We start from the raw sequence: 72,089 nt of genomic DNA on the forward strand, positions 1-72,089 counted from the left end.
ATCGATCACGCAGATTAGGTGCCCTTTTGTAGGAAATAAGTGGTGGATTTTTAAAGTGTGATATGTCTGGGAAGCTATCAGCGAGCAGATACCAATCCTTTTAAATAACTTATGATATATGATTATTGAACAGGTTCCACCTCTTAGGAGAGGGGGTGATAGAGTTAAACGATTACTGTATAGAGAGGCATTTTGGATTAAGAGGCTGGACACAATGGAACCACGGGGGTTAAATAGAGAATTTGATTTATTACCATTTATTTGATTAGTTGGTGGCCCCTTGTCCCATTGTGCCCAGCCTCCAATATCCAGCATGCCATTGGATAGCATTCATGCTATTTTTCACTTATATGTCACATATGTGATTAAGATCAAAATATGTACCGTAGTTTGTATATTTGTGTGTCTTTTCACCCCTCTCCCTGCCATCGGACTATATATAGATACATGTCAGTTATGGGACATGTGATTGTTTCCCTTCTAACTGTTCACTTGCCGCCGAGATTCCCCTTCTGCGCTTTATTGTGAATTGTACAGTTTAATAATAAGTACTGTGGATGGGCGTTATACCAGTTAGCCAGTATATTGTATATGCAGAGGTCTCTTGCCATTGGCTACCGTCACGGCCGCTCCCTCTGTTTACATCTGACAGCGCAGAGCGGCTGAGGCTACGCCACTGGCGTCTGTCGTTGCTGGGCAACGTGAGGGGCGGGGACTTTGTTCCCCGCTCTGCGCGTCATGCAGGCCAGTTCCCCATCAGGTCTGCCGGAGCGGATGCCTGATGGGAGGGGCCGCAACGGAGACCTAGCGCAGAGCGGGCGGCTGGCGGGAGGACATCCATTGGTAAGGTAGGAGATGGTGGGAGCGTCTATTTTTGAATCCTCCAATAGCCTGTGAATAGACTAGTTCCCCATCAGGTCCGCATGTAGAAGGGCAATGGTGATTGGTGGAAAATGGTTAATGCAATATTATTGGCTAGTCTGGGCTAGCACTGGGGTATTTAAAGTTATGGTTTTCTGTGTATGTTGTCATTCCTACAGCATAGCTTGATAAAGGGGCGGCTGCCCTGAAACGTCACATTATTGCTGTAATGCTGCTTTATTAGCAAATAAAAGAGCTTTATCATATCTGGATGGTGCCGGTCTTCTTGGATTCTGCATGTGATTCATTAGGCTCATAAATATTAACAAAAGTATATACTTGACCCATTAATTGTCCCTTCAAAAAAATAAATCTATCCAACTCATCACTCTTTTTATCTAAAAAGACAAACGGACACGTCTTACTCACCGCTATTGCAACTCCTTTAGCCGTTTATAATCGGATAATTAGAAAACAAAAACACCTATCAAATATGGACAAGAGCATACCAGGCATTTTATCTCCACAAAAAGGAGTTTCCTGAAAAAAAAAGAATTTGAGGTTTAAGTTTGCGCAATTCCATCTATAATTTTCCTCTTTTAACTGGAGAACCAAGACCCTTAACATTATAGGAGAGAATTCTTAAATTATAACCCTCCTGAGTCATCAAACATAAACTCCATTAATTTCCTAGAGGAGACTAGAAGGTGAAAAAAAAAATCAGAAACAAAAACAAAATAGTACATTAAAAAAACACACAAAAAAACAAACAAAAGAAAACCCAATTGTCCTCTCAAGACACCCCCACCAGAGAATCCCATTCTCTTTATCTCCAACCCCATAGAGACCCCTCTAGGAGATTTGAAAAGGCTCAGTGACTCCCACCCTCCACCCCCACCAGGAAAACTCCTTTCCAACGTAACCATATTATTACTTAAACGACCTTTATAAATCTATTACATTACTAATCATTCCTTATTTCTTCTGTCATCTATCCTGCTGAGAAAAGGTTACATTAAAGTTAGGACTTCTCCAATCCTCAAAGTCAACTGATGATATCCCCAGAGTCTCACAAAACTTTTTTACATAATCTTTGGATTTCAAAATTGCAGATTTCCCATTCAGGGTAGCACTGAGATTAAAATGAATTGAATGAAAAATATTTTGCTCCTGCTTTCCTTAATTTCTCCAATAAAGGTTTCACTGTCCTTCTGATTGATAAAGTCCTCCAAGATAAATCCGGATATAGATCAATTAAGCTTCCATCCAGCTCAACCAGGGGAGCCTCTAGGCATAGGCAGTACAGGCCATTGCCTGGAGTGCCATTGGTCCTGGGGGCGCCATGTTGCTGGATTAAGCCCTGCCCCAAAATTAAGCCCCACCCCCGTGGTTATTCTATTTGCTTCTGCTACATCTACTTAGCGTAAATTGCAGGCAGCTGCCACCTCTGTGCCTTGTGCATCCTTCTTCCCCCCCTTTGTGCCTCCGTCTGTCCCTTTTGTGCCTCCTTCAGTCCCTTGTGCCATGTCTGATCCCGTTTGTCCTTCTGTCTCACTTTGTGCCTCCTTCTGTGCCCCTTTGTGCCGCCTTCTGTGCCCCTTTGTGCCGCCTTCTGTCCCCCTGTGCCTCATGTCCCTTTGCCTTTATTTGTCCCCTTGTGCTACCTTTCCTTATGTCCCTTTGCCTTTATTTGTCCCCTTGTGCTACCTCTGAAACGCCCCCCCCCCCCCCCGTTCCTTCTTCATTCTCACTCTGCCTCCGTCTGTCTCCATGTGCCTCTTCAGTTCCTATGTGCCACCTCTGTCCCCTGCGCCTTTCTCTGTCCCCCGTGCCTCCTTCTGTGCCTGTTTGTGCCTTCTTCTGTCTCCCTGTGACTCTTTCTGTCCCCCTCTGCCTCCTTCTGTTTCCCTGTGCCTCCTTACATCCACCTCTGCTGTCTTCTGTCCCCCTTTTGTGCATACTTCTGTCCCACTTTGTGCCTCCTACTGTCTCCCAGTGCTTCCTTCTGTACCCTGTGTGCCTCCTTCAGCCCCCCTGTGCCTCCTTCAGCCCCCCTGTGCCTCCTTTTGTCCCCCTTTGAGCCTCAATCTGTCCCCATTGTGCTGCCTCCTGCCCCACTTTGTGCCTCCTTCTGCCCCCCTGTCCCTCCTTCTGTCCTCTGTTCTGCCTCCTTCTGGCCCTCATGCCTTCTTCTGTACCTCCCGCTGCCCCTAAGTGTACCTCCTTTTGTCCTCCTTTGTGTCTCATTCTGCACCCCATTGTGCTTCCTTTTGTCCCCCATTGTACCTCATTCTGTCCCCGTGTGCCTCTTTCTGTCCCCTTGTGCCTCCTTCTGTCCTCCTTTGACTTCGTTCAACCCTCGTGCCTCCTTTCTTTCCCCCTGTGCCTCCTCTTGTCCCCCTGTGTGCCTTCTTCCTTACATGTATTTTCTTTCTTACATGTATTTTTGGGTGAAACACTGCCACAATAAGTGTAAGTTCTGGTGCAACGCTGCCACATTACAATTATTTTCTGTTGAAATCTTGCCGCATTATGGTTATTTCATGGGGGAGTCAGTGCCATGGCGGTAGGGGGGGGGGGGGGGGGCTTCACAGGTTTTCTCGCCTGGAGTGACAAAATGGCTAGAGGCACCCCTGAGCTCAACTGAACCCTTTACTCTGGCTTTAAACATGATTTCTTCCTTATCCGCATAACGCAAATCACATCTCTTGGTTTCTTAGGATCAGTCTTTTTAGGACTCAGTGACCTATGCTCTCTTTAAATTTCAATAATTTTGTCATTATTCAAAAGAATATGGAAAATCGTCAGAATTGCTTCTTTCAAATCATCAGCATTAACACTCTCAGAGAGCCCTTTTATTCTTATATTTTGCCTGCGATTCTGATTCTCAAAGTTGTCCAATTTGGACAACATCTCATCAAACTGTTTATTATGCAAATTAATCTGGGAGGCAATTTCAGACACCGTTTGTTCCACTTTTTCTGCTCTACTCTCCACAGCTGCTACTCTCTGACCTATATTCATCATCTCATTTTTAATCTCCACCATTTCCACATGGAACGATTTTCCCAAACGTTCAATCAAACCTTCCACTTCCATATCAGATAAAGTTGGCAAAGACCTCACCCGCTCCCTCCAACTTTCCCTTCTCCTCCTCAGCGCCAGATAAAGTTCTCCTTTTTCTTGCAGGGCTTTTACCAGCTCCACCATCTCCCCCAGGGGATTCCTTAGAAGTAGTGTTGGGCGAACATCTAGATGTTCGGGTTCGGGCCGAACAGGCCGAACATGGCCGCGATGTTCGGGTGTTCGACCCGAACTCCGAACATAATGGAAGTCAATGGGGACCCGAACTTTTGTGCTTTGTAAAGCCTCCTTACATGCTACATACCCCAAATTTACAGGGTATGTGCACCTTGGGAGTGGGTACAAGAGGAAAAAAAAATTAGCAAAAAGAGCTTACAGTTTTTGAGAAAATCGATTTTAAAGTTTCAAAGGGAAAACTGTCTTTTAAATGCGGGAAATGTCTGTTTTCTTTGCACAGGTAACATGCTTTTTGTCGGCATGCAGTCATAAATGTAATACATATAAGAGGTTCCAGGAAAAGGGACCGGTAACGCTAACCCAGCAGCAGCACACGTGATGGAACAGGAGGAGGGTGGCGCAGGAGGAGAAGGCCACGCCAGGCCTTGCATGAGGACAAGAAGCATGCGGATAGCATGCTTTGTACCGCCATGCAGTCATAAATGTAATAAAGATAAGTAGTTCAATAAACAGGGACCACGCGGCAACGCTAACCCAGCAGCAGCACACGTGATGGAACAGGAGGAGGCGCAGGAGGAGAAGGCCACGCTTTGTGAGACACAACAACCCAGGCCTTGCATGAGGACAAGAAGCGTGCGGATAGCATGCTTTGTACCGCCATGCAGTCATAAATGTAATAAAGATAAGTGGTTCAATAAATAGGGACCACGCGGCAACGCTAACCCAGCAGCAGCAGACGTGATGGAACAGGAGGAGGCGCAGGAGGAGAAGGCCACGCTTTGTGAGACACAACAACCCAGGCCTTGCATGAGGACAAGAAGCGTGCGGATAGCATGCTTTGTACCGCCATGCAGTCATAAATGTAATAAAGATAAGAGGTTCCATAAACAGGGACCGGCAACGCTAACCCAGCAGCAGCAGCAGCAGCACACGTGATGGAACAGGAGGAGGCGCAGGAGGAGAAGGCCACGCTTTGTGAGACACAACAACCCAGGCCTTGCATGAGGACAAGAAGCGTGCGGATAGCATGCTTTGTACCGCAATGCAGTCATAAATGTAATAAAGATAAGTGGTTCAATAAACAGGGACCACGCGGCAACGCTAACCCAGCAGCAGCAGACGTGATGGAACAGGAGGAGGCGCAGGAGGAGAAGGCCACGCTTTGTGAGACACAACAACCCAGGCCTTGCATGAGGACAAGAAGCGTGCGGATAGCATGCTTTGTACCGCCATGCAGTCATAAATGTAATAAAGATAAGAGGTTCCATAAACAGGGACCGGCAACGCTAACCCAGCAGCAGCAGCAGCAGCACACGTGATGGAACAGGAGGAGGCGCAGGAGGAGAAGGCCACGCTTTGTGAGACACAACAACCCAGGCCTTGCATGAGGACAAAAAGCGTGCGGATAGCATGCTTTGTACCGCCATGCAGTCATAAATGTAATAAAGATAAGAGGTTCCATAAACAGGGACCGGCAACGCTAACCCAGCAGCAGCAGCAGCAGCACACGTGATGGAACAGGAGGAGGCGCAGGAGGAGAAGGCCACGCTTTGTGAGACACAACAACCCAGGCCTTGCATGAGGACAAAAAGCGTGCGGATAGCATGCTTTTTACCGCCATGCATGTAGTCATAAATGTAATAAAGATAAGAGGTTCAATAAACAGGGACCGGGCGGCAACGCTAACCCAGCAGCAGCAGCACACGTGATGGAACAGGAGCAGGCGCAGGAGGAGAAGAAGGCCATGCTTTTTGAGACACAACAACCCAGGCCTTGCATGAGGACAAAAAGCGTGCGGATATAGCAGCAATGCTTTTTGCCGCCATGCAGTCATAAATGTAATACAGATGAGAGGTTCAATAAACAGGGACCGGAAACGCTAAACCATCCCAGATGTTCATTGGTCATGTTACTTGGTTGGGGTCCTGGAGTGTTGCGTAGTCGTTTCCAATCCAGGATTGATTCATTTTAATTTGAGTCAGACGGTCTGCATTTTCTGTGGAGAGGCGGATACGCCGATCTGTGACGATGCCTCCGGCAGCACTGAAACAGCGTTCCGACATAACGCTGGCTGCCGGGCAAGCCAGCACCTCTATTGCGTACATTGCCAATTCGTGCCAGGTGTCTAGCTTCATGCCCGGTTTCAGGTCCAGCGGTGCCAGCCACAAATCCGTCTGTTCCTTTATTCCCCTCCAAATTTCCTCCCCTGTGTGCTGCTTATCCCCAAGGCAGATCAGCTTCAGCAACGCTTGCTGACGCATGCCAACAGCTGTGCTGCACTGCTTCCACGATCCTACTGCTGCTGGTGCTGGGTTAGCGTTTCCGGATGAGGTACAGCTTTGAGATGCATTGGAGGAGAAGGAGTCAGAGAGGTAGGTGCTGCTGTTGTTATCCAGTGGGAGGGACGGTGGTGCAGCTGTTTGCGGCGTGGGCAACACCCGCGCCGTAGCAGGTGAGGAATCGCTGCCAGGCTCCACAAGGTTCACCCAGTGCGCGGTAAGGGAGATGTATCGACCCTGGCCGAACGCACTCGTCCAGGTGTCAGTGGTGAGGTGAACCTTGCAGGCAACGGCATTCTTCAAGCTTCGGGTTATTTAGCTGACCACGTGCTCATGCAACTCAGGCACTGCAGAGCGCGCAAAGTGGTAGCGGCTGGGAACCACGTAACGTGGGATGGCCACTGACATCATGCCCTTGAAGCTGTTTGTCTCCACCACTCGATATGGCAGCATTTCGCAGGCCAGAAGCTTGGCTATGCTGGCTGTTACTGCCACGGCCCGGGGGTCATTTGCTGGCAATTTCCTCTTGCGCTCAAACATCTCCGACACAGACAACTGAACCGTAGCGCTGCACACGGAAGGGCTGTTGGTTGTTGTGTTTGATGAACACTGGGAGACCTCAAGAGCACTACTCCGGAAAGTGACAGTGTCAGCGTCGTCTGATGTTTGTGAATGTTGTGAACCACGCAATGGCTGGGCTACTGCTGCTGCTGAGGCGGGTCTGGTGGTGAGTCTGGTGAACCCAAGGCAGTGGGTTCTTCAACAGACTCATCTGTGCTGCTGCTACTTATCCTTACAGTACACGCTGACTGGCAGCAGTACAGTGGCAGTACAGAAATGCTATACAGTACCACTATTCCCAGCAGCGACACAGAGCACAATGCTATACAGTGGCGGGTGAGCGGTGTACTACTGTTCCCAGGCCCAGCAGACACAGAGTGGAAGTAAACACAATGCTATATAGTCTGGCTGAGCGGTGTACACAGAGTGGCAGTACACACAATGCTATATAGTCTGGCTAAGCCGTGTACACAGAGTGTCAGAAAACACAATGCTATATATAGCGTGGCTGAGCGAGGTGCACAGTGGCAGTACACACAATGCTATATTAGTCAGGCTAAGCCGTGTACACAGAGTGTCAGAAAACACAATGCTATATATAGCGTGGCTGAGCGAGGTGCACAGTGGCAGTACACACAATGCTTTATAGTCAGGCTGAGCCGTGTACACAGAGTGTCAGTAAACAATGGTATATAGTCTGGCTGAGCGGTGTACACAGAGTGTCAGTAAACAACGGTATATAGTCTGGCTGAGCGGTGTACACAGAGTGGCAGTAAACACAATGCTATATATAGCGTGGCTGAGCGAGGTGCACAGTGGCAGTACACACAATGCTATATAGCCAGGCTAAGCCGTGTACACAGAGTGTCAGAAAACACAATGCTATATATATCGTGGCTGAGCGAGGTGCACAGTGGCAGTACACACAATGCTTTATAGTCAGGCTGAGCCGTGTACACAGAGTGTCAGTAAACAATGGTATATAGTCTGGCTGAGCGGTGTACACAGAGTGTCAGTAAACAACGGTATATAGTCTGGCTGAGCGGTGTACACAGAGTGGCAGTAAACACAATGCTATATATAGCGTGGCTGAGCGAGGTGCACAGTGGCAGTACACACAATGCTATAGAGCCAGGCTAAGCCGTGTACACAGAGTGTCAGAAAACACAATGCTATATATAGCGTGGCTGAGCGAGGTGCACAGTGGCAGTACACACAATGCTATATTAGTCAGGCTAAGCCGTGTACACAGAGTGTCAGAAAACACAATGCTATATATAGCGTGGCTGAGCGAGGTGCACAGTGGCAGTACACACAATGCTATATATAGCGTGGCTGAGCGAGGTGCACAGTGGCAGTACACACAATGCTATATATAGCGTGGCTGAGCGAGGTGCACAGTGGCAGTACACACAATGCTATATTAGTCAGGCTAAGCCGTGTACACAGAGTGTCAGAAAACACAATGCTATATATATAGCGTGGCTGAGCGAGGTGCACAGTGGCAGTACACACAATGCTATATATAGCGTGGCTGAGCGAGGTGCACAGTGGCAGTACACACAATGCTATATATAGCGTGGCTGAGCGAGGTGCACAGTGGCAGTACACACAATGCTATATTAGTCAGGCTAAGCCGTGTACACAGAGTGTCAGAAAACACAATGCTATATATATAGCGTGGCTGAGCGAGGTACACAGTGGCAGTAAACAATGCTATATATAGTGTGGCTGAGCGAGCGGTGTACTACTGTTCCCAGCAGCGACACACAATGACTGGGGGGGACCCTGGCTAGCGTGGCTGGAGAGCGAACTACCCTGCCTGCCTACCCAAAGCTAAACCCACAGACAAATGGCGGAGATATGACGTGGTTCGGGTATTTATTTACCCGAACCACGTGACCGTTCGGCCAATCAGAGCGCGTTCGGGCCCGAACCACGTGACCCGTTCGGCCAATCACAGCGCTAGCCGAACGTTCGGGGAACGTTCGGCCATGCGCTCTTAGTTCGGCCATGTGGCCGAACGGTTTGGCCGAGCACCGTCAGGTGTTCGGCCGAACTCGAACATCACCCGAACAGGGTGATGTTCTGCAGAACCCGAACAGTGGCGAACACTGTTCGCCCAACACTACTTAGAAGTCTACTTCATTCTTTCTCCACTTCCATCAGACTTTGCAGATTTTACCTCCATAAAGCTCCTAATATCTCCTGTTTGTGAGCAGCTGTCAGTTTTCCCTCTCTGTCTTCCACGTGTCATAATAATGAGAACTTCTGGCAAATCGCACCAGACTCCACTCACAAACTGTCGGTCTCGCTTTCTTGCGTTACACCAGTATACAACTATTTACAGCACTTATCAATTCTTCTGACCAATCGCACCAAAATACATACAGAGTTTGCTGCTATTAATTTCTTGTGGCCACCAATATATAACGACTTATGATAAGAAAAACTTCTGGCCAATCGCACCAGGATACATACACAGTGTGCTGTTATCAATTCCTTGTGACCATCAATAAATATCGACTTACAACACTTGTCAATCATATAGATCAAATTTTCTGGCCAATCACACCAGGATACATACACAGTCTGCTGTTATCAATTCCTTGTGACCAACATATATATATCGACTTGCAATATAGATCAAATCTTCTAGCCAATCACACCAGGATACATACACAGTCTGCTGTTATCAATACTTTGTGACTACCAATATGTTGCGACTTGCAGCACTTGTTAAAATAGTAGCAACATTTCTGGCCAATCGCACCAGGATACACACACAATTTGCTGCTTCCAATTTCTGACGATCATCAGCATTCAAATAATTGCAGGCTCACCGCCTCTTTGTAGCTTTTTGTATCCAGCGCAAGTTTGTCTTCCACTTTCCTGTCCTCTTTATCCCACAGGGTCTCTCTCTTCGTCCCTGCAGCACATCCAAGCCTCCCAGCAAGATGTTGGGCCGGACTCCGGTCAAAGACGCCGCAGCACACGTGGCGCCTTGCACATTACTTCCTGGTGAGGGAGCGGGTCAGGTCGCGCCTCTCACCGCATCAGTATGCCACCTCCACCTCGCTCATCACTCCCTCTGACCTGTGCAATGAATTATACCCTTACTGGCCAGTATAGTTCTCTTATAGGATACTTGCATCTACCAAAGATGGTGATCAGAATCCATATTTCTTCCCACATAGGTTTGCCTGATCTTCCTTCGTGCTGCCTACTGGTTGCTTGCTGAGGACCCAGCCAGAACATTGTTGGTTTTGCTCAATGGATTTAGCACCCCAAACATCACAGATTTTTGGCTATGGATCAACAAATTCAACCTTAGGATGTTTAAAAATAACATGAGGTAAATCTGATATATGTGTATGACTCCTGGCTTGCTGACTTTGAAATTTACTCCAATAGTTACTGACCATTATCTGATATCTGTGTATGACTCAGAACTTGGTATCTACACTAGTAGCCTGAATCATTTTTTGTGGGATCTGGTAGTACCAATGTCTTATGGCCCTCAGTTCCTGTGCATTAAGACCTGGGTGGAACCATGGTTGGGCAGACCGTACTTGTCTCCCATTCAAGTGGGGATGTGCTACACAAGGTGAAGATTGCACAGGTAGATTGGGACAAAGGGACTGATATAAGGTGGTGGAGCTACTGGTCCTAGTTACATAAACTGCATTATTAATAAATGACCTAAAATAATGTGAATGCAGGACTATGGTTTCACAAACACCTTATATAAGGATAAAGACATTTAAACTGAACCGACATAAAAGCACTGATAACTAGCTGGTGCAGTGGATGTCTAAAACAAATAATTTCCCTTTACTTAATAAGGAAATGTGCTCCTTGTAGGGATCTAAAAAGGCTGACCAGATGACCTGAATTAGGCCTTTGAATAACCCTTAAAAGTATTCCATAAATGTACAAACATTGTGAAATGTGTTTCAAAAATATGCATCAAAAACTGCCCTATAACGTGAAAAAAACTGTATAAGTGTAATATGTTTTAAACAGGTTAACAATGGTAAAATCACTTATATTGAATCCTACCAGTCAAACTAAAAGAGAAGTAAAAGACACTAAAGAGATCTAATATCATGCACCCAGCCTAAGCTGTTAGTTTTGTGCGTCCAAAAGAAATAATGAGCATTGAGCAATAATAGCAATGGAAACATCATGCTTTGCAAGAGAGTGGAAACATTTCTGCTCCTCTCTTGCAAAATCCTTCTTGTCTTGGACCATGTGAGCTGATGTTGTTAGGGTAGCAGGTAGCAGACCCTCAGGCTAGGTTCACAATAGTCAACATAATGCAGGTGTTATAATGAGTGTGAGCTGCAATGCAGACTGGACATAGGCCTTGATTCATCATTGTCTTTGCAATAACTTTTTCCAGTTTGTTAAATTACCGAATTTGAAGTTTATCGATTTCTAGTTGTATTCATCAAGGTTTTCCGAATTCAGTGTGTCTTTCGATAAAATATCAATAACAATGCGGTAACCATTGGTAACTTGTCGATATTTCCATTTTACAGCAGTAATTTAACCACCTGAGCGGTCTGGACGAGCTGAGCTCGTCCAACACCGCCGGAGGTCGCCGCTCAGGCCCTGCTGGGCCGATTTTAATCAAATAAAAAGCAGCACACGCAGCCGGCACTTTGCCAGCCGCGTGTGCTGCCTGATCGCCGCCGCTCTGCGGCGATTCGCCGCGAGCAGCGGCGAAAGAGGGCCCCCCTAGCCGCCTGAGCCCTGCGCAGCCGGAACAAAAAGTTCCGGCCAGCGCTAAGGGCTGGATCGGAGGCGGCTGACGTCAGGACGTCGGCTGACGTCGATGACGTCACTCCGCTCGTCGCTATGGCGACGATATAAGCAAAACAAGGAAGGCCGCTCATTGCGGCCTTCCTTGTTTATTCTGGGCGCCGGAGGCGATCGGAAGATCGCCTCCGGAGCGCCCTCTAGTGGGCTTTCATGCAGCCAACTTTCAGTTGGCTGCATGAAATAGTTTTTTTTTATTTGAAAAAAACCCTCCCGCAGCCACCCTGGCGATTTAATCAGAACGCCAGGGTGGTTAAAGGGGCATTATGGTAAAAAATTGTAAAATTTAAAATATGTGCAAACATATACAAATACGATGTATGTTTTTTCCAGAGTAAAATGAGCCATAAATTACTTTTCTCCTATGTTGCTGTTACTTACAGCAGGTGGTAGAAATCTGACAGAAGCAACAGATTTTGGACTAGTCCATCTCTTCATAGGGGATTCTCAGGGATTTATTTATTTTCAAAAGTACTTAGTGAATGGCAGTTGCTCTGTCCAACTGCCAAAAAACTATGTTGCGAGCTGGGAAGCTGGCCAGCATCATTGTTTAAATCATTTTTAGGGAATATCTTTATAAAGATTAAAAGCCTTGCTGAGAATCCCCTATGAAGAGATGGACTAGTCCAAAACCTGTTATTTCTGTCAGATTTCTACTACTTACTCTAAGTGACCGCAACATAGGAGAAGTAATTTATGGCTTATTTTACGCTGGAAAAAATGTACTTCTTATTTGTCTATGTTTACACATATTTAAAATGTTTACATTTTTCACCATAGTGCCCCTTTAACACAAGGCCATAAGATTCCCATGGAATTGTGAATAAAAAGGCAGTCCTTTGCACACTATGTTGATAGGAGCATTTTCTGAATAAAAGTAGTGCAGCTTGCAATTTAGTTAACCCTGGCACTGCCTGAGTTCTCTTACAAGATGATTCAAGAGAAATGCTGATGTCCTGGTATAGCAAATAAATCCATTCTCTTGCAAATTGATATGGTTCTAGACCTTATTCTTGCCCTTCTGCATCTTTGAATCACTCTCAGCTGATACATAACAACTTCAAATGGCTCCATCTTCTCTGTCAGCAATGATCTGACAGGAATAACGACAGAGCAGTGAAGGAGATAACTAATTCTACATTTAACGCTAAACCACGCCCACTTTCATTTTCATGAATTGCACTTTCTTTCGTTTTATCGCATCATTACCGAATGATTACCGAATGTTCGCTAACAGCTGTAGATAACTTTGATGAATCCTGAAATCAACTTATCGAGTTCGGTATTTTACCAAGCTGTCGGTAATTGATTTAATAAGTCTTGATGAATCGAGGCCATCGACTTTATACAAAGCCTCCATGCAGCAAGTTAGGATAACGCAATCAGTTACTGTGAACAGCCCTATAGAATTGTATGGGCAGTGAGTTGACATGCAGAATTATTCTGCAATGCAGCTGAACACTGTGAATAGGGCCTCACACTTTATGTCACAGCTATTTTGGCAATACCAGCTTGCATGGAGAAGAAGAGGTCAAACAGACTTGAATGGGGGGATCTATGTCATTTTCTAAAAATGTTAGGTAAAAAATATTAACAGTAAAACTTGAGGTGAAAAGGGTTTTGTGATGCTGAAGATAACTCTAAAAAGCAATAGAAATCCCCCAGCACCACCTCTAAAAGGCTCCCTTTTTACACTCAAGTCAGTTTAACCTCCCTGGCGGTTTGTTAAAATCCGCCAGGGGGCAGCAAATACCTTTTTTTCAAATTTTTTTTTTCATGTAGCGAGACAATGTCTCGCTACATGATAGCCGCTGCTGAGCGGCATCCCCCCAGCCCCTCCGATCGCCTCCGGCGAACGGAGATCAAGAGATCCCGTTCAAAGAACGGGATCTCTTGGAGGGCTTCCCCCGTCGCCATGGCGATGGGGCGGGATGATGTCACCGACGTCATCGACGTGGTGACGTCAAAGGGGAATCCGATCCACCCCACAGCGCTGCCTGGCACTGATTGGCCAGGCAGCGCACAGGGTCTGGGGGGGCGGGCGGCTGCGGCGACAGGTATAGCGGTGGATCGGCGGGTAGCGGCGGCGATCGGAGGTTACACGCAGCTAGCAAAGTGCTAGCTGCGTGTTACAAAAAAAAATGTATGCAAATCGGCCCAGCGGGGCCTGAGCGGTGCCTCCCGGCGGCATAGCCCGAGCTCAGCTCGCGCTTACCGCCAGGGAGGTTAATGTGCCAGATGAGTTTGAATTCACACACTCATTTTGGAGAGTTAAATTAGCAATTGAATCAGCCATTAATTTGTGTGATGCAGGGGGATTCTTTTATCTCCTGGAATCGAGTGTTAAGACAGTAATTCCCAGAAAGACCTCCTAGAAAGTTGGCTATCATGTAGATATTTTGGCTTTAATAGTTTCAGAGTCACACATCTGTAGAAATCAGTGAAATCAGCAATCGCAAAAGCTAACCAGCATGCTTGGTCTTGGCTAAATCAGGTGTTTATTGTAACGATTGTGGGATATCTCTGTGTTCAGCGCACAAGATGCGCGCTGACACTGCGGAGGTCCTCCACAAGCGTGTCAAAATACTAGAACCCAGCTTTTGGTGCAAGCACCAGTAGAGAGGAATTCCCACCGGCAGATGGAGCTGTGGAGTGCAGAGGAATAAACCCTCTGCGCTGCCACAAATGCCAGATGGAAATTGTACGAAAAGAGCAACACAAGGCAAGATAACCCCCTAAAGTGAAAGAGCATAGAGACAGAATCAATGTGTGTCCACCAAACTAGTCGCCACCCAGCGACAGTGAACACACAACGGCGGAAACAAAGTGGGAACGCAATCGCAAGAATGGCGATTGCCAAATAGTGACACCAGACTGAGCAGGACAGAGCACGAGAGTAGCAAAGGCACAGCAAACAACAATCAGAGGATAAAAAAACAAACAAACGCTAGCTAAACAGCGCGGTCTCCGCACGAAAAGTGCAACAGAGACAAGCACGCCACCCTAACTAGCCACAAGTGACACAAATGAGCACAAGCAGACAAGACAGACAAATGAGGTAGCCAGTAGCAACCGCTGCTCCAGCTTACACTCCTGGAACTCAAATCAGAAGGTTCCACAGCCGCTACCGCTAGAGGCTAGTGCGATCCAAACAAGACAGAGCGACTCGCTATCAACCGCCGCTGGTGACAGCACAATCGCGACAGACAAGACAGGACAGAATAGGCAGTACAAATTATACACAAACTGACTGCACTAACTAGGAATGCAAGGAGCACTCCCCAAGAATTAACTATATTAAGATAGCAGTGGCTGACACTCCAGGTGAGTCCAGCAGGAACAAACCTCTATGAACAGCAAAGGACTCTGGGATCACATGGTATTTATACTGCAAGCCTTCAAGGGAGGCAGCTAGGCTGTTTGCATGACAAGTGTATGCAAATTGCTGAGCAGCAGAACAGGTCTGATACTTGCAAAGCACAGGCAAGGCAAGTCTCTGTTCCAGAGACCTGCAGCCCTCAGACTTAAGGAATGGACAAACAGCTGTCTGCCCGTGCAGACCGCTGAGCAGATCATTACATTTATTTGGAAAAAAGGTTTTGTGTCTATCCCTGCCACTCACAAAGTGTCTCCTTTAAATGTTCAGTGCAGAAGAATGAATGACTCGAATGGTATACCGCTGGTAGTGTTGAGCTGCTTGGCATCCCCAGATTTGTTCAAATATCTCACGTCATATTTGCATAACAACTGCAATATGGATGCTGTTCATTTCCAGGGTATGCCCCTCCCACTGGCCCCTCCTCATATAGGAAGTGCTGTAACCACCAGGGGAGTGCTATGGGCAGTGGATGAACTGCATGCATCATCTTTTGTTAAATGTCTCTTGATGAAATAAGATCATCAACCTAGCATCCAAAAAAGTAGCAGAAAAAGGGATTCAGTAGTGGCTTCCTCCACATTCCTCCTCACCAGCCCTGGCACATGTTTGCCATTTTCTTTTAACTCCTTAAAGGATCACTATCGCGGAATTTCTAAAAAATAAAACGAAGAAAAGATTTATACTGGAAAGCATGCTAGTAGAAAGGATAGTGAAGGGGTAAAAATTAGTCAAAAAATAAATCACACTGCTGTTTACACATTCACAACAGCGTGAATGTAACAGCTCTTTACCGATGGAGGAGGACAGTTTGTATCTGCCTGGGTAAAATCAGGGGGAGTCAGGTTTACTGCTAGCTGAAATGCCGTTAGCAACCCGCAGTACAGTCTAATAATCTTAGCCAGGCAGATACGAGCTGTCTTACGTTGGTAAAAAGCTGTCACATTCATGCTGTCGTGAATGTGTTAACAGCAGTGTGATTTATTTTTTAACTAATTCTTAATCCTTTACTATCCCTTCTACTAGCATTATTTACAGTATACAGCTTTTTTAGTTTTCTTGTTTAGAAATTTCACAATAGTGGTCCTTTAAATGTTTAGGCCAATGATTTGGCCCTATTAAAATATTAAAAACGTACAGATTGAATCTCATGGATATTGTGTTGCATCAATTAGATATAAGGCAGCAAGTGTCCATGTTTTATCATTTAGTATTTATATGGCACCAGCATCTTCAACAGCACTGTACAGAGTATATTGTCTTGTCACTTAACTGTCCCTCAGAGGTGCTCACGATCGAATCCCTACCATAGTCATATAAGTATGTATTGTGTAGTGTATGTTTGTAGTCTAGGGCCAATTTAGAGGGAAGCCAACTAGGTGAGAGTGCTAACCACTATGACACCATGCTGCCCATACAATTAACATTTTCATTACACAGTTATGCTATTATGTCAACTCCAGATTCCACAAACAGCATGTCTATACAAGAGTACCTTTTCAGTAAGATCAGATCAAGGTTAATATGGTAACATAATCATATTCTCTTTAGTGAAATGAGCCTTTGCCTTTAGTTCACTTTCTGTTTGACATCTTCTCCCCAGTTATACTACCAACTTGTAGATTATATGAGGTCATCATGAGCTTGACTTGAAGACAAACTAATCAACTGACATTGAACAGCATCTGGCTTGCAGTTGAATTTCAGGCTAACCATTGTTTATATAATTTTGTACTGAAGTCAAAGGTCCATACACTGTAACCCTAAGGGCCCGTTTCCACTAGCCGCCGCATGCGGCTGCAAGCCGCGCTACAGCACTTCCTGGTCTGCAGGTACGCAGATGAATCCAAGAAGCCGTGCCATGCATGGCTATGGGATTCGCTGCTGCCCGCATGGAAAAAATGCTGCATTGTCGGCCGATTCACTTAGGCAAGTGATTCGGAAGGAGGTACCATTATTCCCTACGGCAGAGTTTCCCTGCGCCGGCGGGGCCAGGAGGATCCGAGCGAGACTGCGTGGGCACCAGACAGCTGCAGGGGGCTGGTGGAAGCCCCAGGTGAGTAAAACTCATTTTTCTTGTAGCCTTAAGTGACTCTTTAATAATCCATTCCTTTTTAAATATAGTCTATGCCTTATTATATCAGAATCTGTAGTGCCAAACTGCTCAGTTTCAGGGTTCTCTTGAATCAAATTATATAAAAACAAAGCTGGATACTCAGGGGTAAAATCAATAAATACATTTCTCTGCAGGCAGAGCTTGAATTACTGATTTGACTTCTGTGTCAAGCATGAAAAATAGCTCAAACGCTTCTCAAAATCCACTGACAGAATGTTTGTGGTGGGTTGTTGCGCTTATCACCAAGCAGACAGAATGAAAGAGATCACACCAGTGTGGGTAGGTTGATTAGCTTAGATCATGTGTGTCTTTCTAATGTCAATAAAATATGTTGCTTCTATCAGCAGGAACATGTTCGGCTCATTATGGTAATCACAGATTTATGAAAGACGTATATTGGACTCGCAGGTTTGCTACAAAGTTACATAAAAACACACAACACCTTTGCAGGGGGAAGCAGACTGCTGCTTTCCTATTGTGAGGCTCACTTACAGGAGAGTTCTAAGAAGAACTCAGCAGTCAGTAATAAATATATGTAATTAAAATGTATTACCTTCATCTGTTTTTTCTACTTTGGTGGGGGTATGGGAGAGAACAGTGGGGGATAGGGGTTAGGAAAAAATACTGGATTATGAAAAAATATTGTAATCGGAGTCTGTACTTTTGTCACCTATATCACCTATTTTTCTTTTAATTGTTGATGAAATAGTCATGGCTGTATTTATTTAACCACTTGAGGACCTAGGGCTTTCTACCCCTTAAGGACCGGCCACTTTTTTTCCATTCAGACCACTGCAGCTTTCATGGTTTATTGCTCGCTCATACAACCTACCACGTAAATGAATTTTGGCTCCTTTTCTTGTCACTAATAAAGCTTTCTTTTGGTGCTATTTGATTGCTCCTGCGATTTTTACTTTTTATTATATTCATCAAAAAAGACATGAATTTTGGCAAAAAAATGATTTTTTTTAACTTTCTGTGCTGACATTTTTCAAATAAAGTAAAATTTCTGTATACATGCAGCGCGAAAAATGTGGACAAACATGTTTTTGATAAAAAAAAACCCATTCAGTGTATATTTATTGGTTTGGGTAAAAGTTATAGCGTTTACAAACTATGGTGCAAAAAGTGAATTTTCCCATTTTCAAGCATCTCTGACTTTTCTGACCCCCTGTCATGTTTCATGAGGGGCTAGAATTCCAGGATAGTATAAATACCCCCCAAATGACCCCATTTTGGAAAGAAGACATCCCAAAGTATTCACTGAGAGGCATAGTGAGTTCATAGAAGATATTATTTTTTGTCACAAGTAAGCGGAAAATGACACTTTGTGAGAAAAAAAAAAAAAAAAAAAAAGTTTCCATTTCTTCTAACTTGCGACATAAAAAAATGAAATCTGCCACGGACTCACCATGCCCCTCTCTGAATACCTTGAAGGGTCTACTTTCCAAAATGGGGTCATTTGTGGGGTGTGTTTACTGTCCTGACATTTTGGGGGGGTGCTAAATTGTAAGCACCCCTGTAAAGCCTAAAGGTGCTCATTGGACTTTGGACCCCTTAGCGCAGTTAGGCTGCAAAAAAGTGCCACACATGTGGTATTGCCGTACTCAGGAGAAGTAGTATAATGTGTTTTGGGGTGTATTTTTACACATACTCATGCTGGGTGGGAGAAATATCTCTGTAAATGACAATTTGTTAATTTTTTTTACACACAATTGTCCATTTACAGAGATCTTTCTCCCACTCAGCATGGGTATGTGTAAAAATACACCACAAAACACATTATACTACTTCTCCTGAGTACGGCGATACCACATGTGTGGCACTTTTTTGCACCCTAACTGCGCTAAAGGGTCCAAAGTCCAATGAGTACCTTTAGGATTTCACAGGTCATTTTGAGAAATTTCGTTTCAAGACTACTCCTCACGGTTTAGGGCCCCTAAAATGCCAGGGCAGTATAGGAACCCCACAAATGACCCCATTTTAGAAAGAAGACACCCCAAGGTATTCCGTTAGGCGTATGGTGAGTTCATAGAAGATTTTATTTTTTGTCAAAAGTTAGCGGAAAATGACACTTTGTGAAAAAACACAATTAAAATCAATTTCCGCTAACTTGTGACAAAAAATAAATTCTATGAACTCGCCATACTACTAACAGAATACCTTGGGGTGTCTTCTTTCTAAAATGGGGTCATTTGTGGGGTTCCTATACTGCCCTGGCATTTTAGGGGCCCTAAACCGTGAGGAGTAGTCTTGAAACGAAATTTCTCAAAAATGACCTGTGAAATCCTAAAGGTACTCATTGGACTTTGGGCCCTTTAGCGCAGTTAGGGTGCAAAAAAGTGCCACACATGTGGTATCGCCATACTCGGGAGAAGTAGTACAATGTGTTTTGGGGTGTATTTTTACACATACCCATGCTGGGTGGGAGAAATACCTCTGTAAATGGACAATTGTGTGTAAAAAAAATCAAAAGATTGTCATTTACAGAGGTATTTCTCCCACCCAGCATGGGTATGTGTAAAAATACACCCCAAAACACATTATACTACTTCTCCCGAGTACGGCGATACCACATGTGTGGCACTTTTTTGCACCCTAACTGCACTAAGGGGCCTAAAGTCCAATGAGTACCTTTAGGATTTCACAGGTCATTTTTGTTTCAAGACTACTCCTCGCGGTTTAGGGCCCCTAAAATGCCAGGGCAGTATAGGAACCCCACTAATGACCCCATTTTAGAAGGAAGACACCCCAAGGTATTCCGTTAGGAGTATGGTGAGTTCATAGAAGTTTTTATTTTTTTGTCACAAGTTAGCGGAAATTGATTTTAATAGTTTTTTTTCACAAAGTGTCATTTTCCGCTAACTTGTGACAAAAAATAAAATCTTCTATGAACTCACCATACTCCGTACGCAATACCTTTGGGTGTCTTCTTTCTAGAATGGGGTCATTTGTGGGGTTCCTATACTGCCCTGGCATTTTAGGGGCCCTAAACCGTGAGGAGTAGTCTTGAAACCAAATGTCGCAAAATGACCTGTGAAATCCTAAAGGTACTCATTGGACTTTGGGCCCCTTAGCGTACTTAGGGTGTAAAAAAGTGCCACACATGTGGTACCGCCGTACTCAGGAGAAGTAGTATAATGCGTTTTGGGGTGTATTTTTACACATACCCATGATAAGTGGGAGAAATATCTCTGTAAATGACAATTGTTTGATTTTTTTTACACACAATTGTCCATTTACATAGAAATTTCTCCCACCCAGCATGGGTATGTGTAAAAATACACCCCAAAACACATTATACTACTTTTCCTGAGTACGGCGGTACCACATGTGTGACACTTTTTTGCAGCCTAGGTGCGCTAAGGGGCCCAACGTCCTATTCACAGGTCATTTTGAGGCATTTGTTTTCTAGACTACTCCTCGCGGTTTAGGGCCCCTAAAATGCCAGGGCAGTATAGGAACCCCACAAGTGACCCCATTTTAGAAAGAAGACACCCCAAGGTATTCTGTTAGGTGTATGACGAGTTCATAGAAGATTTTATTTTTTTGTCAAAAGTTAGCGGAAATTGATTTTAATAGTTTTTTTTCACAAAGTGTCATTTTCCGCTAACTTGTGACAAAAAATAAAATCTTCTATGAACTCACCATACTCCGTACGCAATACCTTTGGGTGTCTTCTTTCTAGAATGGGGTCATTTGTGGGGTTCCTATACTGCCCTGGCATTTTAGGGGCCCTAAACCGTGAGGAGTAGTCTTGAAACCAAATGTCGCAAAATGACCTGTGAAATCCTAAAGGTACTCATTGGACTTTGGGCCCCTTAGCGTACTTAGGGTGTAAAAAAGTGCCACACATGTGGTACCGCCGTACTCAGGAGAAGTAGTATAATGCGTTTTGGGGTGTATTTTTACACATACCCATGCTAAGTGGGAGAAATATCTCTGTAAATGACAATTGTTTGATTTTTTTTACACACAATTGTCCATTTACATAGAAATTTCTCCCACCCAGCATGGGTATGTGTAAAAATACGCCCCAAAACACATTATACTACTTTTCCTGAGTACGGCGGTACCACATGTGTGACACTTTTTTGCAGCCTAGGTGCGCTAAGGGGCCCAACGTCCTATTCACAGGTCATTTTGAGGCATTTGTTTTCTAGACTACTCCTCGCGGTTTAGGGCCCCTAAAATGCCAGGGCAGTATAGGAACCCCACAAGTGACCCCATTTTAGAAAGAAGACACCCCAAGGTATTCTGTTAGGTGTATGACGAGTTCATAGAAGATTTTATTTTTTTGTCAAAAGTTAGCGGAAAGTGACACTTTGTGGAAAAAAACCAATAAAAATCAATTTCCGCTAACTTTTGACAAAAAATAAAATCTTCTATGAACTCGTCATACACCTAACAGAATACCTTGGGGTGTCTTTTTTTCTAAAATGGGGACACTTGTGGGGTTCCTATACCGCCCTGGCATTTTACGGGCCCAAAACCGTGAGTAGTCTGGAAACCAAATGTCTCAAAATGACTGTTCAGGGGTATAAGCATCTACAAATTTTGATGACAGGTGGTCTATGAGGGGGCGAATTTTGTGGAACCGGTCATAAGCAGGGTGGCCTTTTAGATGACAGGTTGTATTGGGCCTGATCTGATGGATAGGAGTGCTAGGGGGGTGACAGGAGGTGATTGATGGGTGTCTCAGGGGGTGGTTAGAGGGGAAAATAGATGCAATCAATGCACTGGGGAGGTGATCGGAAGGGGGTCTGAGGGGGATCTGAGGGTTTGGCCGAGTGATCAGGAGCCCACACGGGGCAAATTAGGGCCTGATCTGATGGGTAGGTGTGCTAGGGGGTGACAGGAGGTGATTGATGGGTGTCTCAAGGTGTGATTAGAGGGGGGAATAGATGCAAGCAATGCACTGGCGAGGTGATCAGGGCTGGGGTCTGAGGGCATTCTGAGGGTGTGGGCGGGTGATTGAGTGCCCTAGGGGCAGATAGGGGTCTAATCTGATAGGTAGCAGTGACAGGGGGTGATTGATGGGTAATTAGTGGGTGTTTAGGGTAGAGAACAGATGTAAACACTGCACTTGGGAGGTGATCGGACGTCGGATCTGCGAGCGATCTATTGGTGTGGGTGGGTGATCAGATTGCCCGCAAGGGGCAGGTTAGGGGCTGATTGATGGGTGGCAGTGACAGCGGGTGATTGATGGGTGGCAGTGACAGGGGGTGATTGATGGGTGGCAGTGACAGGGGGTGATTGATGGGTGATTGATAGGTGATTGACAGGTGATTGACAGGTAATCAGTGGGTTATTACAGGGGAGAACAGATGTAAATATTGCACTGGCGAATTGATAAGGGGGGGTCTGAGGGTAATCTGAGCGTGTAGGCGGGTGATTGGGTGCCCGCAAGGGGCAGATTAGGGTCTGATCTGATGGGTAACAGTGACAGGTGGTGATAGGGGGTGATTGATGGGTGATTGATGGGTAATTAGTGGGTGTTTAGAGGAGAGTAAACGCTGCGCTTGGGTGGTGATCTGATGTCGGATCTGCGGGCGATCTATTGGTGTGGGTGGGTAATCAGATTGCCCGCAAGGGGCAGGTTAGGGGCTGATTGTTGGGTGGCAGTGACAGGGGGTGACAGGGGGTGATTGATGGGTGATAGGTGATTGGCAGGTGATTGACAGGTGATCAGTGGGTTATTACAGGGAAGGATAGATGTAAATAATGCCCTGGCGAATTGATAAGGGGGGGGGTCTGAGGGTAATCTGAGCGTGTAGGCGGGTGATTGGGTGCCCGCAAGGGGCAGATTAGGGTCTGATCTGATAGGTAACAGTGATAGGGGGTGATTGATGGGTGATTGATGGGTAATTAGTGGGTGTTTAGAGGAGAGTAAACGCTGCGCTTGGGTGGTGATCTGATGTCGGATCTGCGGGCGATCTATTGGTGTGGGTGGGTAATCAGATTGCCCGCAAGGGGCAGGTTAGGGGCTGATTGTTGGGTGGCAGTGACAGGGGGTGATTGATGGGTGATAGGTGATTGGCAGGTGATTGACAGGTGATCAGTGGGTTATTACAGGGAAGGATAGATGTAAATAATGCCCTGGCGAATTGATAAGGGGGGGGGGTCTGAGGGTAATCTGAGCGTGTAGGCGGGTGATTGGGTGCCCGCAAGGGGCAGATTAGGGTCTGATAGGTAACAGTGATAGGGGGTGATTGATGGGTGATTGATGGGTAATTAGTGGGTGTTTAGAGAAGATAACAGATGTAAACAATACATTTGGGAGGTAATCTGACGGCGGGTTTGCGGGCGATCTAATGGTGTGGGTGGGTGATCAGATTGCCCGCAAGGGGCAGGTTAGGGGCTGATTGATGGGTGGCAGTGACAGGGGGTGATTGATGGGTGATAGGTGATTGACAGGTGATCAGTGGGTTATTACAGGGAAGAACAGATGTAATGAATGCACTGGTGAATTGATAAGGGGGGGTCTGAGGGCAATCTGAGCGTGTGGGCGGGTGATTGGGTGCCCGCAAGGGGCAGATTAGGGTCTGATCTGATAGGTAAAAGTGACAGGTGGTGAGAGGGGGTGATTGATGGGTGATTGATGGGTAATTAGTGTGTGTTTAGAGGAGAGAATAGATGTAAACAATGGATTTGGGAGGTGATCTGATGTCGGATCTGCGGGCGATCTATTGGTGTGGGGGGGTGATCAGATTGCCCGCAAGGGGCAGGTTAGGGGCTGATTGATGGGTGGCAGTGACAGGGGGTGATTGATGGGTGATTGATGGGTGATTGACGGGTGATTGACAGGTGATTGACAGGTGATCAGGGGGGATAGATGCATTTAGTGCATGGGGGGGGTCTGGGGGGGGGTCTGGGGAGAATCTGGGGGGTGGGGTTGGTGATCAGGAGGGAGCAGGGGGCAGGGGGGGGGGGTATAAAAAAAAATAGCGTTGACAGATAGTGACAGGGAGTGATTGATGGGTGATTAGGGGGGTGATTGGGTGCAAACAGGGGTCTGGGGGGTGGGCAGGGGGGGGTCTGATGGGTGCTGTGGGCGATCTGGGGCGGGGGGGGGAGAAAATAAGTTTGCTTGGTGCAGACTAGGGTGGCTGCAGCCTGCCCTGGTGGTCCCTCGGACACTGGGACCACCAGGGCAGGAGGCAGCCTGTATAATACACTTTGTAAACATTACAAAGTGTATTATACACTTTGTATGCGGCGATCGTCAGGTTAACATCCCGCCGGCGCTTCCGTATGGCCGGCGGGATGTTGCGGCGAGTGAGCGGCGACAGGCGGAGGCGGAGGATCGCGTCACGGATGACGCGATCGCTCCGCCCATGCCCAAACAAGGACCGCCGCCATTTGTCAATACGGCGGTCCTTGCGGCGTCTGCTTCCCGGCCGCCATTTGTCTATACGGCGGTCGGGAAGTAGTTAAAGACACAGAAAACAAAATGGGAGCCCAATGGCGTAGTATGTTAGGATATAATAGGTGCCAGAAGGTAAAATCAATATACTACTCACTTCGAGAGGCTCCCTTTGCTGTTGGCTCTTATGCATTCGGCACTGTTATTGGCCTGATGAAGTGGGCTCAGACCTGCGAAACGTGTTACCTGTGCTAAATAAAAATTCTTTGTTTATATAAGAATTTCGTCATTTAGGTAAGCCACCTCACTTTTTTCAATTTGAAACTGTTTTTACTTCATTTTATACACATCAGGGTTCCTCTTTCCCTTATAATCTGCGTTTTGCAGTAAAAACCAAGATTTTTCAAGTTTTTGCAAACTTTCGCCATTTTGATAAAATACAATGTGTTTTCATTAAAATGTTCTCAAAATTGAAAATGCCATTTTCGGTGCAAAAATGACTGTCGAGAATTTTCAAGCAACGCTAATTGTGACTAACCTGTCCCATCCGGCATGCTCTTTCATTAGCAGATGCACTTTTGTCTTCATCCTCGCAAAGGTGCCTCTTCTCAGTGACCCTGAGGCATATTACATATTTAAAAAAAACACTGAAAAGGTAAGACTGGTTTGAAAGCAGTACCTAGCTTATACAGTGGGATGCGAAAGTTTGGGCAACCTTATTAATCGTCATGATTTTCCTGTATAAATCGTTGGTTGTTACGATAAAAAATGTCAGTTAAATATATCATATAGGAGACACACACAGTGATGTTTGAGAAGAGAAATTAAGTTTATTGGATTTACAGATAGTGCACAATAATTGTTTAAACAAAATTGGGCAGGGGCATAAATTTGGGCACAACAAAAAAGAAATGAAAACAATATTTAGTAGATCCTCATTTTTACAGAAATTACAGCCCCTAAACACTTCCTGTAGGTTCCAATGAGAGTCTGGTCTCTGGTTGAAGGTATTTTGGACCATTCCTCTTTACAAAACATCTCTAGATCATTCAGGTTTGATGGCTTCTGAGCATGGACAGCTCTCTCTAACTCTTTAACTCACACCACAGACTCATATTCAGCTCTAGGGACTGAGATGGCCATTCCAGAATGTTGTACTTGTTCCTCTGCATGAATGCCTTAGTGGATTTAGTGGATGTTGTTGAATGATCCAGCCTTGGCGCAGCTTCAGCTTTGTCACTGATTCCTGGACATTGGTCTCCAGAATCTGCTGATACTGAGTGGAATCTATGCGTTCTTCAACTTTGACAAGATTCCCAGTCCCTGCACTGGCCATACAGCCCCACAGCATGATGGAATCATCACCATATTTTACTGAAAGTAGCAGGTGTTTATCTTGGAAAGCTGTGTTCTTTTTCCTCTATGCCCCTTGTTATGCCCACACAACTAATCAGTCCACCGCCCCTTATTCCAAAGTGAAGTTGGCTTGTCCAAACGGGCTTCAGCATACCTCAAGTGGCTCTGTTTGTGCTGTGGGCTTCTTCTGCATCACTCCCGCATACAGCATCTTCTTGTGTAAAGTGCACCGAATGGTTGAACGATGCACAGTGACTCCATCTGCAGCAAGATGATGTTGCAGCAAGTCTTTAATGTTGGTCTGTGGTTTGACTCTGACTGTACTCAACATTTGTTGCTTCTGTCTATTCAAGATTTTTCTTGGTCTGCCACTTCGAGCCTTAAGCTGAACTGAGCCTGTGGTTTTCCACTTCCTCAATATGTTTCTAACTGTGGAAACAGACAGCTGAAATCTCTGAGACAGCTTTCTGTATCCTTCCCCTAAACCATGATGGTGAACAATCTTTGTCTTCAGGTCATTTGAGAGTTGTTTTGAGACCCCCATGTTACTACTCATCAGAGAAAATTAAAAGAGGAGGGAAACTTACACTTGACCCCCTTAAATACACTTTCTCATAATTGGATTCACCTGTGTATGTAGGTCAGGGATCACTGAGCTTACCAAGCCACTTTGAGTTCCAATAATTAGTTCTTAAGGTTTTGAAATCAATAAAATGACAACAGTGCCCACATTTATGCACCTGCCTAATTTTATTTAAACAATTATTGCACACTTTCTGTAAATCCAATAAAGTTCATTTCACTTCTCAAATATCACTGTGTGTGTCTCCTATATTATATATTTAACTGACATTTTTTATTGTAATAACCAAAGATTTATGCAGAAAAATTAACAAGGTTGCCCAAACTTTCGCACCCCACTGTATATAGTCTGCAGAAGTCCATTAGCAAATTCAATGCACAATAACTGCAGTACCAAGTTATGCAAGGGCTGTACTGACCTCGATGTTGCCTAAAGATAAAAGTAAGACCCTCAAACACACATAATAGGTGGAACTCTAGTAATGATAAAAACAACTTGCATGAAATTTAGTTGCACTATTTGCATACATTTGTTGCACTAGTGGAGGATGTTCACTTCTTAAATGGTTTGCATGCAAAGGCATTCCATACTAGACCCTTTTACCTCATTGACGTCTCCCCAGAGTCGAAAGTGGCCCTACCACTAATATGTGACTTGGAAGCTAACTTACCTGTGAGATTTCAAAAATACAAATCACAGAGGTGTGCAAAACAGGCAGGCTATTACCAGGCGACGGGTCACTGAGAAGAGTGCTTAGAAGCCCTAGGGCAATTGTCCTTTTGCAACTATGGGCCTTGATCAAAACGAGAGAGGATAGGTTTGAAATGATTATCTTTCCAATTAAAAAAAAAAATATGTTGAACATTTTTGTAACCTACCAGCTCCTGAATAGCTAAGATCTGGAATCAGAGCTTGGGTGCCATGGTAATCAATGTTTCATGCCAAACTATATCATTCAAGCCTCTCTAAACCAAGTGACATTATAGACTACAACACAACAAAGTTATAATCAGAGCTGCCTTTGAGAGTAGTGGGAAGCTTGCAGCCAACATGGTTTCACAGTTAGGTAACCAATGCAATTTTGATCTTACTATGCTTATCTCAGCTGCTCTTTTTAATCCTTTAATATGCTGACTTCATTGTGGCATGCTTAGGTTGTGCACTGGATTTGACTAGAGGTGGAGGTGAGGGTTCTATCACTCGGGGGTGCTCTGAGCAGAACAATCTCTAAATACAGACCTGAAATAATATGAATCCATATAGATAGTATTAAAGGTATGTTCAAAACTACTCTACTGTATAAAATCTTAAGATTTTATCAGGATGCTGCAAAGGTCTGGTAAATCTTTAGCAGCACACATAATTTAAATGACAAAACAGACACAAGTACCGTATTTTCCGCCATATAAGACGATCCAGAATATAGGACACACCTAGGTTTAGAGGGCCAAAAAATAGGGAAAAAAATATACAGTGGGGTGTGAAAATTTGGGCAACCTTGTTAATCGTCATGATTTTCCTGTATAAATCGTTGGTTGTTACAACAAAAAATGTCAGTTAAATTTATCATATAGGAGACAAACACAGTGATATTTGAGAAGTGAAATGAAGTTTATTGGATTTACAGAAAGTGCACAATAATTGTTTAAACAAAACATAGGCAGGTGCATAAATTTGGGCATTGTCATTTTATTGATTCCAAAACCTTTATAGAACTAATTATTGGAACTCAAATTAGCTTGGTAAGCTCAGTGACCCCTGACCTACATACACAGGCGAATCCAATTATGAGAAAGAGTATTTAAGCGGGTAAATTGTAAGTTTCCCTCCTCTTTTAATTTTCTCTGAAGAGTAGCAACATGGGGGTCACAAAACAACTCTCAAATGACCTGAAGACAAAGATTGTTCACCATCATTGATTAGGGGAAGGATACAGAAAGCTGTCTCAGAGATTTCAGCTGTCTGTTTCCACAGTTAGAAACATATTGAGGAAATGGAAGACCACAGTCTCAGTTCAAGTTAAGGCTTGAAGTGGCAGACCAAGAAAAATCTCAAATAGACAGAAGCGACAAATGGTGAGAACAGTCAGAGTCAACCCACAGACCAGCACCAAAGACCTACAACATCATCTTGCTGCAGATGGAGTCACTGTGCATCGTTCAACCATTCAGCGCACTTTACTCAAGGAGATGCTGTATGCAAGAGTGATGCAGAGGAAGCCTTTTCTCCACCCACAGCACAAACAGAGCCACTTGAGGTATGCTAAAGCACATTTGGACAAGCCAGCTTCATTTTGGAATGAGGTGCTGTGGACTGCTGAAACTAAAATTGAGTTATTTGGGCATAACAAGGGGTGTTATGCATGGAGTAAAAAGAACACTGTATTCCAAGAAAAACACCTGCTACCTGCAGTAAAATATGGTGGTGATTCCATCATGCTGTGGGGCTGTGTGGCCAATGCAGGGACAGGGAATCTTGTCAAAGTTGAGGGACGCATGGATTCCACTCAGTATCAGCAGATTCTGGAGACCAATTTCCGGGAATCAGTGACAAAGCTGAAGCTGCGACGGGATGGATCTTTCAACAAGACAAAGACCCTAAACACTGCTCAAAAACCACTAAGGCATTCATGCGGAGGAACAAGTACAACGTTCTAGAATGGCCATCTCAGTCCCCAGACCTGAATATAATTGAAAATCTGAGGTGTGAGTTAAAGAGAACTGCCCATGCTCAGAAGCCATCAAACCTGAATGAACTAGAGAACTTTTGTAAAGATGGTCCAAAATACCTACAACCAGAATCCAGACTCTCATTGGAATCTACAGGAAGCGTTTAGAGGCTGTAATTTCTGCAAAATGAGGATTTACTAAATATAGATTTAATTTCTTTTTTGTGGTGCCTAAATTTATGCACCTGCCTGATTTTGTTTAAACAATTATTGCACACTTTCTATGAATCCAATAAAATTCATTTCACTTCTCAAATATCACTGGGTTTGTCTCCTACATGATATATTTACCTGACATTTTTTTGTCATAACAACCAATAATTTATACAGGAATAATTTATCCAGGAAAATCATGACAATTAACAAGGTTCCCCAAACTTTCACACCCCACTGTATATACAGGTATTCTAAACCTGATGTGCCCATATTCCAGGACCTCCCCCCAAGTGTTGTCCCCCAAGTGTCCTCCTGAGTGCCCCATGTCTCCCACGTGTTTCCTTCTGTGTGCTCCATGTGTACTCCTGTGTCCTTGTCTCCTCCTGTGTACCCCATGTCCTTCTGTGTGCCCCCGTCTCTCTCTTGTGTGCCCCATGTCTTCTCCTGTGTGCCCTGTGTCTTTCTGTGTGCCCCATCTCTCTCCTGTGTGCCCCATGTCTTCTCATGTGTACCCCCTGTGTCTTTCTATGTGCCCACTGTTTCTCTCCTGTGTGCTCCATGTCTTCTCCTGTGTGCCCCCTGTGTCCTTCTATGTGCCCACTGTCTCTCTCCTGTGTGCCCCATGTCTTCTCCTGTGTACCCCCTGTGTCCTTCTGTGTGCCCCCTGTCTCTCTCCTGTGTGCCCCCTGTCTCCCTCGTGTACTTTTGAATGCCATTTCTCGACCTTGGTGTCCTCCTGTGCCCCCCCCCTGTGTGCCTGCGCTATCCCCCTCTAATCAGTTTAGACCCCGTGTGTGTGGCGCCGTTTGCGCCCCCCCACATGCCTCCACTCCCCCGCATGCCTGCGCTATGCCCCTCTAATGTACTGGCCTCCACTATCCCCCTTTAATATTCTGGCCCCCCTCTTTGCCTGCAGCGTCAGTGACTTACCCGATCCATGCCGCTGCAAGGACTGCAGACACCCGGCTACTCCATACACTTCCTCTTGTGCGCAGCTTGTACTGATCACGTCATCAGTAACCTCACTCAAGAGGAAGCGTGTATGGGGAACCCAGGTGTCTGCAGCCCTCGCAGCAGCATGGATCGGGTTAGCCGCTGCCCCTGCAGGCAAAGAGGGGGGCAAGAATATTATAGGGGGATAGCGGAGGCCAGTACATTAGAGGTACATAACGCAGGGATGCGGGGGAAGCGGAGGCACATGGGGGGTATACTTAGCAGACGGCGCTGCACACACGGGGGTCCAAACAGATTAGAGGGGGGATGACACAGGCATGTGGAGGGAGAGGAGGGATCGGGAGGGAATCCACAATGTGGTGGTGGGTCGCGGTTTGTATCAGCGGGCGTTCGTAAGTCGGGGATTCCCTGCCTTCCTGTTGTTCACTGTGCACCCACCCACCTACGTGAGCACATGCAGTGTCACTGTGTCTGTCCAGTACCTGTCTGTGTGTGACAGGTGCACATTGTGATACCCACTGCATATACCTACCTGTTGTTCACTTTGCACCCTCCTACCTACGTGAGTGCACGCAGTGTGATATACCACTCCGTGCATACCTGTGTGACTGCAAGCAGGCCTCCTGCCACCTCCTCTCCTCCTGCTACATCCTCTTCGCTGTTGTCATCCTCCTCCTTGGCTGAGTGGCAGTTCAACTCTACTGATGCTGCGATCTCCTCTCTAGCTACACAGCCCCATCTCCCAAGGGCCTATGCTGCATGCCAGGTACGATGGTGTCACGCCATCTTAGACATGTCTTGCCTAAAAGCGGAGAGTCACACTGGAACAGCTCTTCTGGCTGCTCTTAACAAACAGGTGGATCAGTGGCTGACCCCGCACCAGCTGGAGATTGGCAACGTGGTTTGTGAAAACGGCAGCAATCTCATTTCTGCTTTGAATTTGGGAAAGCAGACACATGTACCCTGCATGGTACATGTGCTGAATCTAGTCATTCAAAGATTTGTGTCAAAGGCTTAGAGGACTTCCTGAAGCAGGCCAGGAAGTTGTGTGGGCATTTCAGGTGGTCTTACACCGCCATGGCACGCTTTGTGGACATTCAGCGGAGAAACAACTTGCCGGTGAGGCGCTTGATATGTGATAGCCCGACTCGCTGGAATTTCGACCCTGGTCATGTTCTCTCGCCTGCTAGAACAGGAGAAAGCCATCACCCAGTACCTCTACAATTTCAGTAAAAGGACACAATCTGGGGAGATGGGGATGTTCTGCCCCCTGAACTGGACACTGATGCAAAATGCATGCAGGCTCATTCGGCCGTTTGAGGAGGTGACCAACCTGGTGAGTCACAGTGAAGGCACCATCAGTGACTTGATCCCGTACTCTTACTTCCTGGAGCGTGCCGTGCGTAGAGTGGTGGATCAAGCTGTGGAGGAGCGTGAACAGGAACAGTTACAGGAGGAACAGTTGTGGGAGCAATTTTTACCAGAACCATATGTTTCCTCAACACCTGCAGCAGCAGAGAGGGGGGAGGAGGAGAAAGAGTCATGTGGGGAAGAGGAGTCAGACTTGGATGATAAGGAAGGTGTTTCTTTGGAGGAGGAGGAGGAGGCGGCAGAAGAACAACCACAGCAGGCGTTGCAGGGGGCTTGTGATGCTCGACGTTCCCGTGGTATTGTTCTGGGCTGGGGGAGGAGGAGGACTTACCTGACTTCACTGAGGAAGAGCAAGAGGAGATGGATAATACCTCTGTATCCAACTTTGTGCAGATGGCGTCTTTCATGCTGTCCAGCCTGTTGAGGGACCCCCGTGTAAAAAAACTCAAGGGGAATGAGCTGTACTGGGTGGCCACGCTACTAGACCCTCGGTATAGGCACAAAGTGGCGGACATGTTACCAACTCACCTGAAGGCAGAAAGGATGCAGCACATGCAGAACAAGCTGGCAACTATGCTTTATAATGCGTTTAAGGGTGATGTACATGCCTTTTGTTTTGTTGTTGCAGCTGCAGTGCAGCCAGACAAATTAGGCAGGCATGTACACGCACCAGAAAAATTATTATAGTGGCCGCTGCTAGCAGCGGCCTTAAAAATTCAAGAATCTGCCTGTAGTCCTGGACCCTGTTGGTGGTGGCGGAGAAGGCAGTCAAGCAGCCTGCGGGCAGAGGTGCTGTGTGGGGAGAGACTTAGTCTTGGGGCAGGCAGCCAGTCTCACGGCGTGCAGGCAGAGATGCTGTGTGTGGGGACTGACTTAGGCTTCGGGCGGGCAGTAGCCCTCCGGGATCCATGCCTCATTCATTTTGATAAAGGTGAGGTACTGAACACTTTTGTGACTTAGGCGACTTCTCTTCTCAGTGACAATGCCTCCAGCTGCGATAAAGGTCCTTTCTGACAGGACGCTTGAGGCAGGGCAAGACAGAAGTTGGATGGTGAATTGGGACAGTTCTGGCCACAGGTCAAGCCTAGTCCAAGGGTTCATCGCTGCTCACAGTGTCTACATCCACACTTAAGGCCAGGTAGTTGGCTACCTGCTGGTCCAGGTGTTGGTGGAGGGTGGATCCGGAAGTCAAGGCCTTAGACTCGACCATGTGATCGCTGGAGTGTCTTGTCCTTGCCTGCGTTGACATGGGAGGAGGATTACTGGCAGTGGTAACTTTATTGCGTTGTCCTGTGACATCACCCTCAAGTGCATTGTACAGCATAGTTGCCAGCTTGTTCTGCATGTGCTGCATCCTTTCTGCCTTCTGGTGAGTTGGTAACATGTCCGCCACTTTGTGCCTGTACCGAGGGTCTAGTAGCGTGGCCACCCAGTACAGGTCATTCCCCTTGAGTTTTTTTATATGGGGGTCCCTCAACAGGCTGGACAGCATGAAAGATGACAACTGCACAAAGTTGGATGCAAACGTACTATCCATCTCCTCTTGCTCTTCCTCAGTGACGTCAGGTAAGTCCTCCTCCTCCCCCCAGCCACGAACAATACCACGGGAACGTCAAGCAGCACAAGCCCCCTGCGACACCTGTTGTGGTTGTTCTTCTGCCGCCGCCTCCTCCTCCTCCAAAGAAACACCTTCCTCATCATCCAAGTCTGACTTCTACTCCCTACACGACTCTTCTTCCTCCTCCCCCCTCTGTGCTGCTGCAGGTGTTGAGGAAACATCTGATTCTGATGTAAATTGCTCCCACAACTGTTCCTGCCGTAACTGATCCTCTTCACGCTCCTCCACAGCTTGATCCACCACTGTATGCACGGCATGCTCCAGGAAGTAACCGTATGGGATCAAGTCGCTGATGGTGCCTTCACTGCGACCCACCAGGTTGGTCACCCCCTCAAACGGCATGCATTTCGCATCAGTGTCCAGTTCAGGGGCCGAACATCCCCATCTCCCCGGATTGTGTCCTTCTACTGAAGTTGTAGAGGTACTGGGTGATGGCTTTCTCCTGTTCTAGCAGGCGAGAGAACATGACCAGGGTCGAATTCCAGTGAGTCGGGCTATCACATTTCAAGCACCTCACCGGCAAGTTGTTTCTCCACAAAGCGTGCCATGGCGGTGTAAGACCAACTGAAATGCCCACTCAACTTCCTGGCCTGCTTCAGGATGTCCTCTAAGCCTGGGTACTTTGACACAAATCTTTGAATGACTAGATTTAGCACATGTGCCATGCAGGGTACATGTGTCAGCATTCCCAAATTCAAAGCGGAAAGAAGATTGCTGCCATTGTCACACACCATGTTGTTGATCTCCAGCTGCTGCGGGGTCAGCCACTGATCCACCTGTTTGTTAAGAGCAGCCAGAAGAGCTGTTCCAGTGTGACTCTCCGCTTTTAGGCAAGACATGTCTAAGATGGCGTGACACCGTCGTACCTAGCATGCAGCATAGGCCCTGGGGAGCTGGGTCTGTGTAGCTGGAGAGGAGATCGCAGCACCAGTAGAGTTGAACTGCCACTCAGCCAAGGAGGAGAAGGAGGATGACAGCAAAGAGGATGTAGCAGGAGGAGAGGAGGTGGCAGGAGGCCTGCCTGCAAGCCGTGGAGGTTTCACAAGTTGCACAGCCACATACTCCCTGCTTGCCATCGGTCACCAGGTTGACCCAATGGGCTGTGTAAGTACTGTAGCAGCCCTGACTGTGCTTGGCAGACCAGGCATCCATGGTCAGGTGGACCCTTGACCCAACGCTGTGTGCCAGAGATGACACCACTTGCCTCTCCAGGTGCAGTTTGGGTATCGCCTTTTTTAGAGAAATAATTGCGGCCTGGTATCTTCCACTACAGTGTCCCAATGGCCACAAATTTACGGAAGGCCTCAGAGTCCACTGACACCAGCTGTTTCTGATGATGAGCTTCTTTCAGGAACTCGTCTCCTCCTACTCCTCTCTGACTCCCACTCTTAACTATCCCCCTGTTCATCTCCTCTATTGGGAACATACATGGGATATGTATCATTGTCATCATCATAATCATCCTGCCCAGCTTTGCTTGCCTCAGACACCTCCAAAACTGCACCAACAGCAGGTACTTCATCATCTTCACACGTTACGTCCATAGTGTCGCCACCTAACTCAGATATATGAGGTGGTGTAACTTGCTTACAATGCTTAGCGCCTTCATCTGGTTGTAACAATAATAGCTGTGAATCAGTTAATTCCCCACCCATTAACTCCTGCGAAGTGTCAAATGCAACGGATGTGATGCTTGTAGTAGCGCTGGTGGCTGCGGAAGATGAGGTGTTCTGTGTTAAATAGTCAACCATGTCCTGACAAACTTGGGAGTTAATGGGACATGCATTCTTCTGAGCAATGTGCTTTGGTCGAAGGGCCGCACAAAATCACATCAACTCGACCTCGCACAGACCTGCCGGGTGGCCTTCCTCTGGGTCTGCCTCTACCTCTGCCTGTTTTGTCCGTTGTGTCCATATCGGGGGGGATGAAGTGAAAGGTATGCTTTGACTTGTCTAATACAATGTGCAGTCACACAGGTGCAGTTAACAGGTATGCACTGAGTGGTATATCACACTGCATGCGCTCACGTAGGTAGGTGGTGCACTGAACACAACAAGTAGGTATATGCAGTGATGAGGTGGGTGCACTGAACACAACAGGTAGGTATATGCAGTGATGGGTATTACAATGTGCACATGTCACACACAGACAGGTAGCGGACAGGCACAGTGACACTGCATGCACTCAACTCACGTAGGTAGATGGGTGCACTCTGAACAACAGGGAGGTAGGTATATGCAGTGATGGGTATTACAATGTGCACCTGTCACACACAGACAGGTAGCGGACAGGAACAGTGACACTGCATGCGCTCAACTCATGCAGGTAGATGGGTACACTTTGAACAACAGGTAGGTAGGTATATGCAGTACTGGGTATTACAATGTGCACCTGTCACACACAGACAAGTAACGGGCAGGCACAGTGACACTGCATGCGCTCAACTCACGTAGGTAGGTGGGTGCACTGTGAACAACAGGTAGGTAGGTATATGCAGTAATGGGTATTGCAATGTGCACCTGTCACACAAACAGGTTGTCACTGTATGTGCTGGGTCTGGCAGTGGCACACACACAGTATGAATTATCAAGGGTGTCTATGCAACACAAGTGTCAGTGGGACACACAGAAAAAAAAATAGATCACAAGAACAAGATTAGCTCTCAAAAGAGCTGCTGTGGGGTGGTATTTTAGCAATAAGAATCAGCAAGGAGCAAGCTAAGAAGCCTAACTAATCTTTCCCTATGAGAGAGTCTACAGCAGCTGTCCCTTCTCTAATTAGTTCAGGCACACAAGTGAGTGTAATGACCGGCGGTGCCTGCCTTTTATAAGGGAGGGAGTGGCTCCAGGAGGGAATGTAGCCTGTTTGGCTACAATGGGCCTGCTGACAGCGATGTAGAGGGTCAAAGTTGACCCTAAAGGTGCATTATGGGGGCAAACCGAACTTCTGGAAAAGTTTTCGGTTTTCCGCGATCGCGAAACACCGGAAGTTCGCCGGGAACCGTTCGCCGGTGAACCGCTCGGGCCATCTCTACTTGAAACATCGTTTCCATCACTTTTGTGGCCAGCATAAGTCTTTCTAGTTTTCAAAGTTTGCCTCCCCATTGAAGTCTACTGCGGTTCGCAAGTCCAGTCCTGGTTTGCTGGATTGCTTAAGTTTGTCCACCGTTATCCAACCTTGGGTTATCAACCACACACTGTGTTAATAGTGTTTGTGTACAGTATAAAGTTTACACAAAAAATGAATAAAACCTTCAGTAACAAACTGCTCATAGAAGTTTCTTCGGTTTTGCTAGGCAGGGGCGGATGGCCCATGATGACGCCAGGTGAAAAAGGTTAATCAGGCGGCATGTGCCCTGGAGTGGCATCCTGTCCTGCTTTCTTCCTCTTCACAGCAGCTGCAAGTCACGTTGCTCTGACTGAGGTCTATGATGGATGGCGAGGGGGCTATCATAGAGGAAGTGGCTGCCGGCTCAGAAGGTAACACTAGTGGCGGCTGCAGGGAGGTAGAGGGGAGCTGGCTGGCCACCATCCTGGCTAATCTATAGCCTATACTAGGGCAACTATGCTACCTATACTGGGTCAATGATACTACTTTACTACCTATACTGGGGGCAACTATACTACCTATACCGGGGCAACTATACTTCTTATACTGGGGGCAACTATACTTCCTATACTGGAGCAACTATACTACCTGTACTGGGGTCAACTATACTACCTATACTGGGGCAACTATACTAGCTACCTATACTGGGGCAACTATACTACCTATACTGGGGCAACTATAGTAGCTACCTATTCTGAGGCAACTATACTACCTATAGTGGGTCAACTATTCTACCTATAATGGGGAAAGTATACTACCTATACTGGGGGCAACTACACTACCTATACTGGATGCACCATACTACCTCTACTGGGGCATCTATACTGCCTCTACTGGAGCAATTGTACTAGCTACACATACTGGGGCAACTATACTAGCTACTCTATACAGTGGACACCTATTCAAAGCGAAGACGAGAGGCTTGGCACTAGACACATCAATGATCGCTTAGCAACAACCCGACGCCGGAGCCAGAAGCAGGACGCATGCGCATTCCCTCCAATGACGCCATACTACGCAAAGGAACTGGGCGGGGAGACCCACGGCTCGCCTAACGGCTAGAGCATCCTGACGTCAGGCAATGGAGGAGGGACTGTACGCGGAACGCCGAGGCGAGAGGGCAGGTTGGAGCTTCCGGGCAGGATGCCAGTAAGTGTGAGTGATCTTTTTAAACTGTGGCTTAACCTCTTGACGACCAGCTAACACCGATTGGCGTAAACTGGTCGTCTGCGGGTTACCATGGAAACCTTTCCATGTCAGTTCACGGAGGGTGTCTCCGTGAACAGCCGGAGAGCCGCCGATAGCGGCTCGCCGGCAAAATGTAACCAGGCGGGGAAGAAATCCCCGCTGTTTACATGATACGGCGCTGCTGCGCAGCAGCGCCGTAAGTCAGATCGGCGATCCCCGGCCTCTGATTGGCCGGGGATCGCCGGCATATGATAGGCTGAAGCCTATCCCACAATGCGCAGGACGGATATCCGTCCTGCGCAGCCCAGGAAGGGAGAGGGAGGTAAGGGGAGGGAGGGAGCGCACAAAACGCTGCGAAGGGGGGGCTTTGAGGAGCCTGCCCCCCGCTACCCACTAATGGCCGGCGTCGATCAGACCCCCCCAGCAGGACATCCCCCTAGTGGGGAAAAAAGGGGGATAGTCTGATCGCCCTGCTGCACTGCTGATCGGTGCTGCGGGCTGTAGAGCCCACGCAGCACCGATCAGTGAAAATTCCCCTGGTCGGCAAGTGGTTAAGACTGATCTTGTTGTTAATGCCTCTGATGACGCGTTAGTACGCGAAACGGCTGTCAGGCCTCACCTAACCCCCACTGCATGCTGCTGTATGTGATGTCCACTGGAACCAATTAAAGGTGACGTCTGATGAAACCCGGAAGCGGGTGAAACGCGTCACGTGGGCTTTTGTCACGCGAATAGGCGAACTCCAAAGCTTCCGCTCACTCCCAGACTGTGTACACCGCTAAACCGCGCGGCACTCGGAGACGCTGCACAAGAGGGCACGCAGGGAACCCGGCTAGCAAACTGGATAGTGCCGGTAGTACCCGCCCCAACCGGAATGCGCAACTACTCCCTTATGAACACGTGAGTCTGGATGAACGCCGACCCTGAGTTGATGCAGTCGGGTATGCGATTGGCAAAAAAGGCCGCGCATGAAATGAGGGGTGTACTAGAGGCATAGCTGACGTACTAACAACATCACCAGCTACTAGAAGCTGAGCTATTGCAACTACTACCACTGCTTGCTTCACTACATATACTAACTGGCTGCTTGGAAGACTAGCTATTCTCGCTTGACACTAACATTTGGAGGCAAGACTTGCTGTATCTGTCACTTTATCAAGGGGGCCCTGAAGATAAATTCAATCAATTATATGATTAATATTAGGAGTGCACTCCTTTAGATTAGGCCCTATGCCTCAATGTTTACAGCCTTTTTAAGGTGGTTTTAAAAGGAGGGTTTGGGGTTATCTGCATGTATTTAATAAAGCCTTTTTTCATGATAATAGAGGCTCCCTACATCACTATTGTTGTTCTTATAATAATATATAGGTGAGACTCTGCGTTAATTTAGGTTGATATCCCGCTTGTTGTATAAGCATTGACCTATACCTGACTATCTACCTATCTATACTGAGGGGGAAATTTTTTGGGTGCTGTGCGATCATTCCAAATCGGAGGCGGGCATCCTCACAAATTTGCTTCAGGCAGAAAAAAAGTCTAGAACCAGCCCTGTTGCTAGGGGTTTATTTACCCTTGTGCTGCAACACAAAGTCATAAACAATGTGATAAAACACTGCACCTTTACAACTTGTGCCCGTTTCCACTATGAATTTGCGATGCAAATTTTTGCATTGAAAATGAAACTAATGATTGTCAATGGATTTTTTTCCATTGAATGCAAATTTTCACAAACGATGTGATGCAGAAAAAATATGGATAGCATGCTGCAGATTTCTGCACCACGGATCTATTTTTCATGTAATGATTGTTAGATTCATACGAACATTCACATTAGAATTTGCATATGGGAAAAAGGTACACAAACTTTAATTACCAAGTGAAATAGACTAGCTATAAACAGTGGAAGACTACTGATGATTTCCTCTGCTTCCTTTGAAAAGTACAAGTTTTGCTATAGAGCAGAATGAGGCTCTATGAATTTTTCTATAATCTCTGGGGCATGTTTTATAGCACAGATTCAGCATTAATCTTAACCACTGAAAGTGACTTCAGTTACTGGAACATGAAGCAGTTTCGACCCATAAATGTGCAGGTCATTCATGCAAATAACAGCTTCACTAGGGTTATGGTGATGAATCTGGGATGTGCTTCTCACACACATATTTCCATTAGGCATCTACTGTTTCTGTATGGGAAAACTGGACAAACTATGACATACAGTAACCTGTTTTTAAGAGCCAGCTAATTCTCTAAAATTAATGATACAAAGTTGATTGTACAGTCTTACCAAATCTAGATAGTAGAAGAATAAACTGAGTGAACATACTTTGCATAGTCCCTCATAAATGTGGTAAGATTGTACAATCAAGATTGTATTATCTATGGGAACCTAAACTTGGGCATTAATGATACAATCCCAGAGAATATTGATTGGTTATGCCCATTAATGGATGAAATGCTACTAAACAATCCAATCAGATTGATGGGATCGATCTGAAAAATTGATTGATTCCATCAATCTGATTGTATTGGTTAGCAGGTTTTGATGATTGATTGCCCATTGTATTGTATCGTCAATGGCCACCTTTAAATTGATGATACACATATATCCTTGTAGGTATTCATTCATGGTGGCTATAATGGCATCCCACCTCTTTGGCTCAGGATCCAGGAGCAATCACTACGACTGAGTGCCGACATGACTGTACTCCACAGCTATGAATGGAGCTCAGCAATGAAACAAGACGTGTGGATTCACATAGGAACTTTGGCATAACGCAATGGAGTGTTAACTTTACAGTTGCATGTTACCAGTCAACTTTATATTATCACAGCAATTATATCAGAGCAGGGACAAGGTCCTCCAGCACCCAAGGCTGAGACACCAAAGTGCGCCCCTCCATCCCTCCCACCTCAGCTGTCACTCACTGATTGCTGTTAGACTAAGAGGGCCACAGGGCCCACAACCTCCCCAACACCTTAATATCTAGTTATCTGGCTTGCAGTCACTGCTATGTATCCCCTTTTCTTATTCCTTTCTGCTTCATACACAATTAGGAATGACAGCTGAATGAATTGTGCGCCCCCTCCTACACTGCGCCCTGAGGCTGGAGCCTCTCCAGCCTCTGCCTCGGCCCGGCCCTGAATTATATACACATGCTGATTCTTTGCTTAACAAGGTGCCATCATCACTTCACCATTGGGTTAGTGCTTGGCACTTGTTAACTTCATGTGGGATACAGTTATATAATCCTTGAATGTCCAATCATCATCTGGACCAGTGCTTACACTGAATTTGGTCTTGTGGGAAGCAGTGAATGGTCCTTTGATACAGATTTTGCCGCCATGATGCAATAAAAATCAAATTAAAAATAATTAATATATGAACTATATATGACCATGAGCAGTCTTGTATACCAGGGCTTTTCAACCCTGTCCTCGAGGCCCACCAACAGTGCATGTTTTGCAGAAAACCACACACAATCACAGGTGAGATAATTAGTGTCTCAGCAGAGCTGATTAACTACCTCTGTGGATTTCCACAAAACATGCACTGTTGATGGTACTTGAGGACAGGGTCGGGGAGCACTGTTGTATACAACATTGCATTAATCATTTCTAGCCAGGCATGTGCATTGGTAGCTGCCAATTTTGAATCTTGGATCAGACATTTATCTGTCATCATCATTGACATTTAAAACGGACCTGAACTCAGAACTTCCTCTCTGCTCTAAAAGATACGCAACAGCAATATAAATTTTAAAGAAAAACATTACCTTGTTACAGCTGATACAAATCCTGCAATAAATCTGCACGGTTTCTACATCCAGTTTTCATGAAAGCAGGCATATTGTTAACATCCTGTACTTTCAAATGAGCTTATCAGCCGTGGCAGTCAGCTGACACAGGGTGGGGGGGGGGTCAAATTACAACTTTTGATTGAACATGGATAAGGGGGAAATAGACAGGCTTAACTCTCTAAATCAGGGGTCTCAAACTCAATTTACCTGGGGGCCGCAGGAGGCAAAGTCAGGATGAGGCTGGGCCGCATAAGGAATTTCACAAATGCGGTGCATCACCGCCTCTGCCCGCCCCTCTCAGCTTCCTTCACAGAGAGGGGCGGGGAGAGGCAGCGATCCGTGCGGCGATTGACGTCAGGAGGGGCAGAGCTGAAGCTGAAAGCTCTGCCCCTTCCAGGAAATGCTGGCGGATTGCCCCCTGGGCGATTTGGGGGCTCTGCAGCCCTCGTTTAGCGGCGGGGATGCGGTGGATTACTTAGGAGCACTGAGGCGAACTATAAGGAAGCTTTTGCCGGCGAGGGCCACAAAATATTGTATCGAGGGCCGCAAATGGCCCGCGGGCCGCGAGTTTGAGACCCCTGCTCTAAATACATACAGGGTGCATTTCTCTATGTTTTCGTTCTGTCCTGTGCAAGAGTTCAGGTCCACTTCAATAGGATGTGCTTGCTGCTTGTTAAGCAGTTATTGCTGGCTGATATATTATATATGAGAGAGTGCTTTGTGCATATTCTTGAATTGTTACACGATAAAAGTTAAATTTTTTAAGCATTCTTGCAGCTTTCCATAGACTTTACTCTGATGTGTAATCCCTTGTTAGTGATTGCTTATGAGGCCAATAGATCTTCTAACTATATTATTATAACCCTTGTAGGAGTGTAATTGCAGTCTACTGGGTTGCCCAGTGAAGATCTGCTGGCCAGGCCCTTTGTCCCTCATCTTCCAGCCTTCCCCTCTTCGGGGGCTAAGGGGCCTGGTCCTGTGAGCAAAGATTTAAATATTTAGCCTTGCACCTGACAGTCAATAGTCATGCAGTTCCCCAATTGTGAAGATTATCCATTTTTAAAGTTTGCTATTAGTTCTGTGTGTTTGTACACAGGACTTTTGTTTAAAACTCCATGTGTACCTTGAGGGAGGTACCATTAATGCTGTAAGATGTAATATACAGGTTTTTTGAAGCAGCATATTATGTTTGGACTACAAGTATCCAAGTGCTAAACTGGACTGCCTGCAGGCCAGACTTGGGGCATTACAAAAAATATGACAAAGGACAATGGACAAATATGACAAAGGAGACCTCAAGCTGTTGATCAGCTGAAATGTAATATCAGACAAGAATGGGACAATATTTCACTTTCAAAACCACAGCAAATGGCTTCCTTATTTCCCAATTTGTTGTGGAGTGTTCTAAAAGATTAGACTTTTTTTTTATTTTTTATGTGCTATTTGAATCAAACATGGAATCTATCTATCTATCTATCTATCTATCTATCTATCTATCTATCTATCTATCTATCTATCTATCTATCTATCATCTAACCCCTATTTTAAAATAATTTTCAGCATATGCTATATTTTCTTTGTATTATGTGCAACTATTAATAGAGTTAACTTAACATATTTAGCAAATCTATTTATTTGTTTTGTTATTTATTTTCTTTTTTACTTTGTTAATTTCGTTTGTTTTTATTATTTGATAATTTTATCATTTTCAGTATCATATTGTGATTTGTGAGCTCTTAATAATAACACCTTCAGCTATGATATTTAGCAAAACATTGCATTCTGATTCTTTTCACGTCACACAGCATCGTTCGTTTGCAAACTGGAGTTGAACCAAAATAGGAAAAGGAAAAGAATTATTGCACATTATGATACAGTCCTCTAAATCAACATAACTGTATGTTTTCTTTGAGCTATAAAGTCATCACTATCATTGACTGATAATGTAGCATTCTTGAAAGGCCACTAGATTTGACTACAGCATGCATAATGACATCTTATAAGTTTTGTTCTCAACTCTGTTGTATAGTATTTTACTACACTTGCTTCCTTGGTGATATAGCTAAAACTTCCATTACAGTTCGTACGAGTAAATAAAAAACAAACAAACACATTTTCTGGTGCAGCAGGGAAGTGCAGCTGGTGTTGCCACCTAGGCTACATCATCTTAGATTTATGTACCTCCCCTACCAGGCAGCCAGACTACATATACTAAGGTGTCATAACATCAACAGAAATAATAATATAAATACCTAAGCAAAAGCCTTCACTGATCAGCCTCTAAGTATAATAAGCAATGTGAGATTCAACATTTACTATGTGTTTAACTTGGCAGTTAAAAGTCATTTTTGCAACAAAAATTCCATTTTCGATTTCGAGAAAATATACACAAAAGTATGTTGTATTTTACAATATGGTCAAAGAAATAAATGTGTCCTTCTGATGTGTAAAATCACGAAAAATGCAAATAATCGTTATTTTAATGTGAACATTCATAAAATGCACAAAAATAGTTTTAGCATGAAAATTCATGATAAATAATTACAAACTTACAAAATGATTTCTGATGGCCTTTTTGCGTTAAAGTTTGATTTTACATTATTTTTTGCGAAAATTTGTTCAAACAAGAATATTGACTTTTTTTGCTCATTACTGCCCAATAGATCCAGGGGAAGGCATAAACACATTAGGCTTGACTAACTAAGCTTTAAAAGGAAAAACAACAGTCCTTTCTGACTTCAGTCTAAAATATAAAGTTAGGTAAACACTTTAAAAGAGTACTATGGTGAAAATATACTGTTTGCATATCTAGCTCTCCTTGGCTATACCTCATTTATATTTAATGTTCCTTGGGACCTAGTTAATGAATTTGTTGTATTGCACACAGTTCATGTGTTTTTCATTCTATTTTTTCCCTTTGGCTACTTATGCAAAAGGCTACAGACCCCTATCCTGATTTGCCACTTCTCCCACAAAGACTACACCTGTCTATTGGATGACAGTGTGCTATTGTGTTATTGATTGGTTTGTACCTGGATGAATGTTTACCTGTAGCTATGAACATTCCCATTGATGGATTAGCTTAGTTTGGAAATACTGTGAAGAAAATTGAAGAAAGCTCCACCAGAGCTCATTTAGTTTACTGCTATTTGAATTTGTGGCCGAAAATCCCTGTTAATTCCTTGGCTCATTGCAAATGGGAAGACTCAGTGGGAAATTGGTTCCTAGGCATTTGTGGTGGAGATTGTGAAAGACACAATGAAGACAACACGATGCTGGTTGGTGAGATGGTCATGGATAACTAATAATGGACAGCAGGTGATATAAATAAAACAGTGTTGAAAAATAACAATGCGTTGGTTTGTTATAAGACTTTCAACTTGGTGTGGATTGTTACCGATATTCTACTTCTTACGGTGCCCAAATGAAGATTTTTCTTTAGTGAACTGAGTCATCTACTCTTCTATTTATTAAACTAAGGTAGAGTGATATCTGTTCTGGCTGCATTGTGTTACCATATTTTAATTATGTCATTCTTGCTTCTTATATTAACTAACTGAATAAATCTAATAGTGCACCTAAGCCACTGCAAAATAAAGCATTTCAAATTCCCCACCATGTCTAATTTATTTTTCCAACAAAAAAGTTTTTATTTTTCAGGAGGATTTTTTGTATTGCAGCCCAGGCTTCTAAAGGCTAAAGAAAATGACTCTCTGCAGGAACCTTAACATATTTCACTGTTTATATTGTACTGGAGAATAAGTGATGAAATCATGATTGTATCATGCTAGGCACTGCAGCATAATTTCTCAATGAGGATAAAAATATGCCTTGGCGTGCCCTGTCAGATGTGTTTTATGGCTATATTTATACAGATCTCTATAAATATATAATGTAGTGACTGTGCCTTGAAGAAAACACAAGCTGCTATCCGAAAGAAGAAAAATATAAAACATGTAAACATGACAATATACGCAAAACATATTATTTTTGCTTGTTCTGAAACTCATTTTGATTCGATAAAACAATATTTAGCCATAAACAATAAAAGCCGTATTAGCCATATATTATGATTTATGGAAAAAGACTATTAGTTTTTAAAATATGAAGAGAGTATCTTTTATAAACGCCTTCTAAATGCTCATTCTATTTGCTGACCACTCTCACAGGCTTACCTGGGAACTATTTTTTAGATCAACCGATAGTACAAACAATGTAGATGCTTTACTGAAGCAAATGTGAAATGACATACAGGATGCTGATATCAAACATGCAACCAGAAAAAATAGGATGCTTTCTGCTCATGACAATATGTTCAAGGTTATCGCACTGAAAGTTTGCAGTTGTACAGTGGACATTTACTTGGTTATATTTTTTTATAACCTGACTAGAGATGGCCCGAACCTCCGATTTTAGGTTTGCGAACCGGGTACGCGAACCTTGCGAACTTTCGAGACCCGCAATAGACTTCAATGGGGAGGTGAACTTTGAAAACTAGAAACATTTATGCTGGCCACAAAAGTGATGGAAAAGATGTGTCAAGGGGTCTAACATCTAAATTGTTGCGTGGATGAGTGGGATAGATCCCAAAAGTCCCGGGGAAAAAAAATCTGGATTTGACGCAAAGCAGCGTTTTATGGGCAGAAATCACATTGCACATTGCCTATAGCGCTTTAAAACATCTTACATGTGTATACATCAACCAGGAAATGTAATTAGAGTACTGCTTCACACTGACACACCAAACTCACTGTGTCATGCACCGCAAACAGCTGTTTGTGTTGTGATGGCCGTGCTGGACTGGTGCGCACCATGCCGAGAGTGCAGGCGATAGCGGTTTTCAAGCCCATATGGTCGCCAGGCTGTGGTAGCTCAATGACAGAATAACAGTGATTGTCCAGCTGATCAAATTTGGTCTGTCCACAATGAAGCAACGACCTTATTATCTTTGGTGTGCCACCTCCCGAGACACTCATATAGCCGGCGGTCATTGCTTCATTGTGATATGCAAGCCCCTTCACCGCAGCAAGGTAATGATCATGAAGGGGAATTGACACATGTACATGGCTTTTGTTTTGTTGTTGCAGCCTCAGTGCAGCCAGAAAAATTAAGCAGGCATGTACACACCAGGGATGGGCAGAAACTACGCCACTGCGAATTTACACATCATAGTTCACATCTACGCATCGTAGTTCGTAGGTGAAATTTCAAAACTACGAGCAGCAAAGTACCGCTATGTGTAGCTTACACCCACTATGCGTAGTTAGCATGTGTATTGCGTAGTGAAGTATGAATGCGTTACTCGCGTCTAAGTTTCCGCATGCGGTTGTATGCTTACAAAATTACGCATTGGAAAGGGGAATGTACACATAGAAGAGATCCTGGTATAAGCATAAACAAAACGAAAAAAAAAAGAGAAAAAAAAAAAGGAATTCATGCGTACAATTTTCTGCATGCGGGCATAAGCATCCGCATAAACTATACTTCGTACTACACGTAATTGTGTATTTTAACGCATAGTCTCCGAAATGCATACAAAGCGAATATTTGATTTCAAAGCCGTAGTTTGGCAAAGCGTAATTGCTTAAAACTACGCGTAGTTCCAGCGTAGTAAAGTTGGCTGACTACGACCATCCCTGGTACACGCACCAGAAAAATTATTATAGCGACCTTAAAAATTCAGGAATCTGCCTGGAGTCCTGGTGGACCCTGTTGGTGGTGGCGGAGAAGGCAGTCAAGCGGCCTGCAGGCAGAGATGCTGTGTGGGGACCGACTTAGTCTTGGGGCAGGCCTGAGCGTGCTCTGCAGACCAGGCATCCGTGGTCAGAGGGACCCTGGACCCAACACTGTGTGCCAGAGATGTCACCACTTGCCATTCAACATCATGGTACAGTTTAGGTATCGCCTTTGCAGCCTGGTATTTTCCACTGCGGTGTGTGGCTTTGCTTTTGTGTGCTGCTTTTCCTCAGGTGGTCATCCCAATGCAGTTTGTGCTTTGTAATCATGTGCCTTCGTAAGGTAGTTGTCCTTACGCTGGTCTTGGTCTTTCCATGTCTCAATTCTCGGTGGCAGAGAGTACAGATGGCATTGCTCTGATCTGATGCAGACACACAAAAACATTTCCACACCGCTGAGCCCTGGGGTGATGGCACTTTGGTGGTGGCATCCGACTGAGTGTTAAGTGGGGTGCCAGAATCAGAGCAGGAGGAGGAAGATATGTCACGCTTCCATGTAGAAGCTGAGAAAGATGAGGTGTTCTGTGTTAAATAGTCAACTACGTCCTGACAATATTGGGGGTTGATGGCACGTGCCTTCTTCTGAACACTGTACTTTGGTCGAGGGCCGCACAAAATCATGACAGCGCGACCTCGAACAGACCTGGCAGGCGGCCTGCCTCTGGCTCTGCCTTTTGTTTTGTCCATATTGTGGGGGGTAAAGTGAAAGGATTGCACTGACTTGACTAATACAATATACGGTTACACAGGTGCAGTGAACAGGTATGCACGGAGTGGTATATCACACTGCGTATGCTCACGTAAGTAGGTGGGTGCACTGAACAACAGGTAGGTATATGCAGTGATGGGTATTACAAATACATGAACATTTTTCAGTATCGATTATCTGATCATTACCGATTATCTGTCATTTAACTTCATTTTAAAAAAAACAACAACATTTTTCCTATTGTATCTTAAAAAAATCGATTTTCTCAAAAACTACAAGATCTTTTAAAAAGTATTTTTCCCTTGTTTCCACTAATGGAATGCAAAAACACCCTGAATGATGGCTCACCCCGCTGCCGCTGAAATTCCAGGAGGCTTTAAATACTATTCCCCTTCCAAGTCATAACAACTTGGAGGAAGAAGTAATTTGGGGTACGGCTATTGCCGGCATCTGAATTACATTTACAATACGGCTATGCCACTATAGAAGTAATACCATTTTGTCTAAGGCGGCGCACAGGTCGCCAGCTGTGCCTTTTGTGTATGTTTTAGGCAGCTGATCAGAAAAAGCACAAACTCTAATGGAAAATAAGTATCCCGTCTGAAAATATGGTTATTTGGTATACAGTTCTTTATTTTTTTTTATGTTGTGTAAGTTAAAATAGGTTAGCCAAGGTAATCTTTTTTACTGTGAAAAATAACGCCTTTGTCACTGAAACTGGATAACACATCCAAATGTCTTGTTTAGCTGCAAGAGATTGTCATATTTCACTGCAAGATATGCCTGTCTCTAACCTTGTCATGTTTAAATAAAAGCCATTTTTTTCTTTAAATGTTTAACTATAATAGATACCAATAAATCAGCATGCTGAAATACCATGTGGTATTCTTGCCATGGGCAGGTTAACACAAGGCCTATAATAAATAGATTCTGTGCTGTTATCACACTATGATAGGTTTGGTGTACACACCGTGTTCTTTCTTTTGGTTCAAAGACAGTTTTACATCAGTTTGATGTTCAGATTTGAAATATTTGGCAGTAATAGAAGGCAGTTTGATCACAGAAGGCCTGGAGAGTGGTACAAGGATGAGTGGAGGATGAGTGGACGCCTGCAACAGGGAAGCCCGTTGGATGCTACTTGCAGGTTTGGGGCTACATTTATACACATGGAGTTGAGATTCAGTCAGAAATGATGGCACGCTCAATGCTGAGTAGTACAGGCAGGCAAATACTTATCCATCACACAATACATTCAAAGAAGGTTCTGATCAGTCTCACATTTATTCAGCTCAGCTGTAGGGCAATGATCTTAAAATTACAGCCAAAGTCATAAAGGAGGAATATCTTCAGTAAAAAAAAAGAAAGAAAGAAAGAAAGAAAGAAAGAAAGAAAGAAAGAAAGAAAGAACAAAGAGTACTGGAAAAGTTTATACTATGGCCTAACAGTCTTGATCTCAATATCAATAAAGTGGTATAAAACTCAAAGAGATACCTTTTAGCACTAAAACATTAAGCACAGCAAAAATCTAATATTACACAGTGAACAGTGGCGTAACCATAAGGGATGCAGAGGTAGCGACTGCACTAGGGGCCCTGGATCAGAGGAGCCCACTAGGGGCCCTACTAAGACTGGCTTATCAGCTCTTTTTGTTATTATGCTGGTAATGATCACCTCTATGTGTGCTTTGATTAGTTGTAAGCATTTATATAGACTGTTCTCCTCCCCAGCCTTCACCTCTCAGACATTGTAGTTGTCCTGAGCAGGTTTTAGTGCTCAATATCAACTGTTATGTTTAGACACTTGAGGGGCCCAATGTAAAACTCGCACTGTTGCCCATAGCTCCTAAGCTACGCCACTGATAGTGCATCAATGTCCTTGGAAGGCATATGGGCCCTTATTCAATTCACTTTTTATCCTAGGTTTTACCCTAGGAGATATTTTCACCAGTGGCGTAGCAATAGGGAGTGCAGAGGTTGTGACTGCAGCGGGTCCCTTGGGCCAAAGGGGCCCTACCTCAACCACAGTATTAGCTCTTTATTGGTACTTTGCTGATTATATTCACTTCTACAAATGCTATGCTTTCAGTAGTAGTAATCAATAACAAACTGTTCCCCCTCCCCTTTTTGCACCCCTGACACTGTGGCAGTCTTTGATTGGTTTTGGTGTGCCGTATCAATTGTTATGTATAGAGTGCTTAGGGAGTCCCAATGCAAAACTTGCACTGGGGCCCACAGCTTCTTAGCTACACCGCTGATTTTCACACTTAATCAATAATTTTATTTAATTTTATTTTGCCTTTTACTCCACCATCAAGCAATAAAATACTCAGAAAAATGTTAACAGTAATTTTTCACCTGCTTTTTGTATATTTTAAATTGCAGAATGCTGAAAAGTTAAGGTGGTCACTAATGGTCCAATTTCTAGCGAAAAATCATTCTAGCAATCAGAAATTCTAATCGGAAGAAAAATCGTTCACTACACCATCAATTAACCAATCTTTGCTTCCCATCAATTGCAACCAACAAGAAAATCCAAATTTTGGTTTGGCAAAAATCCATTCAGACGACTATTTTTATAATCGTTCATAATCGATTGTGCTCATCAACGGAGATCATTTTCAACCAATCCGATCAGAATTTCTGATTGCTCAAACGATTTTTCGCTAGAAATTGGACCATTAGTGGCCACCTTTAAAGTAGATGAAAAATCATTTCTTAGGAGAAGACATAAATTGAAAAAAGTTCAGTTTACATTTCATTAAAGCTAGATGGACCAATGCAAAGCAGCATCTACACCCATTGCTGCTGCATGCTCTGGACACGAAGAAACCAGTGTAGCTTATATAATTATTATTGATTTATAAAGTGCCAACATATTCCGTAGCTCTGTACAAAGTAACAAACAAACATGGGGTAGATAATAATACAGACAATAGTGTAGACCAATATACAAAATACATAATTAGTGACAAAATACAAACATGATACAAAATACAGAAAACAAAATACAGAATTGGTAATGACAGTGATAAAAGTAACATGATAAATAAAATGTAGAATCATTTTCAAGACACAAAAGGAAGAGAGCCCTGCCCTTGTAAGCTTACAATCTAAAGGGAATGGGGGGGACAAGAGGAGAGGTTGTATACAACAAATATATAGAGGCTGTGTGTTTTAGGGTACCTAGTACGAGTTCAAATTGGTCTTAGGACAAAGGGAAGGGGCCAAAGGTAGCGCGAATGCTTGTCGGAACAAAGGAGTTTTTAGAGAGCGTTTAGAGGTAACAAAGGTTGGTGAGTGACGGTGACGGATGTGTTGTGGGAGGGCATCCCAGAGGAGGGGGAAGCTCGTGCAAAATCTTGTAAACGTGAATGTGAGGAGGTAAATCTAGAGGAGGACAACAGAAGACCATGTGCAGATCTGAGATTACAAAGGAGTATAATGAAGTAGAATGGGTCTTGGTTGCAGATGGTAATCATTAGTTACATTAGTCATGATTCATTATACACGTAGCATTAACCTTCACATTTATATAAATATGGAGGATAGCATTTAAGTGGTTAAGCTATAGGAAAAGCGCTTGAGCACAAAATGGCTGTCAGGCTATTCAGTGCTGAGCACTCACTGCTGCTACCTCCACATGGTACATGCCTTATTTACACTATTGTGAAGATTGATGTTAACTACGTAATGTGTCACAAATAACCTGATGAATAAACAACATCTGTAGTGTCGGATGCATCCTCCTTCATTGGACAAATTATCAGATTGTCTTGTAATTACATAATTGCTGCTCAAATAATGCAGGTAATGTTTTCTGCTTTCCCAATGGATACAGCAGAAAATTTACTACAGTTTTTACTCTTAAAATAACAGCTCTAGACAATCTGATATTTTTTTGCAATGGCAATCATATCAATTAGCTTTTACATGAAGTGCAGGTTTGAAACATTTACCTTACCAGTAATTTGAAATCCAGTCAAAACCTTTTTGTTATTAGTTGTAGGCTGTGACTAATGCTAAAGACCATGGATGAAAATTGAGTTTTATCCCACTTTAAATATCACATAAAGAGACAGAAGCAACCGAGCTACTCTAAACACACAGACTTACTTTAAAATCCATTGTTGTAATTAACAGCAGTTTTCCAGTATGATTTTCTACTGTTCTCCTGTTCTTCTTCTGTATTTTTTTTTTTTTTTATTGACAGTAGAATTTTGATCTGCTGTTCACACTTACCACTTGTCAACCCTCAGCTGGCTGGGAGCCCCAGCAGTAGCATAGTTAACTTGTTTTTGAGTCTTCCCTTTAGGCAGGGAACACGCTTGACTGTTTTCGTACGCGTTTTCTGCACAGAAAAACTGAGAACTCATGTTAACCTCCTTGCCGGTTATCCTGAGCTCAGCTCGGGGTAACCTGCCGCGGAGGATTCCTCAGGCCCTGCTGGGGCGATTTGCATAATTTTTTTTTGTTACACGCAGCTAGCACTTTGCTAGCTGCGTGTAACTTACGATCGCCGCCGCTCCGCGCCGATTCACCGCAACCCGCCGCATCAGAGGGTGCCCCCCCCGAGACCCGTGCGCTGCCTGGCCAATCAGTGCCAGGCAGCGTCGAGGGGTGGTTCGGGACTCCCTCTGACGTCACGACGTCGATGACGTTGGGGACGTCATCGCGCCCATCGCCATGGCGACAGGGGAAGCCCTTATGGAAATCCCGTTCAGAACGGGATTTCCGGATGGGCATATGCGCTGGCGGCGATCGGCGCATACAGGGGGACGCCGCAGGGAGGGGGGAAGCATGTAGCTAGCGCTACAAAAAAACTCTTCCCTGCCGTGCGCAGCAAATTTTTATAACGGCAGGGAGGTTAATCAATGGGCTAGTACACACTTAATATTTTGTTTGCGCACAGAAAAAAAACAGACATTCTGCATCATGACTCAGCACATTTTGTTAGTTTTTTGTATCAATTACATCAGCTGCTATGAAAAAAACGCGCGTTTTCCTGCATAGAGATACACTTGGTGTGCAGAAAAAGTATGCAGGAAAACGCACACAGAAAATTGAAAGACAAGTGTGTTCCCTGCCTCAGTCCATTCATCTGATCAAATAGAATCCTCAGCTGCAAATTCTGAATTTAAATCAGAAACTGATGACACTTAGGCCATGTTTACAGTGGTGTGGCATACTGGGCACTTTGTAACGTGGCTCACCACACTGCAATACAACACCCATAGCAATGTTCACAGTGTAGCGGGTGCAGTGTGGTACAATGGAGAGCGGCATTTTAACACACTGCATGCAGTGCCTTACTAGAAAATGTGCATGTTTATGGTTACAGTGAAGCATACCATTCAATGATTGTATGCTTCACTGTATGCAGTGCAATACGTGAGTAACATACAGCAACCCCTTCTCAATCTGTTGCATTGCATTCCTGCTGTCGCAGAGAACGCAATGGTCAGGGCTGGATTTGTGGGAATGCCGAATAGGCCCGTTCCTAGGGCGGGGCCAAGGAAGGGGCGGGTTTACAAACAGGCAGTCAACCTACCAACCAGTGTCCTCAGAGCTGCCGACACCATTCCTCATAATAATGTAGTTGTGTTTTTCTGCAGCCGCCCCCTGCTTAGCTCTACACACAGGAGCATGTCTCTGTGTGTGCAGCAGCAGTGGCTACGGACAGGGTACAGAGCGGGTCGGGCTTCTTTACTAATCTGACTCTGAGTGTGACAGGAGCAGCGGCTGTATCACTGAAGCCATGCCCGCTGTCATTCTCTTCAAATGTTAAGGCTGCCCCGCCCCTGCTTCCTCCCCCTTCCTCTTCCTTCCTCTTGTGCCCGGGCCACCTGAAGCACGCAGGAGTTTTGTGTTCAGCAGATATGAAAGTGACAAGAGGCTCTACTCCTCAGCCTCTTTTCTACATGGCTGAACTAATGGAATGTATGGCTGCCGGTGCACCTACTCTCACATCCAGCTGTAAGGAAATGAGAGAGCACGTTGTATTTCAGTGGAGGAAGGGACCCGGGACAGTGTGAGGTGATGAAGATGTACACATTCCTGAGATTTCTTGAAGCTCCCCATAGTGTTCTTGTTCTTGCCACTTAGTTCCTTAGGGCTCCTCTCTGTCATATTACTGTCACCTGTCCCCAGGGCCGGCTCGCTCATGAGGCGGGGTGAAACTTTTTCCTCAGGCGGCACATTTCTAGGGGCGGCATCCGCCCGTCGGTGGGTGCGGGGAGCCGGCCGCCCAGCTGGAGGGGTAGCGGGCAGGACGGGGGTATTGGGCCTAGCGGCTGGGAGGGGGGTCGGACCCCCCCTCCCTCGCCTGGGTCCTCCGTCCTCCGCTTCCCTCCAGCCTTAAATAGATCAGAAGTGCTACTCGTAAGAGGCAGTGGGCGGGGAGGACTCACCTCTTCCTCGATCCGGCGTGCGCTCCACTGACGTCACTTCCTGCAACGCCGCCCACTGTATTGTAAGTGAACGGCGTTGCAGGAAGTGATGTCAGTGGAGCGCACGCTGGATCGAGCGAGGAACAGCAGAAAGCGCAGAGACGCTAAACGCTTGTATAAATTCCGTGTACACTTTGATAGATTCTGCTGAGTGTGACAAATGTTTTGTGGATCCAGTGATGTGTGTGTGGCAGACGATTTTGGATGATTTGCACACACACCAATCAATTGATTCCAATAAAGAGACATCGTTATCGGATGATTGTTCCTGCCTTTCTGGGGTAAAGCATGTGAGTTCAGACATTGTGTGATCTGAAATGAATGGGTGTACCACTGTGGTTGGTTCCTGTGCGAATCCTGAAAGATTCTCTCCTGACTGGGTGCAGTCTGAATCGGTGCGATGTAATGCCTGTTTCTCAGATGTTCCTGCAGATTGTGATCAACATGAATGTGTCAGTTTTCTCAAAGCTATGTGGTATCCCTTGTCATTTAAAAACAGATCTTTAAGATCTTCCACCTATGATCCTGCTATGGCAGGGGTCTTAAACTCGCGGCCCGCGGGCCATTTGCGGCCCTCGATACAATATTTTGTGGCCCTTGCCGGCAAAAGCTTCCTTATAGTTCGCTTCAGTGCTCCCAAGTAATCCGCCGCATCCCCGCCGCTAAACGAGGGCTGCAGAGCCCCCAAATCGCCCGGGGGTCAATCCGCCGGCATTTCCTGGAAGGGGCAGAGCTTTCAGCTTCAGCTCTGCCCCTCCTGACGTCAATCACCGCACGGAGCGCCGCCTCTCCCCACCCCTCTCTGTGAAGGAAGAGTGAGGGGGGGGGGGGGCAGAGGCGGTGATGCGCCACAATTGTGAAATTCCTTATGCGGCCCAGCCTCATCCTGACTTTGCCTCCTGCGGCCCCCCAGGTAAATTGAGTTTGAGACCCCTGTGCTATGGGGAAAATTCCTAAACTATGCAGCATCAAAAGTAAGATTAATATGTCTAATAAAGTTTCTCCGGTTGTTGTCGCAATTTCTTCTGCTACTGAACCTATGCCTCACTCTGTTCACATCTGTAAAGGACTGCTGCCTGATGACAGTTGCTCCAGTGTGTCTGTCCTGAACACTTTACAGTCTGGTCTGCAGATTGCGGAGGTTTGCGCTATGAAAGCGGCAGTTTCACAACCTAAAGCAATCTTGGATTTGCAAATTTTGCGTTCTGTCTCCTCGGATTCGTCATTGTTAGCCGAGTCTAAGGGTGAGACAGCACTTTGGTTTTGCGAATCTGTTACTGGGGAATCTTTGCCTTGTCCAGAGAAGGTTTCTCTGAGCCTGCCCTGTACCATGAATAACAATATGATGTTCAATCGCACTGAAATTTGTGAGTCCCTTTCTTGCTCAGAGGCAGGTGCTAACTCTCCACCCTGTACTCTGGATGAGTCAGAATCTTCTGTAGTGACCCTAGAGGCTCGTCTAGGTATTGCTACCATTCTCACCTGTTTTTCTGCCATTTTGGAATTACAGTCTAGTTTAACTGCTATGCAGAACCCTGTGTACAGTAAGATTAGAGTTAGGGAATCAGTGAGTGTCCCCGTAAAAATTCCCATGCATCCTGTTCATGAAGATAAAATTCAGTCTCAGCGGATTGTAGAACCATCCCTGGGACATTTGCTATGTCCACAAAATGTATCTGATGTTTTGCCCTGTAACATGGATAGTTCAGAATCCATGATTTCTGTGTCAGAGAACTTGGGAAACGATGCGCCTGAGCCTTTTCCTGTTGATCTGGGGGTCTCCGACTTGCTCCCAGAGGGTGCAGAATTTTTAGGAGATGGCTCCTGCCCCCCAGATCCGTCTGAGGTTTTGCCCACTTCAGAGGGCATTGCTGTTGTGCTGACTACCTTTGCAGCTCTGGTGGAGCTCCACTCATGTGTAGTCAATGATGAGATTACAGTCACAGAAATTTCTGAATTTGAGTCCGAGTCTTCTTTTGAAAGACCAGTACCTGTGACCTCCACCCGTGATGATTTTCTGCCCGGTCCTGGTGTTGGTCTTGTCGTGTCGGACTCTGAGGTTGGCAGTTCCCCGACGTGTCCTGAGGTTTCTCCTGTGCTGGTGTACCCCGATGTGCTCTGTGACCCAGAAAGCCCAAGTGTGCCTTGGTTACCAGCATGCTCAGATGCTTCCTCGGTGGAGACATGCTCTGATATTGCCTGCCTGCTTGCATGCCCAGAAGTGGTCCCCGAAAGTCCTGATCTTGATGGGTGTCCTTGTACTTCTAAATCCGTAATAATCATAGGCTCCATAGGGGTTCTTGGTAGTTCTCCATGTGAGCCTGGTGAGTGTTCTGGCCTCTTGGGATCTCTGTGGAGCTTCAAAGGGTTCTGGGAGATTCCGGGAGAAATTTTGCTTGGTACCCTGGATAGGATCAACAGTGGCTTTAGTCTTGAAAGGGACACTTCAAACAGGTATTGTGGCAGTTTTGGTATTTTCGGATGCTCCCTGGAAGGTGGTAAGTATTGTCTGGAGGGTGTCGATGGCTTCTTCTCTGGCATTCACAGTCCTGATGGGTGTTACACTGAGACTTGTAGTACTGATGGGCATGTTTCGGTGGCTTCTGCTTCCGATGAGGTCGGTTTCGGGTGGACTGACTCTGGAATTGGGCCTTGTCGGGCTGTCCTGACCTTCATGAGTCTTCAGTTAGAGTTTTGTGGAAATACCAGTGTTGAGGGACATCTGGAATCCGTCCCTAGAGGGGGGGGGGGGGTACTGAAATGATCCTCTCAACTGGCTACACAGGCAGCCAGCTGTTTGACCATTCCTTGTGTCTGAGAGATGCAGGTCTCTGGAAAAGAGACCTGGCTTCATCTGGCAACTTTCAGAGTTGCTTTGCTGAGGGATTTGCATACATGCAAATTGCTCAGCTGTCTCGTTTGAGGGCTGGCAGTATAAAAGCCTGCTGCTGACCAGAAGGCTTCGCTGGTCATAACGGTTTGTAAACACACTCCTGGGGGCTGTATTAGACACCCCTCTAGTTCAGTCAGGTTGTATATTTGTATTGCCTGTTCTGTCTGTCTGTTGGATGCTAACCGGAGCAGCGGTTGCTACTGGTAGCTCCTTCTGTTTCTATACTTGGATCGCACTTGCTCTGGCGGAAAGAGCAGTCGATCCTGCTAGCTCTGTTGCTTTACTTGGATCGCACTTGCTCTGGCGGAAAGAGCAGTGGATCCTGCTAGCTCTGTTGCTTTACTTGGATCACACTCGCTCTGGCGGAAAGAGCAGTGGATCCTGCTAACTCTGTTTCCTAATTTAGATCGCACTCGCTGTGGCGGAAGAGCGGTGGATCGTATCCCTCACTTATTTCTGTTTTCATTTATCTGTCTTGTCTGATACGAACGCTTGCTGGAGGCTCGGTGAGGTAACCGTTAAGCAAGCGCTCGCGTCCTCTGTTTCGTGTTTGTCTGTCGGTGGTCAGTTAGGCGTGCTTGTCTCTGTTGTGCTTAACATGCGGAGATTGCGCTGTAAACGCGTCGCTGTTGCGAATGAGTGCGGTGTTCGCGTTTAGTTAGCGTTTGTTATTTTCCTTATCTTCTCATTGTATGATTTTCTGTGCCTTTGCTACTCTTGTGTCCTGTCTTGCTTTAGCCTTGTGTCACCTCTGTCAATTGCCTCTCTCGCGATTGCGTTCCTACTTCGTATCTGCTGTTGTGTGTGCACCGTCGCGGGTTGGCGACTAGACACACATACATTCTGTCCCTGTGCTCATTCGCAATCGCTTCCTTTGCGATTGCGTTCTCACTTGGTTTCCTCTGTTGTGTGTCCACCGTCGCAGGTTGGCGACTAGATTGGTGGACATACATACAATCCTCCTCTGTGCTTATTCAGTCTTGTGTCGCTGTTAGCAATCGCCATCCCTTGCGATTGCCTTCTCACCTGATTTTCATGGTTGTGTGTTCATCGTCGCTGGCTCGCGACTAGATTGGTGGACACACATACACTCTGTCACTTTACTCTCTCTCTTTAAGGGCTATCTTGCCCTGCGTTCTTCCCTTCGTACAATTCCTGTCTGGCGTCTGTGGCAGGGCAGAGGATCTGTTCCTCTGCACTCCACAGCTCCATCTGCCGACAGGAATCTCCCTCTACAGGTGCGTTGCACCTTTTGCTGGGTTCTCTCAAATTATACGCTTGTGGAGGATTTCCGCAGTGTCAGCGCGCATCCTGTGTGCTGACCACGGAGAGAATTCCACAATCGTTACAAGGTCCTGACATCACACTGTGGGAAGGATTTCACCACAATATCAGCCATAAAGAAATCCTGGTGATGATGTATTCGAGAAAAACTAAAGATTTCTCATGGGGAAAGGGGTATCAGCTACTGATTGGGATGAAGATCAATCCTTGGTTACAGTTCCTCTTTAACCTTTTGCTGTTCCAGGACGTAGAGTTTAATTAGTGCTGCTGTGTGTTTTAGGGCGCAGAATCTACGTTCTGCATTAAGAACAGCTGTCTGCCGCTGCGCGTGCTTGTGCGCGCTTCCGCAGGTGCACTTGGCCATGCATATGCACAGTCTTGAGAATGATTGTTGCTAACTAATAGCAACAATCATTCAATAAAGTTGGGGGGAAAAGTTGTAAAAGTAAAAATTAAAGTGACATGTCCCAATGAAATAAAAAGTGTTTTTATTTTTAATCCCCATTTCATTTTTAACCCTACCCTTGCTTAATAACCCACTATTAACCCCTGCAATACCTATAAACATTTAATGACTGCCGCCTGTAGTGATCAGATTCTAGGGCGAAAGTTTTGGGCCCCAATGCTCTACAGATGTAACACTCTGCCATTGCCTAGCAATGTATCTGTACAGCTCTATGCCCCTGAACTGTGCCCTAGCAAACGCATTGGATCGCCACAGAAGTGCAGACTGGGGATAACGGTCCGCCATATGCTCAGCTAGAAGTAAAATATGGCATATGGGATATCATTTTAATCGGGAAGGGCCAAATAATTCATTTTTATGTGTTCTGTAACTGTGGGACGTGTCATGTAAAAAGTGGGAAGGGCGGAAATGAAAAGAAAATGGGTATTTTCTGCATTTACGCCTAATTTTTCTCTATAAAATGACTTTAAAATAAAATCGATTTGGGAGAAAAATATTACCTAAAGAAAGCCTAAATTGTATTGAAAAAAACAAGATATATATCACTAAAATGGCATAAGTAATTAGAAAGTTACAGCTGTATCAAAATGACACAGCTAAAGTGTCAAAAATGGCAGGAACTTTAAATAATTATGTATGTCCCCAAAGTGAAGAAGGCTTTTAGGATGGTCTACTATGACTTTTTTTTTTTTTAAATACAAAAATAGTCAGGCTTATTTTTTTCATTATACATCCCTCAGAGTGTAAACAGAAAAACAATGCTTCTGTCAGATATTTCCTGCTGGTGGTCATACAACTGTTGCTTTCTGCTTGTCTGGCATGTGATATATTACAGCCCTCAAAATTATAATTTCTTTAATAAATTATCACACCACTATAGTTTACTCACTTACTCATAACAAATCATCACGTGCAATCATCCACTAAAATGGCAAAGATTTATAGCACATACAGTATACAGTATCACAATCCTGGAAAATTATACTTGTCATTAATAAATATTCATACTATATGTTAGAGTGTGTGTCATATTAAGAACAAAAACAGAATGTTGAATGCAATCATGCAGTAAAATGTATATTATTCCAGTTTGGAAAATGATTCTTTTCTTCAATATATGATCACACAATATTTGAGTGTGTGTAAAATAAACATTCCAAGTTGAAATGTACTTAAGTGTATATTATGCAGTTTTGGAAAAAAAATGTTTTAACCCTTTTAATATCAGCAGGCTCTGGCCCCTTAAAGTGTACCTGAGATGGGGACTTAAGAAAAAAAATATACATACCTTCCTCCAGCCTTATCACTCCCTTGCTGTCCTCCTTTGCCTCCTTATTCATCTGCAACTGGCCCTGGAAAATCCTCTATATTTACAGTGTTCCCCAACCCTGTCCTCAAGGCCCACCAACAGTACATGTTTTGTGGATATCCACAGAGGTAGTTAATCAGCTCTGCTGAGACACTAATTACCTCACCTGTGCATCTTTGTGGTTTCCTGCAAAACATGTACTGTTGGTGGGCCTTGAGGACAGGGTTGGGGAACTCTGCTATATAGGGCCAGTTGGTGCAGACGCAGTCTGGCCGCGCGTGCTCCCCTATCTCACTCATGTTGCCGGGAGGGTTCTGCGCCTGTGCAGTAGTACTGAGCAGGCACAGAATGCTCCTGGCGATGGGAGCATGTATGCGGCCGGGCCACACATGTACAGTTGGCCCCTGAACTGAGGACTTTCCGGGGCCAATTTCAAAAGAACGAGAAGGCAGAGGAAGATGATAAACCTGGAGGGGGCTGGAGGAAGCCCCAGGTATGTATATTTTTTTCTTAAGTCCCCATCTCAGGTTTACTTTAACTACTTCCATACCAGCAGTCCCTGAAGTGGATCCGAGATGAACTTTTACTCATTGCATAATTGTGTTCCTTTTCTATTGTTTATAGGGCATTCCTCAGGCCAAATACTTTTTGTTTTTGTTTAAATACTCTAATTCCCTATAAACTAAAGAAGCCCTGCCCACAGTTTTCAGAGAGCCTTGGCAGTAGCAAGGGCTCATGGGAGCTCAGTCTGGCAGGAGGAGAGGGAGGTATTACTAGCCAGAGATTTCAGAGGCAGAGGGGAGGAGGGAGGAGGACCGGGGTTAGGTTTTGTGCTGATGGTGCAGATAAGCTTGGCTGTGTGTAATGTTTACAAACAACATTGCTGCTGTCATTGTATCACAGGAAGAAATAATCATATTCTATTAAAGCTGTATGCAGACAGATTTGCTGTTTAAACCATCTAAACTGTACATAAGATATATAGACAAGTTACTTGTTACTTGTTTTTCATCTCTGATCCGCTTTAAGTACCAGAGACTGCTGGCACGGTAAAACGGCGCTTACCAACGAATCAACCATTCGTTGCCCCCGCCGGTCACACCATTCTATCCCTACTGCAGGTCACTCTCTCTGCTGCCCCTATGACGGCAGAGCGCTGTGCGTTGGTCAGGAGGCGCTTTCATTGGTTCCTGATGCTGTCAATATATGTAAGCCAATGGGATTGGCTTACAGTGATGACAGGGTCAGGAGCCAATGAAATCGGCTCCTGACCGGCTCACACAGCCATGCCATCATATAGAGGGCAGGGTGAGTGATCTGCGGTGGGGAGACAGCGGCGTGATTGGTGGGAGAGGTGGAACTGCACAACCACGAGTGTTGAAATCTACATCCTGTCAGATCCGCACAGCCAAATGCAGGATGTAAATTTCAGCTGCGTCGGTCCGGAACCAATTAAGGACCAGAGCCTTTTTTTTGTTGGATTTCATTGTGTAATCATTGTGATTTGCTCACAGTGATGACAGGGTCAGGAGCCAATGAAATCTGCGTATGGAGCTCAGATGACTATAAGACAGCTCAGCAAGCAACCTGCAGTGGAGACAGAGTGACAACAATGACAGGAATGATGGGACTGCTTTGTGCACAGTAATTAAAGTCTATGCCCTGGCAAAAATAACAGGCAGTAAAAACATATTTTATGTAACAAACTTATCTGGTGTTGTCTCCTGCAGCTGCTCTGACAAAGTTGAGCAGCTGCAGGAAGCTTCCTCTTCCTCTTTGTTCAGACGGATCCCTGGCTCCCCTGTAGATGTGAGTCAGCGTGTTGTTTCTGGCAGTCTCCCTAAGAGCTGCCTTTATAGGTTAAGGAGGCGTGTCTGAGGTGTGTCAACTGATTCCTGCGGTCAGCTGAAACTTGCTGCAGGGATGTTCCTTATTGGTCCGATTTTCCTGGGGGCTTGGTCTGTGATCTATTCCTTCTATATAAGCCCTGGGCATTCAGTTACTCACTGTCCGTTATAGCTGTCAGTTCACTGATGCTAGGGCCTTGCATTTCTGTGCTTAGTCTAGTTAGTTTATTGAGCTATATATATATGCAGACACTGCCGATAAATATACAGTGGGATGCAACAGTTTGGGCAACCTTGTTAATTGTCAGGATTTTCCTGTATAAATTGTTGGTTGTTATGATAAAAAATGTCAGTTAAGCATATCATATAGGAGACACAAAGAGTGATATTTGAGAAGTGAAATAAAGTTTATTGGATTTACAGAAAGTGTGCAATAATGATGAATAATTTGAACAAAATTAGGCAGGTGCATAAATTTGAGCACCACAAAAAAGAAATAAAATTAATATTTAGTAGATCCACCTTTTGCAGAAATTACAGCCTCTCAACGCTTCCTGTAAGTTCCAAGAGTCTGGATTATGGTTGAAGGGATTTTGGACCATTCCTCTTTAAAAAAACATCTCTAGTTCATTCAGGCTTGATGGCTTCCGAGCATGGACAGCTCTCTTTAACTCACACCACAGATTTTTATTTACTGTATATTCAGGTCTGGGTACTGAGATGGCCATTCCAGAACGTTGTACTTGTTCCTCTGCATGAATGCCTTAGTGGATTTTGAGCAGTGTTTAGGGTCATTGTCTTATTGAAAGATCCATCCCCAGCGCAGCTTCAGCTTTGTCACTGATACCTAGACATTGGTCTCCAGAATCTGCTGATACTAAGTGGAATGCATGCGTCCCTCAACTTTGACAAGATTCCCAGTCTCTGCACTGGCCACACAGCCCCACAGCATGATAGAACCACCACCAAAGTTTACTGTAGGTAGCCGGTTTTTTTCTCGGAATGCTGTGTTATTTTTCCTCCATGCATAATCCGCATGTTATGCCCAAATAACTCAATCAGTCCAGAGCACCTTATTCCAAAATGAAGCTGGCTTGTCCAAATGTGCTTTAACATACCTCAAGGGGCTGTGTTTGTGCTGTGGGCAGAGAAAGAAGCTTCCTCTGCATCACTCTCACATACAGCATCACCTTGTGTAAAGTGTGCTGAATGGTTGAATGATGCACAGTGACTCCATCTGCAGCAAGATGATGTTGTAGGTCTTTGGTGGTGGTCTGTGGGTTGAATCTGACTGTTCTCACCATTCGTCGCTTCTGTTTATCCGAAATTTTTCTTGGTGTGCCTTAACTTGAACTGAGCCTATGGCCTTCCATTTCTCAATATGTTTCTAACTGTGCAAACAAACAGGTGAAATCGCTGAGACAGCATTCTGTATCCTTCCCCTAAACCATGATGGTGAACAATCTTTGTCTTCAGGTCATTTGAGAGTTTTTTTGAGACCCCCATGTTGCTACTCTTTAGAGAAAATTAAAAGAGGAGGGAAACTTACAATTTACTCCCATAAATACTCTTTCTCATAATTTGATTCACCTGTGTATGTAGGTCAGGGGTCACTGAGCTTACCACGCCAATTTGAGTACCAATAGTTAGTTCTAAAGGTTTTGGAATCAATAAAATGACAAATTTATGCACCTGACTAATTTTATATAAACAATTATTGTGCACTTTCTGTAAATCCAATCTACTTCATTTCACTTCTCAAATATCACTGTGTGTGTCTCCTATATTATATATTTAACTGACATTTTTTATCGTAACAACCAACGATTTAAACAGGAAAATCATGACGATTAACAAGGTTGCCCAAACTTTCGCATCCCACTGTATACTCCAGTTAGTCCAGTATTCTGATTTATTGTGTATGATCTTTGCTTGTCCTTAGACCTTGATTTCGCTTCACCCTTCTGTACTTCAGCCATCTGATCTGGTGTATGACCTGGCATGTTTTCTGACTTCGATTTTGTCTAACTCTGTTGTACTGCTGCCATCTGACTCTTGTGTATTACCCGGCTATTCTCGACTACCGATTCTGTCTCTCGATTGTATCTTACTGTCACGTGTTCAGCGTTACATTTTAGCATATCACTGCCATGGGTTAAAATTACTCGTCATCATTCCTAGGTTCCTTATTCATATTTTAAGTTAAGTTAAGTTGAAGTACAAGCAAAAATTGTACAGAGGTGACAAGAAATATAAAAACACAATTCATACAAGACGAAAAGAAGTACGACAGAACCAGATTTTTCAAACAGGGATCAGCCTACACTTGAGCTTGTTACTGTCAGTTTAGGCATAGGAAGGAACATGCCAGCATTACAAGACAGTATTATAGAGATCCCGAAGTGAAATGTAAGCATGTGCATATATAGTCCCCATCCTACTTAGAACAAGACTATTTTTTCTGACTGTAATGGTTAAGAATCAGGGCTCTAAATGACAGCTATTCTGCAGTCAGGCTACAGTTGTTAAAGAACGTGTGAAATGAGATTAATATGGAGGCTGGCCTATTTATCCCAGTTGCCTGCCATCCTGCTGATCATCCCATTATAGTCAGTGGCCCACTTGGGAATCATGTCATTCATGTTTGTTAGCATTCCACATTTGCGTTTTTCACACATTTTTAAACTGGGAAGCTTTCTGCTTTTTTCCACACGAGGTGCACGTTCACAATTAGAATGTATTTTGTTGCTTCTGAAAAATTGCAAACAAACATGGAAAAATTGTGTACAGGGAAATGCGAATGCAGAATAACAGAAATTTGAGAATCGCAGGGAAAAATGCACATCAAGTGTGTTTCCTGACTTAGCTAGGGAACACACTTGACAGTATAGAGAGTAAAGTGTAGAGAAACCGAGAGCCCAATATAGTGTAGTATGTTAAGCATAAATGAAATAAAGGTTATCGTGAGAAAATTATACTCACAAACATGGGTTACCACAAAGGCAACCACTGTATAGGCAGGTGAGGAGATTAGACCTGTCCTCACTCAGGGATAAGAAGTCGCTCTCTGTAGATGCAAAAGGGGGTAGATCACCCCTCCACCAGGGGTGGACACGGTATAGCAGTAGGAGAACAGAGGCGCCAGCAGGATAAAAGCGGATAAAAACTTTAAAATTTGCTGGGAGGAAGTGGTGGACTTACCTCCATAAAGCAGACACGAAAAACTGTCTGAATAGTAGCAATCACATTTATTAAATAGTACCCCAAAAAAGTGCAACGCGTTTCGCAGGCCCAGCCCGCTTCATCAGGCAATAAACGTGGGGACAACACTGTAGACAAGAGACAGTACATTATGCTATAGTAAATTCTGCAGTTACAAATTTGCATATCAATATATTGCATAACATAAAGCATACCATATGAAAAATTGCTTCGTGGAGATAGCATAAAAGAGTTAGGTGTGCAAGTAAACAATAGGGGGTAGAGGCTATGGTGCTCGCGAAAGTAATGGGTTATGGGGTGTTTTTTACACAGATTTGCAATGAGTGGTATTGGTAATGGAAAAGGGTATATGTCAGCAAGAGTAATGGGTAATAGAGCATTGAGAAGAGAACAGGGGGCCAGAAATACAGGGTAAAGTGTGCAAATAAAATAATATAAAGAACTCACCAGAATTTCGGCATTAGCAGGTGTAGCGCTTAAGTGAAGTGGTGAGGACACTCAACTCCTTATATATACACAGGTTCTTGCTAAAAGGGCCAATTGGATGTGTGGGAGGTGTAAGGTGGGCGGGGTTAGGGCGAGTGTGCCGCCACCTGTGTTCAGTGAGTTGGATTTTTGGGAAGGGTGGGTGGGGTTAGGGCGGGCTTGTGAGTAGCCAATGGGCTCTCGCCACCTGTGTTCAGTGTATTGGGTAATTGGGCAGCGGATACAGGTATCATGGTGACCAAATGAGCAGATGAATAGTGTACTGGCTGAATAGAGTACTGGTTAAGGGCACTGCCCTTGACATGGGAGACCAGGGTTCAAACCCTGGCCAAGGCCAGTGGTGTTTGGATGCTGTAAATGGGCAAAATAATAAATTAAGTAAAAAAAAGAATGTGAAAAGGTCTTTTTCGAGAAGTAAATAAATATAATGATTTGATCCAGTGGGAATATAATTAGTATATTTGACAGAGGGATTGATGTGTAAAAGTATCTAGTGGACCAAAAAGTTATGACCCGGTCCTAAGACACAAGCATAAATAGACATGTAAGAGCAACATAAAAATTAATAGAAACATAATAAAAATATAATAAAATATATAAAAAAAATATATAATATTATATTATTTTATTTATATATTATATTATATTATTTTATTTGCACACTTTACCCTGTATTTCTGGCCCCCTGTTCTCTTCTCAATGCTCTATTACCCATTACTCTTGCTGACATATACCCTTTTCCATTACCAATACCACTCATTGCAAATCTGTGTAAAAAACACCCCATAACCCATTACTATCGCGAGCACCATAGCCTCTACCCTCTATTGTTTACTTGCACACCTAACTCTTTTATGCTATCTCCACGAAGCAATTTTTCATATGGTATGCTTTATGTTATGCAATATATTGATATGCAAATTTGTAACTGCAGAATTTACTATAGCATAATGTACTGTCTCTTGTCTACAGTTTTGTCCCCACGTTTATTGCCTGATGAAGCGGGCTGGGCCTGCGAAACGCGTTGCACTTTTTTGGGGTACTATTTAATAAATGTGATTGCTACTATTCAGACAGTCTTTCGTGTCTGCTTTATGGAGGTAAGTCCACCACTTCCTCCCAGCAAATTTTAAAGTTTTTATCCGCTTTTATCCTGCTGGCGCCTCTGTTCTCCTACTGCTACACTTGACAGTATGGTTATACTCATGATTTCCCTGGTTTCCATCATTCTGTGTTCACAAACAATTACAATTATTTTACCGCATTTGTTTGTGATTGTTCAGACATGCAGGGCCGGCGCAACCATTAAGGCAAAGGAGGCAGCTGCCCCAGGGCCCCAGAGCTTGTAGGGGCCCCCAGTGGCTACAAGAGGAAAAATTTCACACTCCAGCATTTTTTTGGGGGAGATTTTCAATGCTTCAAAATCACTCGGAAAATCACTTTGTAAAATCTCAATTGCTAAGGAATTACAACGGCATTCTGCAATTTGTAGTGTGAACTAAGCCTTAAAAGGACAGCTGTAATGAGAAGAATAAGGAAGCTGCCATATTTATTTTTTCTTAAAGGGAACCTAAACTGAGAAGGATATGGATGACTCTCCTGCTGATCCTGTGTCTCTAATTCTTTCAGCCACAGCCCCTCAACAAACATGCAGATCAGGTGCTCTGACTGAAGTCAGACTGGATTAGCTGCATGCTTGTTCCAGGTGTGTGATTCATGCACTAATGCAACCAAAGAGATCACCAAGCAACTGGTATTGTTTAAAAAGGAAACATCCATATCCCTCTCAGTTAAAGAGAGTCTGAAGCGAGAATAAATCTCGCTTCAGACCTCAGAGTTAGCAGGGGCATGTGTGCCCCTGCTAAACCGCCGCTATCCCGCGGCTTAATGGGGGTCCCTGATCCCCCAAATCCGCTCCGTAATGCGGGGGAGCGCTTCCTGGTTGGGTCAGGGATGACCGCCGCAGCCCTGCCCCACGCGCGTCTGTCAGCGCGTATCTCCACCTCTCCCCCGCCCCTCTCAGTCTTCCTTCACTGAGAGGGGCGGGGGAGAGGCGGCGATGCGCCGCTGACAGACGCGACTGAAGGCAGGGCTGCAGCCATTAGCCCTGCCTCCAGGAGCGACCAAGTCTGCGACCAAGTGTCGCAGTGGGGGGTTTGGGGGTCAAGGGACCCCCGTTTAGTGGCGCTATTGCGGCAGTTTAGCAGGGGCACACGTGCCCCTGCTAACTATGAGCCCTGAAGCGAGATTTATTCTCGCTTCAGAGTCTCTTTAAAGCTCCCTTTAAAGGAATTATCAAGCAAATATATTGCAAATCTGATTTACTTGCCTGGGGCTTTCTCCAGCCTCTTGCAGCTGTCTGTCCCAAGGAGAATGCTCCGTTTGCAGCCGCCGGCCCTAGGTCCCCATACGGTGCTTAGGATGAGTCGACCTCGAGGTCGTCCTTACTGCGCCTGTGTGAAGTGCTGCTGTCAATCAAGCCCACGTTGTCAGCGGCGTACTGCGCAGGCGCAGAACTACTGAGCCTGTGCAGTCTATGGTCTGTGGCTAAAAGTATTAGAAGCAGAGGATCAGCAGGATTGCCAGGCTACTGGCATTACTTATAAGGAAACGAATTTGGCCACCTTTATATATCTCTCACTTCAGTTGTCCTTTAAAGTTAATTCTACCTTGGGTTAAAAAATGCAATGGCATGTATCAATGGTACAAAAGACTTACCCGGTACTCACTTTACTGGCAGGGAGGCTGAGCTTTGCATGTGACTGATAGTGATGAACAAAAATTATGCCCATGCGTAATTACGCACCATAATATGGAATTACGCATCATAATCATAATGCAAAATTTTAGGGTAATAATGTAATTAATTTCGGAATTATTTGTTACCATTCTTAATTACGCATGAATTTATACATAATTTACATGTAATTTTGTGCCAACTTTGGCGGTGGATAGCAAAGTCCCCATATATGCTGTTGCTACCAAAATTGCTACATATATTAAGAAGCGTAGTGGGTACAAGTTACAAAGAAAATTGTTCAAAAAGACCTTGCAGTTTTTGAGAAAATCGATTTTAAACATACAAACAAAAATGGTTTTTAAACTGTTATTTTTCTGGGTTTAAAAAACATTTTTTCTTTGCATTTTAAAATCGATTTTCTCAAAAACTGCAAGGTCTTTTTGAAAAATTATTTGACATGTACTCACCATTCTCCTTAACGTATGTAGGAATTTTGGTAGCAATAGCATGTATGGGGACTTTGCTATTCACCTCCAAAGATGGCACAAAGTTACACTTAATTACGCATAAATTAATGCGTAATTACAAATGATTATACAAAGTCAATTGAATTACGAATTTGTAATTAAGTATAGATGTAATTGCGAAAATGTATGCGTAATTTGGCATAATCATAATTGGCAGATTATGATCGTCTGTCTCTGCATATGCAACCAAAATAAAAATACTTGAAATAATATTTGTAAAAATACCTTGTGATGATTAGGGGACTCATGGGATTGCTTTTATGGAATGCCACTTTAAATAAACATACACTACACTACAGCTTAGATGGACACAAAGTAGAAGAGGTGAGGCCATTCTACGACCAGCTGGCCACATTTCACAATTTCTTCTACTTTGTCTTTATATATCCTAGCTGTCCTGCACGGAAATTGAAAGCTGCACCAACTATACAGAGCACAACTCTACCGGAAGTTCATTCTACTTCACACTATTGACTTTTTTTATCTATCCCCTACTCTCAGAAGCTCAGTTTTTTGCCAGGAAAACTGCAATTCGTTATCAGTGAAGCAGGCTGTATGTAGTCTGACTGGGTTCTCACTGGAGAAACACTGTCAGTCCCAGACCCAGAGCTGAACATTAACTCTTTCAGGCAGAAAAAAAAGAAAAGCAACACAGCATATTAATTTGTGTGCTTGGCACTGTACATACACATGTCTATCTCATCATATCGTATGTCACTTAAAGACAAACTGCAGTGAAAATAACGCAATGAAAAAAATTGCTTAATTTTTACAAGAATAGTTGGTAGGGGGAGAAAGAAGAGGATCCACTCACCTTCCTGCTGTTCCCCCAGCGATTTGCACTCCCCACCAACTGGCATCCTCTGGCCGGCATCCTCGCTTGCTCTGACGTAAGTGCCAGATCCCGCCTTGATGACGTCATCAAGCTATGACCCGGAACTTAGCGTCAGTACGAGCGGGGATGCCGGCCAGAGCGGAGGGGTCCACAGCGGCTGGAGCCTGTGAGGTGAGTAAATGCTGGCTACAGGGGGGCATCTGGCTATGGAGGGGACAAACCATGCCCAGCTACCAAAAGTGGGGATCTGGCTGCCTGACCCCCCAAATGCTCCTCCCCCCCCCTGCATGCAAAATCGCCTGGTTCTTAAGAGGGGTTAGGCAGCCAGCCCCCAAATAGTTAAAGGACAACTGAAGAGAGAGGTATATGGAGGCTGCCATGTTTTTTTCCTTTTAAGCAATACCAGTTGCCTGGCAGTCCTGCTGATCTTCTGCCTCTAATACTATTAGCCATAGCCCCTGAACAAGCATGCAGCAGATCAGGTGTTTCAGACTTTAAAGTCAGATCTGACAAGACTAGCTGCATGCTTGTTTCTGGTGTTATTCAGATACTACTGCAGAGAAATAGAACAGCAAGGGCTGCCAGGCAACTGGTATTGATTAAAAGAAAATAAATATGGCAGCCTCTGTATACCTCTTACTTCAGTTCCCCTTTAAGATTCCCTTTAAACTTATTCCTACAGTAATCATCACAAAGGGAAGCTGATTGGGATCCCCTATATATGCTTTTAATTTATGAACGTACATCAATGCTGTTTTTCTTTTTTGCTGCAGCTGAGCAGTGAGAAAAGTCTTGGCAAAGCTTCACACTGTAAATTAGTTTCAGCAAAAGGAAGCTTTTCATATCTCAAGTCTATATTTTTGTTACAGATATCATTTACAGGTGTCTTATTTAGAAGTTGTTTAGCACTTCATGCTTCTACAAAACAACCCAGTGCTGTTCCCTGCAGTGTCTACCTGTCTAATGACTGTCAATAACTGTCAAACAATCAAGTCACTCTGCGAGCTCACTGCATGGTCTGTGGGCTGGCAGTCGCAACTGCCTGATTTCTAAGCTTTGTCTCCAACAGCTTCAATAATTACTGTACCTAAACAAGGTATCACATCCATATTAGTAGTGTGCCAAGTTGAAATTACATTTTGGTAATGCTCAGACATAGTTTTATAATTCCAGTTTATATTTGTGGTGCCGCTATGCGGTCATGCAGCTCATTTTTGATTACTTTGAAAGCTTATAGCTTTGGACTTCTTTGAGTGCCTTGCTCGCTCTGTGGTGTTTGTGCCCTGATGTTTAGTTCATTATTATACAGGTTGAGCCTTTTATAATGATTTTTTTTTAGGTCACTCTGTACATAGTTGCAGCTGTTACACCCTGGTGACTGCTATCAAGGTAAAATCATAAGTGGGGACTTTGCAATGAATAACTACTGTGTATGTACGGAGGTCTGGCTTCCACTTATAACACCTCCTATCTTCTCCACTGCATGTGTACAGCCCCAATATATGTGCCACCTAGCATTTCCTATTTAGTGCCCCCTGCAGCATAGTACTTCTACTAATCTATAACTATAACTAATGCTGTTAGTTTGTGTCAATCCCAAGCATCTGTTGTACTTATAATACACTAGGGTGACCATATTTTGATTTCCAAAAAAGAGGACGATCACAACATCATGTGGGTGTGGGCATGGGTGGGGCCAAATATACAAGACCTTAGCAGTGTGCTGTCCAACTTTGCGGGCATGGAGGGTCGACTTTTTTTCCCAGACCACATGGTGGAGGGCTGGCTGACCACAAAATGCAATCGGATTCGCAGAAGATTTCCCCACAAAATGCAATGAGATTGGCAACAGATTTCTCCACAAATGGAATCAGATTGGCAGCATATTTCTCTACAAATGCAATGAGATTGGCAGCATATTTCCCCACAAATGGAATCAGATTGACAGCATATTTCCCCACAAATGCAATCATATTGGCAGCATATTTCCCCACAAATGCAATGAGATTGGCAGCAGATTTCCCCACAATTGCAATGAGATTGGCAACATATTTCCCCACAAATGCAATCAGATTGGCAGCAGAT

Source organism: Hyperolius riggenbachi, chromosome 8 (assembly GCF_040937935.1).
Source record: "Hyperolius riggenbachi isolate aHypRig1 chromosome 8, aHypRig1.pri, whole genome shotgun sequence".
NCBI classification, from domain to species: domain Eukaryota; kingdom Metazoa; phylum Chordata; class Amphibia; order Anura; family Hyperoliidae; genus Hyperolius; species Hyperolius riggenbachi.